General features: G+C 43.5%; 2 protein-coding genes across 5 annotated transcripts in view; one reads left to right on the forward strand and one right to left on the reverse strand.

Moving 5' to 3' along the window:
- Positions 1–3,964: 3,964 nt before the first annotated feature.
- LOC125463826 (parvalbumin-like EF-hand-containing protein) lies at positions 3,965–39,654 on the reverse strand. Its single transcript, XM_048555579.2, has 5 exons — positions 39,618–39,654; positions 19,467–19,593; positions 16,301–16,436; positions 11,214–11,329; positions 3,965–4,533 (listed from the first exon to the last, which is right to left on the reverse strand). The coding sequence occupies exons 2-5, from the start codon at positions 19,573–19,575 to the stop codon at positions 4,487–4,489; spliced, it is 408 nt and encodes a 135-aa protein (XP_048411536.1). The 5' UTR covers positions 19,576–19,593; positions 39,618–39,654; the 3' UTR covers positions 3,965–4,486.
- A 26,665-nt stretch (positions 39,655–66,319) lies between these two features.
- The window catches only part of aatkb (apoptosis-associated tyrosine kinase b), a 374,036-nt gene continuing 368,266 nt past the window's right edge, over positions 66,320–72,089 (forward strand). For 3 of the 4 annotated variants that reach the window (XM_048555198.2, XM_048555200.2, XM_048555199.2), the window contains exon 1: positions 66,320–66,709. In XM_048555198.2, coding sequence (XP_048411155.1) covers positions 66,616–66,709 — 94 coding nt within the window. In that variant the 5' untranslated portion in view covers positions 66,320–66,615. The remainder of the gene's footprint in view (positions 66,710–72,089) is intronic. The other variant, XM_059653661.1, reaches the window with a different exon arrangement.

A 72,089-nucleotide genomic window follows, 5' to 3' on the forward strand; every position in this document is an offset into this window, starting at 1 on the left:
TTTAAAATGTCATGTTATGAACAGTGCTTCCTCAGTGGGAGTATCAATAAAGGAAGGTCAATATTTCATCCGAGATAATGGGAACTGCAGATGCTGGAGAATTCCAAGATAATAAAATGTGAGGCTGGATGAACACAGCAGGTCAAGCAGCATCTCAGGAGCACAAAAGCTGACGTTTCGGGCCTAGACCCTTCATCAGAGAGTCAAAAGCAAACTCTCCCAATATAAGATCACCAACTGTGTTTTCTGGATTGCTGCATAATTCTGCACATGCATAGACAAAGTTTCTGTCAGTTTCATCTGTCAGTTTCATCCCTTCATCAATATTTCATCCACCTCCTCTACTCTGTTCAGAATGACCTCCGTGGCTGCATGCAGCAAGACCCGAACCACTTCCAGACTCGGGCAGATAAGTGGTATTTTGCATTTCAGTATGCATTCTGTTTGCTAGACATCTCCGAGAAAGAATCATTCAATGGTATTACCATCGCAGAATTCCCCAGCTTCAACATCTAGTACCATTGACCAGAAGGTCACCTGGACCAGCCACATAGATAACTGTGGCTACAACCGCAGGTCAGAGACTGCAACATTATGTTGAGTGGTCTGTCCTCCCCCCAAAGCCTGATCACCTGCTTGAAGGAAAAAAAACCCAAAAGAACTGTGGATGCTGTAAATCGGGAACAAAAACAGAAGTTGAAGGAAAAGCTCAGCGGGCCTGGCAGCGTCTGTGAAGGAAAAAAAGTCCATTAATGTTTCGAGTCCAGTGACCCTGCCTCAGAACAGTTCTATTTTAAATACGTGCAGCTGTGTCAAATGTTATTGGAAGGTCCTTTGCCGTGAGATCTTGTGAAATTTGTCACCATATCTTATTACATTCGTCAGACGACTCCTGTCTGTTAGTAGCCCCATGTTACCATGTGCCATTCCCAGAACAACTCACCACTTTCTACTGAAAGACTGTAGCCTTGTCGCATTTAAAATGTTGCTCTACACCCAGATTGCTGCAAAAGCTTTAGCCTGATCTATTGGTTGTGGGGTGGCTTAGCTCTATCTATCACTTGTGCTTATACTGTTTAGCATGCAAGTAGTCTTGTTTTGGTAGTAGTTTTATTTGAAGTAGTCTTAATTGGTACTTTCACCATGTTGACGTCTCATTTTTTGGTATGCCTGTTCCTGCTGCTGGCATGGTGTCATACACTCTCCATTGAACCAGGGATGATCCCATGGCTTGATGGTAATGGTTGACTGGGGCATATGCCAGGACAGGAGGTTTACAGATTGTGCTAAAGTGCAATTCTGCTGCTGATGATGATGATGATGGCCCATAGTGCCTCATAGTCTTGAGTTGGTAGAGCTGTTCGAAGTCTGTCCCAACTAGCACACTGTTAGTGCCACACAACACAATGAGGATACCCTCCAACATGAAGGTGGGACTTTGTCTCTGTGGGGTTGCTTTTACCAATATTGTTATGGACAGATACATTTGCAGCTGGTAGATTGGTAAGGATGAGGTCAAGTATGTTGTTCCAACTGGTTGGTTTCCTCACCACCTGCAATAGACCCAGTCTAGCAGTTATATCCTCTATGACCTGATCGGCAGCAGCAGTAAAAGTCAAGCTGTTGAAGGTGAAATCCCCCCACCAGAGTAGATTGCCTGCCACCCTCAGTGTGAAGGAGTACTGATTTCTCCACCAAGGGGCGATGATACATGGTAATCAGCAGGAGATTTCTTTGTCAATGTTTACCTGAAACCATGATACTCATGGGGCCTAGAGACAATTTTGAAGACTCCCAGGGCAACTTTCCCCCATTGTATACTACTGTGCTGTCACCTCTGCTGGGTCGGTTGAATGGTGTGAATAAACATATGAAATAGGAGTAAATGTAAGCCATTCGGCTCTTCAAGCCTGCTCCACCAGATTTTCATCTTGACGAATTGTGTCTAATTCTGGGCACCACCATTTAGGAAAGAGGAAAAGGTATGAAACGGTTAAGAAATAGAAAAAAATGGCTGCAGAGATGAGAGCCTTCGATCACGTGAATCAATCTCAGAAGTTGGGCCAATCTTCTGCTGAAAAGCAAAGGCTAAAATGGGATTTGATAGAGATGTTCAAAGTTATGTGAGGTCTGTGTAGAGTAGGTAGAAAGAGATTGTTCCCATTGGCAAAGGTGTCAAAAAGCAATGAGTACTCATTTGAGAAGAAGGCTGAAAAAAGTGACATGAGGGAAAAAGAAATCTTTACACAGTGAGCGTCTGGTGGAGACTGATTTAACAATATGGCTCTCAATAGGAAGTTGGATAATTATCTGATGAGAGAAAACATTGCACCAAACCAATGGAGGGTGGGAGAAAGGAGTGACAGAATATCTTGCTTCATGCTAGTTTGAACTCTTGTGCAAATAAAAGAAATTTAAATTCAGAAAGATTATACCTAATGTCTGTTGCTTGTTAGGAAACGTAAATATTCCACTTACTGATGCACAAGACAGAGAAACAGATAAAAGCAGTTGGGAAAAGATGGATAGTTTGAGAAATATACACAACACTTGAGGAACTGATCTCAAAATGCTGCAAGTTCTATTTGCACTTACTCCTTTGAAAGTTTTGCGAAGTTGAGCGTTGAGATCTGGATAGCTTCCATGCTCCTTACCTCTAGTTCCCTGCTGATGGATACCAGAAATTCACCAATGACCCAAAACTCATACCTCAACTTCCTGTCTTGCTGACTCAATAAGAGACTCCTCTCCACCATTTTGCAAAATGCCCATCCCTCCAAAATGATGCAAAATTACTTGTCCCCAGTGTCAGCAGCTCCCAATCAACCCTTCGTGCTATTGAGAAGAAACGTTTTCCAATTTCTGCAAGGCACAGGAACCAGCAAAGCACTGCAATGCCCTACTGCAACTGGATTCCATTATTTCCTTCTCAGTACAGCACTGCTAAATACAAATTGGTATATTTTACATACGCACTTGTTGTGGATTTACAGCTGCTAAGGGATAAGAATTAAATATAACCATTAAAGAAAAATACTTCATAAAACACAGTCATTTAAATTTTTGCAGAGTCATGGTCAGAGTCGTAGAATTTTGTTCACAAAGTACCTATACAACTCCCACTATCCCAATTAATTAATGAATTGAGTCATTGTAAATCAGGAAGACTGATGTTCTCCCCTACATACTAATATTCCCAGTGTGGAAGCATATCCTCTCAGAATTCTCCGAGCTGTCTCTCCAAGTGGATCCCAAAATATTTTGCCTCCAGAATTCACACAATGATGGAAGAGGTCTACACAAATCAGTGGTTGAGGGGGAAAATAGTTACTAAGGGGTCCCTGAAATAACTCCACAGCAGCCAGCATCCCATCACCAAATCACCCTTTACTCACACTTGGAGAGCCTTGATATTGATGCGATTTGATTGGCGTCAGCTCTCAGGGTGAACAGAATGCCTGACACTTTGTTTATTTTTGTCAGCCAGGCCTCCCTGATTGGGCTGGATTAACAGCCCCAATCAGGGGACTCATATTCTAAGAGATCTACCTGGTTGACCTCGGTACAATCACTACAGTCCCACCTGAACAAATCAATGATCACTCTGAATACAGGCAAGTTCATTACTGACTTTTGACAAACCAGGAAATTTGGAAAGAAAGGGCTTGCAATTAACTGAACTCTATGTTACTTTGCAAATTTTAATTTGCTTCCAAATTCACCATTTGAGATTCTTAGCATAGGGCAGATCATGATGGTGATTGCTTTTAAAGGTCAGTAAGTTGAGAATGCATCTACGCCAGTGGATTGACTGTAACTTTGCAGTGGTTCAAATATTTCTTTGGGACAGGAAACTGACCATGTAGCTCCCGCAAATGCCACCTTCAAACCAATGTTGCTTTGTATGCATTAGGAGACTACGTCCTCCTGGTAGCAAACATAATTGTTTTATTCATTCAGGAGATGGAGACATTCTCAAAAATAAATCATCATACAAGTTTTAGAGGTTGCTGAAAGGCAAAGCTCAGTGATTTCAGTGACAGGAAACAGAGCGGAGGAGAATTGAGGTTTTATCCCCTACCAGCTCCCATGCAGGTACATTTAGGAATACATAGGTATGCCATGGATGAAAACCGCAAAGCAAAAAGCAGCAGTAATGACCCAGCTCTCAGACGATTTGGGTAAGTAACGTCAACCCTGCATCCCAATGCCCTGTATCCCACCCCCACCAAAAAGTTCCAAACTCCCCATCTGGTTTTAATCTGTTATGCCAGACAGGTTTTGTCCCTTCTGCCCTTGGTTGTATTATATTTAAATTAAAGAATTTCCTTTACAATGTGTACATTGGTATTTCCTGTAAGATAAGTCTGGGAGATTAGGGTTTCGAAGAGCTTGCAGAAGCTTTAATAACACCCCAGTCAATGCAGAGCTCTGTGCGATGTGCAACTTCACTGTTTAAAAGTGGCAATATTTCATTTCTTCTCTTCTACTTTTTTCTGGGCATCTTTTCTTCTTTAACCATAGCTTCAAATTCTAGAAGAAAGAATGAAACACAAGTGGAAATCTTGTGCATTCTCATTCAATTATAACTGAGGGTTGTTATCATAATCATTACCAAAAACATCTACATTATTCATAAAATTTGGAAAAGGATCACACATGATCATTTGAAGTGCATTGGAATCGACATTGTTCAATGCTCTTTGTGGCATTCTCAGTTGCCCTCTTATACTTACAATTCCGCATTGTTTACAATTTCCTTTTCCACTTCATGTTAAAACATTCTATGCTGCATGCAGCACAGCAAGATTTATACTGATTCCCACCCCTCAGTACACTATGGCAGGAATCCTTTCTTTTCTAAAATACACCTAACGTCCCTGAAATAACTGCACCTGGACCTTTGCCCTGTCAACAATCCACCCCTTATTTACATGTGCCCAGTGCATGGACTCTGACCAGCTCGCTCAGAACCAGTCCCGAGAATGAGGAGAAGATCTGAAGCTCTTGTTTATATTTGTCAGCCCAGGTTACCAGCCTCAATTGGGGATCTCATGCTCAATGACAGCCACCTGGCCCACATCCCAATCACTACAATTCCAAAAAGATGCATTAGACAATTATAAGTCACTGTTGAACTTCAGACCCGAAGTCCTTGTTTTGTGAAGATAGGCACAAGCAAATTATTCAGTGTTTTACACTTGATGGAAAATATTGAAGTAAATGGACAGTTAGGTTTAAAATACTTATGGAGCAAAATTCAGAATGACGGTGCACATTGCCTGGATGCCACAGGAGTTCTTTGGGTGTCTAAAGTGGTGTCTGTAGAACTCAGACACAATTTCACTGCATGTCATTACTTTAGTTAGCACTAGTGAATAATACTGGAGCTTTGCCACACAGACAGGTCACAACTTCAGTCAATTTCTCATGCTGGTCTGACACTTTGGGGATCAAGCCTTAACCCGCTTAACTTTATACAGTTAAACACACATTCAACCAAAGGACAGGCCCCACATCACTGCTCCCTATTAGGATCACCAGTTATTCACTAAGTGAAAACCGAAAGAACTGCAGATGCAGCAGATCAGAAACTGAAATAGAAATTTCCAGGAAACCTCAGCAGGTCTGCCAGCATCTGTGGAGAGAAATCAGAATTAACGTTTTAGGTGTGACCCTTCCTCAGTTCAGGCCCCTCAAGCCTGCTCTATTATCTGATAAAATCATAGTTGTCTCGGGCCTCAACTCTACGTTGTGCACATTCTATACATCCACTTGGCCGAGCTCATCCCACCCTCATCAACTTCTCTTTTAACTCCTCTCATTCACTTCGGGTCAGAAGGTTGGTCATGGGTACCCACATGGGCCTTAGTTATGCTAGTCTCTCCACGGGGTATGTGGAACATTCCTTGTTCCAGTCCAATTCCGGTCCCCACACACAACTCTTTCTCTGATATGTCATTGTTGCTGCTTCCCTCTCATCCAGAATTGGAAAAGTTCATTGATTTCACTTCCAATTTTCACCCAGCCCTCACTTTCACTTGGTCTATCTCTGACTCCTCCCTTCCCTTCCTCAGCTTGTCTGCTTCCATTTCTGGGGATAGATTGGTCACTAATACCCACTATAAACCCATCAATTCCCACAGCTATAAGTGATAATGGGAACTGTAGATGCTGGAGAATCCAAGATAATAAAATGTGAGGCTGGATGAACACAGCAGGCCCAGCAGCATCTCAGGAGCACAAAAGCTGATGTTTCGGGCCTAGACCCTTCATCAGAGAGCTCTGATGAAGGGTCTGGGCCCGAAACGTCAGCTTTTGTGCTCCTGAGATGCTGCTGGGCCTGCTGTGTTCATCCAGCCTCACATTTTATTATCTTGGATTCCCACAGCTTTCTGGACTATACATCCACACACCCCACTTCCTGGAAAAACTCCATCCCATTCTCTCCGTTCCTCCGTCTCCGTCGCATATGTTCAGATGAGGCCAACTTTGACAAGGGAGCCTCTGAAATGTCCACTTTCTTCCTCAACCGAGGGTTCCCCACCTCCGTCGTTAACCAGGTCTGACCCATCTCCCTCCCTTCCGCCCTCACCCGCTCCTGCAACAGTGATAGAGTTCCCCATGTCCTTACCTACCATCCCACCAACATCCACATCCAGAAGATCATCAAAGGACATTTCTGACACATATTCCCCCCCTCTCCCTTGCCCGCCTTTCGCAGGGACAGTTCCTCTGGGACACCCTGGTCTACACTTCCTTCACCCCCAACACCATTCCCCCCACCCCACCCACACCCACCATAGCCCAACGGCACCTTCCCCTATAACCAGCAAAGGTGCAACACCTGCCCATTTACTTCCTCCCCAGCATCCAAAGGCCCAAACATGCCTTCCAGGTGAAGTAACACTTCACCTGCACTTCCCAGAATCTAAATAAAAACCAAAAGAACTGTGGATGCTGTAAATCAGGAACTTAAACAAAGTTCCAGAAACTTTCCTTTTCTCCCCAGAATCTAGTCTACTGCATTCGCTGCTCACAATGTGGCCTCATCTACACTGGGGAAATGAAGCATAGACTTGGTGACCGTTTCGCAGAACATCTACGTTCTGCTCACAAAAAAGACCCTGAGCTACCCATTGCATGGCACTTTAACACACCACCCTGGGAGGGTGGTGGGGACGAGCTGGACTGGTTTTGGGATGTGGTGGGGGTGGGGTAGATTTTGAAGCTTGTGAAGTTAGACGCTTGGACGTTGAACAGTTTTTCCAACGCCTCCGTGCTTACTTCTTTAACCATGAGACCAACCCTCCCTCTACTGAATCCTTCTCCCGCCTCCAACACACCCCCTCCCACTGGACACCACCCCTAGGCCTCCTGCCCTCCCTCGACCTCTTCATCTCCAACTGCCATCGTGACATCACTCGCCTCAACCTCTCCGCCCCTCTCACCCACTCCAACCTCTCCCCCGCAGAACAGGCAGCTCTCTGCTCCAATCCCAACCTCACCGTAAAACCAGCGGACAAGGGAGGCACAGTTGTAGTATACGTCTACATCACTGAGGCCAGGCTTCAACTCTCCAATACCTCCTCCTACCGCCCCCTTGATCATGACCCCATCGCCGAACACCAAAACATCATCTCCCAAACCCCCATCCATAACCTCACCACATCAGATGACCTCCCACCCACAGCTTCCAACCTCATCGTTCCCCAACCCCGCACCGACCGCTTCTATCTCCTTCCCAAAATCCCTGCCCTGGTTGATCCATTGTCTCCACCTGCTCCTGCTTTACGGAACTCATCTCCACCTATCTCGACTCCGTTTTCTCTGCCCGGTCCAGAAGCTCCTTAAGTACTTCCATGACAACACCCACGCCCTGCACCTCCTCCAGAACTTCCAATTCCCTGGTCCCTAACACCTCAAATTTACTGTGGACGTCCAGTCCCTATACACCTGCATTCCCCATGCAGATGGCCAAAAGGCACCCCGCTTCTTCCTGTCCCGCAGACCCGACCAGTCCCCATCCACTGACACCTTCATCCACTTAGCTAAACTCATCCTCACCCTCAACAACTTCTCTTTCAAGTTCTCCCACTTCCTGCAGACAAAGGGGTGACCATGAGCACCCGCATGGGCCCAAGCTATGCCTGCCTCTTTGTAGGTTACGTGGAACAATCCCTCTTCCGTACCTACACCGGCGCTAAACCCCACCTCTTCCTCCGTTACATTGATGACTATATCGGCACCGCCTCCTGCTCCCACGAGAAACTCAAACAGTTCATTCACTTCACCAACAATTTCCACCCCAACCTCAAGTTCACCTGGACCATCTCCAACACATCCCTCACCTTCCTGACCCTCTCTGTCTCCATCTCTGGCAACCACCTGAAAACCAATGTCCATTTTAAGCCCACCAACTCCCACCCACCTTCCTGCAAAATTCCATCCCCTATTCCAAATTCTGTCACCTCCACCATATCTGCTCCCGAGATGAGGCATTCCACTCCCGTACATCTCAGATGTCCTCGTTTTTCAAGGACTGCAACTTTCCCCCATCAGTGGTCAAGAACGCCCTTGACCGTGTCTCCCGCATTTCCCATAACTCATCCCTCACACCCCACTCCCGCAATAACAGCCAAAACAGAATTCCCCTAGTCCTCACATACCACCCCACCAACCTCCGTATACAACGCATCGTCCTCCGGGACTTCCGCCATCTACAATCCGACCCCAACACCAAAGACATCTTTCCGTCCCCACCCTTGTCTGCTTTTCAGAGGGACCACTCTCTCCGTGACTCCCTCCAACCCCACCACGCCTGGCACTTTTCCCTGCGACTGCAGGAAGTCCTACACCTGCCACTACACCTGCTCCCTCGCCCCCATCCCAGGCCCCACAAAGACTTTCCACATCAAGCAGATGTTCACCTGCACATCTGCTAATGTGGTTGACTGCATCTGCTGTTCCCGTTGTGGCCTCATTTACATTGGGGAAACTAAGTGGAGGCTTGCGGGTCGCTTTGTGGAACACCTATGCTGGGTTCACACTAAACAACATCACCTCTCAGTCGCGAACCATTTCCAATCCCCCTCCCATTCTTTAGATGACATGTCCATCTGGGCCTCCTGCAGTGCCACAATGATGCCACCCGAAGGTTGCAGGAACAGCAACTCATATTCCGCTTGGGAACCCTGCAACCCAACAGTATCAATGTGGACTTCACAAGCTTAAAAATCTCCGCTCCCCCGACTGCAGCCCAAAACCAGACCAGTGTGTCCCCGCCCCCCTAACCTGTCCTTCCTCCCAATTATCCTTTCCTCTAACCTCAAGCCCCACCCCCATCTCCTACCTACTAGCCTCTTCCTGCCTCCTCGACCTGTCCATCCTCCCTGGACTGACCTATCCCCTCCCTACTTCCCCACTTACACTCACCTTTACAGACCCCATCGCCACCTCTTTGACCTGCCTGTCTCCTGTCCACCTATCTTCTCCTCTATCCATATTCTATCCAACTCCCCCTCTCTCCTTATTTATTTCAGAACACCCTTTCCCTCCCCCATTTCTGAAGAAGGGTCTAGGCCTGAAATGTCAGCTTTCCTGCTCCTCTGATGCTGCTTGGCCTGCTGTGTTCATCCAGCTCCACACCATGTTATCTCAGATTCTCCAGCATCGGCTGTTCCTGCTGTCTCTGTAACAACTCCTTTAACTCCTTGTTTGATTAACCATCGCCTTCATTGACCGACTCTCCACTACTCTGTGTGGGTTAAGTCCACAGACCAGTGACACTCTCAGGACAAAAGATTTTCCCAATCTTTTTCTTAAATGCTAGACCCCATGTTTTTGAAACCATGTCCACTAATTTAGTCTCTTCCAGAAGGGGAAACATTCTCTGAGATTCTATCTGGCCAAGATAAAAATCACCTCTCATTTTTCTAAACTCAAATAGAAGCTACACCAATCTGTCGAACCTTTCTTCTTTTCCTCCCTTCCCGACTTTTCTCTGCACAGTGTGAAAATTCCAGGAGACCACTCACGCTCTCGCCCATGTTATTCCACTCTTCTGTCTTTTCCAGCCCAAGCCGGTTCCAACCGGATTCTCACGGCCTGCTCCTGACACAATGTATCACCCCTTTAAAAATTGAAAGTCTATCTTTAAGGAGCATGGCTTCGCTTTAACCGGCAACTCAGTCACTTATGACACTGGTGTTCCCCCCAACCTCACCCCCACATCCCCCAAACCCACCCCCAGGTATCCAGCAAATCAACATATTTGATTCATGCTGAAAATGGAAAGACAGCAAGCAAGCAGCTTTGAAATTGGTTTGTTGCCTCCTTTGCAGTCAGTAGGCATGGGTTATTAATGCATGAGAATCCAGTTTTGGGGATGATTAGGGCTGATAAAGAAGGGGAGAGATTACTGCAATATTAATTCTGTAATTTGTTCAAGGGTTGTGGGTGTCGCTAACTGAGCTGACATTCATTATCCACCCCTAATTACCCAGAAGGCAGTCACAATCCAACTACATTGCTGTGGATTTGGAGTCATATGTAGGCCAGACCAGGTAAGGATGGCAGATTTCCTTCCCTGAAGGGCATTAGTGATGTGAACCATTCGGGTTTTTGTTTTAAAGGCACCAGTCAGTGTTGGTTACGTGGTTATCATTTGGGCTAGCTTTTTATCCAGTTTCTTATCGAATCCAAATTTCACTGGTGGGCATTCAAACCCAGGTCCTTAGAGCATTGGGGCAGCCCGGTGGCTCAGCAGTTAGCACTGCAGCCTCATGGCGCCAGGAATCCCGGTGTGCTTACACCTTTTGGGTGACTGTGTGTATGGAGTTTGCACTTTCACCCCATGTCTACATGGGTTTCCTCCGGGTGCTCCGGTTTCCTCCCACAGTCCAAAGATGTGCAGGTTAGGGTGGATTGACCATGCTAAATTGCCCCATAGTGTCCAGGGATGTGCAGACTAGGTGAATTAGCCCTGGGATATGCAGAGTAACAGGGATAGCGAAGGGAGTGGATCTGGGTGGGATGATCTTCAGAGGGTCAATGTGGACTCGATGGGCCGAATGGCCTGTTTTACACTAGAGGGATTCTATGAAACAGGCCATTAGCCTATTGATGTATATTCCAGGTGAACTTCATCCCATTCCTTTTAATCTGTCATTGTGCAACAGCGCTACCCAACCTCCCGAAACTGTACGTCATACCTTTGTAGTTAATTCTTCCATCTCCATCTATGTCTGCTGCCTGGATCATGGCATCAGCCTCTTCATCTGACAGTGGGGCAAGAGGAACATTGGTCGGAATTGTTGAGAGGATGTATCTGCAATACAATGTATGGAGAAGAGAGACATTACAGACTTCTCATTAACTCTTAGGTAGGAGACAGTCAAAAGCATTAAGATTTTCCAAGGTAACTTTCTTCATTCAAGAAACCAATTTTCTTGATTCAATCCATTTATAGACAAGAGTCCATGTGATGTTGACCACTTGAGTGATTACCACTTTGAAGTTTATTTTTGCAGATAAGACTTAAAATATCATTCATGCTTTAGTGATTAAGATTAGATTCATGGTATGAATGCAACTCTGTTCATCCCAAAGTGCTTTCGAGCCAAGAATCATTTTGGGGAACTTCTTATAATTTGAGGAAGCATTGTAACCAATTTTACACAGTAAACAAAGAAAGTAATTGAAACTATTTAAAAACAGAAAAATCTGTGGATGCTGTAAATCAGGAACAAAAACAGAAGTTGCTGGAAAAGCTCAGCAGGTCTAGCAGCATCTGTGAAGAAAACATCAGAGTTGATGTTTCGGGTCCGGTGATCTTTTCTTCACAGATGCTCCCAGACCTGCTGAGCTTTTCCAGCAACTTCTGTTTTTGTTCCTGATTTATGGCATCTGCAGTTCTTTTCAGTTTTTATTTAACTCACTGCCACATCCATTCTAGGCATGGCCACATTGAAGAAGTTTTGCTCCTCTCTCCGATGGGATTTCCATTCCAATCTTTCTTCTTTCCCACGTTAAATTCACTGCCACTCCTGGTGTTTGACTAGGTATTTGCTAAAACTAAGATAACAAAATGTGAGGCTGGATGAACACAGCAGGCCCAGCAGCATCTCAGGAGCACAAAAGCTGATGTTTCGGGCCTAGACCCTTCATCAGAGAGGGGGATGGGGTGAGGGTTCTGGAATAAATAGGGAGAGAGGGGAAGGCGGACCGAAGATGGAGAGAAAAGAAGATAGGTGGAGAGGAGAGTATAGGTGGGGAGGTAGGGAGGGGATAGGTCAGTCCAGGGAAGACGGACAGGTCAAGGAGGTGGGATGAGGTTATGGACATGTCATCTAAAGAATGGGATGGGGAGTGGAAATGGTTTGCGACTGGGAAGTGCACTGTATCCCAAAACCAGTCCAATCTGTCTCTGCCTCCCTAACCTGTTCTTCCTCTCACCCATCCCTTCCTCACACCTCAAGCCGCACCTCCGTCTCCTACCTACTAACCTCATCCCACCTCCTTGACCTGCCCATCTTCCCTGGACTGACCTATCCCCTCCCTACCTCCCCACCTATACTCTCCTCTCCACCTATCTTCTTTTCCCTCCATCTTTGGTCCGCCTCCCCCTCTCTCCCTATTTTTCCAGAACCCTCACCCCATCCCCCTTTCTGATGAAGGGTCTAGGCCCGAAACGTCAGCTTTTGTGCTCCTGAGATGCTGCTTGGCCTGCTGTGTTCATCCAGCCCCACACTTTGTTATCTTGGATTCTCCAGCATCTGCAGTTCCCATTATCTCTGATCACATATGTAATTGTGCTTTTCAGTCCCTCTGATCCACAACACCCCTCAGGACCTTACTGTTTATTGTATAATTCCACCTTGGTTTGACTTTCCCAATATCTGTATTGAATTGCATTCGCCAATCCTCAGCCCACTTCCCCATCTGACAAAGATCCCTTTGTAATTTTTGACAACCTTCCTCACTTTCAGTGATACCCCCTAATTTTGTCTCATGTGCAAACTTACTAATCATGCCTTGTACATTCACATCCAGATCATTGATGTAAATAATGAACAACAAAGGTCCCAGCACTGACCCCTGTGGCACAACACAAGTCACAGGCCTCCAGTCGGAGAAACAACCTTCAACCATCACCCTCTGCTTCCTACCATCGAGCCAATTTGGAATCCAATTAGCTAGCTCTCCCTGGATCCCATGTAACCTAACTTTCACAACTAGCCTGTCATGCGGGACCTTGTCAAAGGCCTTACTAAAGTCCACATGGACAACATCCACTGCCCTACCCTCGTCCATCCTCTTAGTTACTGCTTTGAAACACGTTAAAAGATTTGTCAGACATGGCTTCCCACACACAAATCCATGCTGACTATCCCTACTCAGACCTTGATTATCCAAATGTTGGCTGAACCTCTGCATCCCCTCCAATTACCTGCCTGTCTTGATCAGATGGGGTATGGTGTGAGCTCAGTGATCAGTCATGAACATAATGAATGATGGAGCAGGCTCAAGGGATTATATGGTCTACTCCTGCTCTTAGCTTCTATGTTTCAAAGTACCTGCCAGTCCTGCTGAGTTTCTCCAGCATTCTCTGTCTTTGTTTCCAATTTCCAGCATTTACAGTATTTTTCTTTCATTTAGTAAAAGTTTGCCAATGTGCTGATAATTGTCTACGTCTCAGAGCAAGTGAATTCCATCAGGCAACTATTCCCAAAGGCCAGAAGTTCCCACTGGTCAAACATTACCCCTCCAGATGGAACTGACACCCGATCTGGAATCACACTCACACTAGCAGCACTGAGAGTGATGTGTGTGTGTGTGTGTGTGTGTGTGTGTGTGTGTGTGTGTGTGTGAGAGAGAGAGAGAGAGAGAGTGTGTGAGTGAGACGTGTCTGAGTGTCTATGTAGGTGTGTCTCTATGTGTGTGCATTTTGTCTGTGTGCATGCGCGCATGTGTGCCTTGAGTGATGTGCGCGTATGCTTCCAAGTGTGTTGTGTGTGTGTCAGTCCCAGACGGAGTGTGTGTGTGTGTGTGTGTGTGTGTGTGTGTGTGTGTGTGTCCACATCACATACAGGGCAGAGATTCAAGATGGCAGCTCACCACCACCTTTCCCTTATTTACCTATGGGATGTGGGCATCATTGGCTTGCCAGCATTTATTACCCATCCCTAGTTGCCCTTTTAAAGTGCAATTACAAATGGGCAGCGCATGCTGGTTTTGAATGCAACACTCATTTCCTATGAATAAATTTACGGAAGGCGTTAGTTAATTGTTTAGGATAAAAGATGGGGTTAGTTCCAAAACCTGTAGGCAGGAGTAACTGTTGTAAGGGAGTGATTGATTGGGTCAGATATTCAGGAAAGAATCTTCCTCCTGAATTGTATGAACTACTATTTTCCACATGGTGGAAAGTACAGAGGTGGAATTTTTTATTAGAATTGTAGAATCCGTACAGTGTTGAAACAGGCTATTCAGCCCAAAAAGTCCACACTGTCCCTCCAAAGAGCAAACCACCCAGACTCATTCCCTTATCCCTGCATTTCCCCATGTCTAACCCATCTAACCTAAACATCACTGAACACTATGGGCAATTTCCCACGGCCAATCCACCCACCCTGTGCATACCTTTGGACAGTGGGAGGAAACTGGAGCACCTGGAGGAAACCCACGCAGACACAGGGAGAATGTGCAAACTCCACGCAGACAGTTGCCTGAGGGTGGAATCGAAACTGGGTCCCTGGTGCTGTGAGGCAGCAGTGCTAACACTGGGCCACTGTGCTGCCCCATCCTGGTATGTTATTGAGCAGTGAATTGCTTTCACAATCCTGGAAAATGATACGGGCCCAAAGTGGAGGAATTCAACCTCTGGGTAATCATAAAGGAATCGAATCACTTGCATTGAAATGCTGTGCTGATATCTGCTTTCTCACATGGAATATGAAACTCACAAATGAAAATCCCAAATTTAAAACTGGAACTTCTCCAGTAAAACTCCTTCTCCAGCAAATCTCACAAGAGAGTGGAGTTGTTGCAATATGTGTCTGTGAGCCAGAATTTCTGTAGGCTCTAACTTAAATTAAAAAACCAATGTTACATTCCACCTCCTGCGCAATTAATCGGTGATGAGTTTAAAAATAACACTGAGGCAAACACGCACGTAACTTTTTTGGAATTTGCCATACAGCACAGATGTAATCACAGCGGGTTCCTGATCATTTGGGAGAATATTACAGCCAACCTGCCGGATGGTCACTAATCTGTGTTCACTACAGGTCAATCACTTCATTATTCATGACCAAAATTGAATCTCATCAGCTCTGTGTGGATGCTGTCCATGTTGATTTCAGTGAGATTGGTCAGAGGAATTACCAGCCACAGCTGCTGGTTGCTTGTGCTGCTTGGTTCTCCGAGTAAAATAGCTCTGTCCTACTTCTCACTCTGCTGCTTTGTTCTTACACCACCACGGAACCAACTGGCCAATTACCTCATCAATCAGGCTATCATCCTCTGTACCAACTCATCAACCCTAACGCAAAAAATGTACTGTGGTCCTTATCCTCACATGTCGAAATGCTCATACACCCATTTCAGTTGCAGCGGTTCACCATGGCTCAGTGAATGCGGTCTTCCATCCCTCTTTCGCTTCTCCCTGTTCAACTTCATTGAACTCCTTGAAACATATGACTGTCTGCGTGCCCCCCACTTTTCTGATGTTGACGTTTCCCCAGTCTCTTTTGCATCCCAATGTTAATTGCCCTAACACTTGTGGCCGCGCGTTTAGCTGTGTGTACCGTAATGTCTGAAATTCCCATCCTGAGCCCCTCTGCCACTTAACCATTCTCTCCCCTTTAAGATGTTTCTTAAAACCTGCTATTACCTGTCTTAATGTCTCTTTATGTCATTCCACGTCAAACATTACTTGACAACATCCCTGCAACGTGCAAACCGTGCTTTGTTCCACATTAAAGATGCTATAAAAATGCCGGCCCATATTTTGACATATACAGCTGCTCCATGCATCAGTAACTCACTCCTGGATCAACCCCTCCGGCTCCCATCCTCCTCTACTTTCAACAAATTAGTTCTGTCGTTTTTGACCTGGATTTAAGAAAAAAAGTCAATCTCTCTCTTCCTCCCTGTTCTTAGCTCTTCTCCCACTCTCTGACGGATATCCTGAGATATCTCTCAGCACTGAAGAAATGATATAGAAATAGAATTTGCAGTTCAACATTCACCAGTGTGGGTTTGCCAGTCTGTTACAACACAAGTAATGGACACTCACCTTATTTCATTCCATTCAATGTAGCCGCTTTTGTCCTTATCAAGTGTTTCAAACGCTTTCCGAATTGTTTCATCAAACTGCGCTGTTGACTTGAAGGAGGACATATACTCGAAGAATTTGTGGTAATTAAAGGGACCTGGTCAAACGAAGCAGAGGTTCAAATGATGAACAAGAATCGAGCATGCTAGCATTGGTTGACCTTTGAACTGGTTGAATCAGGTCGTGTTGGTCTTGTTCGGATTATCAAACCCCACTACTTCGTAACGTCCCTGACCATCATTTACTCCATACCAACTAATCATTTTGGCTCTGGCATTCAGCGATCCAGACGGAACTTTTTGTCCCATTTGAGGGTGCGGGCTGAGTTAGGTGAGGGTAGACTCTCCTGCCAGTGGCCAGCATGCCAGCAATATCTCAAGTGTTGTGCTGCCAATTTGGGTCAATTATCAGAGAGTGTGACTGGGCATTTCTGGGTGTCTGGCACTTCAGGCAGGCTTTCGGACCTTCCCTGCCTACCTGGTCCAGGTGGGGCTGCCCCTTGTGCATGGCCTTCCCCTACACAATGGTAGTGTGATAGCAGCCGTCTAATGCAAATATTTTCAAAGCACAAAGTTGGTACCTTGAGATGGATGTGTCCCTGCTCCTCACGCTCCCTTACCTGCAACGGTGGGCTTCATTCTCTTGATAATCCTCCAGCGCTGAGACAGCATCCTAAAATCAACAGTGAGTATACAGTCTGTCGTCGAGCTGGCCAATTAGGTGACTGCTCGCGACATAGATGATTTTAGGGGTCCCCACACAAGACTCAAAACCCTACCCTCAATTGACCAACAGGGAAGGGTTAGCACCACAGCGCCAAACAGGAGTGGCCCTAGCAAGATCCTTCGCATTGAAAGAAAAGTCATAACCAGACTCAAAATGTTAATTCTGTTTGTCTCTCCCCAGATGCTGCCAGACCTGCCTAGTTTCTCAGCATTTTCTGAGCCTGTTTCAAATTTTCAGGGAATGAGCTCCATTCATTATGATGATGTCATGTCAACTTGGGTTGGGAACAGTGTTAACCAGGAAGAACTTAAGAACTAACATAGAAATCTTCCTCATAGACTTAGGAACAATAGCTATTATCTCAATGTAACTTGCTATCAAGCAATAAATTACATTTGGTTTAAGACTCTCCTTATGAGAATACCAAATAGTTTTCTTCTAACACAGTAGACCCTATAGATAGAGTCATAGCATTAGAGTTACACAGCACAGAAAGAGACCTTTCACCCAACTCATCCATGCCGACCAGCATTCCTAAACTGAACTAGTGTTGCTGCTACTTGCCTGCATTTGACCAATATCCCTCTAAACCATTCCTATCCTTGTACCTGGCCAAATGTCTTTTAAATAAAGAGGGAAGAAGATGGTGGCAGAAAATCTGTTAGATGGACCTTACACCATTTGTAAGGAGCTTTGGTGAGGATCATTATTCAACAATTGTAACTAAAGAACCGAATGCAATGCTGATAAATTAACTGATGCCAGTTCTATTCAGTGTTTATCAGGCAGAAATGTGTAATGTTATTGGTTCAGGTAGATGTAAAACACAGTACAGAACTATCTGGCAACAGGAGCAACTTATATTTACAGAGTCACTAAGGTAGTAAAGTGTATCATAGTCCTTCATAGTGCTGGGATATAAAACAAAATTAGATGCCAACCATATAAAACCATGCCAGTGTGTACTCAAGGGCTTGATCAAAGAGGTAAGTTTGAACGTTCATTTTTAAAGAAAGAAACAGTAGCAGAGACATTCATTGGGTGGATTTGAGAGCTCTGGTCAATACAGTTGATAGCGCAACTCAAATGGCTCAATTTGGGGAAATGTGGGAGGCCAAATTTAGATGAAGGAGAAGAACCAGCAAGATCTTCAGTGTCTCAACCACAGCTTATACCCTCCACTAATGCCAAAATCATTCTTCCCACAGCTATTTGTAAGAGCCTGTGGGGAAATTGTGACTATTCATCTTCAAAACAACAATGATTACATTTCAAAAGCAAGTGAAAAGCTTTCAAACTTCTTGAGGATATGAAAAATCCATCAGAAATACAGGCCTCTTTCTTCTTTTTGGCATTGTTACATCACACATTCTCAACAAAGTATCATTTCCATTCTTTATTTCTTAAATTGTACTTTAGTTGAAAACCAAGTTAAAAACCTTCTTCTGCTGCACATGTATTACTGAGTCTAGAGTATGCTTTCCACATATCTTGAAACCATTTCTGAAAATAAATTTAAGTGGAGGGGCACTTTTACATCTATTTAGCTTGGCTCATCCTCCAGCCTCAGGATCAGAAGTTATGCTTTCTAATCTCACTGAGCATGTAATTTAGACTGATACTTCAGTGCAATCCTAACAGGGGGCTGCATTGTTAGAGGTGCCAGATCCCAAGTAATCTAGTTTATATTACATTTAAAGTAAACTGTCACAGTGTTGTCGCAATGTTTGTAGGAGTTTGCTGTGCACACAGTGGCTGCCACATTTCCTAAGTTACAACAATATTAGTGGCACTTAAATAAAAATGAAATACCACCTTTACTGGAAATCTGAAATAAAAGCACAAAAAATTGCAGAAGTTGGCGACAACTGTGGAGAAAGATACAGAGTTAATGCTTCAAGTCCGATATGACTTTTCTTCACTTTGGGATGACCTGAAGTTGTGAAAGGTGCTATACAAATGAAAATATATACCATTTCTATTGATGCTGGAGGAACACAGCAGCATCAAAGTTGAAATGATTTTTTTTTCTGAAAAGGGGCCCCGACCCGAAATGTCAGCTTTCCTGCTCCTCTGATGTTGCTGTGCTCCTCCAGCATCAATTGTGTTGTCGCTGGCTCCAGCACCTATTGATGCTGCTCTAAGCTTTTGCAGTTCCTTTTGGCTCAGAGCTTGGCTGACGCTTGCTGGCTGCTTCAGGTAAGTGCAGTTTCAGGGTTTCAAACACAATTTATTTTCAAAGCTGATGGTCCAGATATAAATTTGTGTTTTTGTTCAGCTGAATATGTTCAGCTTTTCTTTCACATCTAGGTGGTTAGACAGAAATTGGAGCAGTGTTTCGATTCGTAATCAACAGCAAGCAGCATCTAAGAGCAAGGCAAAGCGTGATTGATGATTTTACCTCTGACCCTCAGTTCGCTGGGCATGAGGGATATATCGTGGTCTGTGAGAGTGGTGCCCATAGCATGAGCAACCTGCTTTACATGCGTATTGAAACTTGAAGAGGCCATCTTCTCTGGTTCAAATGGCTGAAGTAGAAGTGAGAGACAATCAGTGAGTAACTGAACAGAGTCACAGACAACACAGGCGGCTTAGACAGGAGTTGGCTATTTGGCCCATCCAGCATGCTCCACCATTCAATATGATTGAGCCCATCAAATGCCCTTTGCCCTCCCCTGTTCCTGTCCCCATACCCCCGGGAGGCAGAAATCTACCAACCCCGGCATTATACACACTCAAACTTCCACAACTTTCTGCGGCATTCCTAAGATTCACAATCTTCTGAGTAAAATCACTTCTCCCTGTTTAACTGGCAACCTTCTCTTTTAAAATTGTGCCCCCTGGTTCATGACTCCTAAATAAGTTCACGACTGAATAGCTTGTAGCATCTCACGCCTCATTGGGGTAAAATAAAAAATCCAGACCACGCAGCCAACCAGAATATTTAACTCAATGTGCATTGCTTTGACTTAAAATAGCAATAAAAATAAATGATAGAGTCTAGTTATATTTGAAAGCAATTTCCCGAAGGTTATGTAGTGATATTAATCATTTACCTGGTTTGACTGAAATTATGATGTTTGAATTGGAATTTTTTCAGATTCACATTTAAATAAAAAAAGGCAATGTTATGTTTCATGTTTTACTCAATCATGCATTCAGTGACTGTATTGTCGAAAACACTGAGCTGAAAATGCATGTAAATTAATTGGAGCTCTGAATCACACTGCAGATGCAATTTGGTTGTGGTATTGACAATGCGCCAAACCAAAGGAGATTATGAAGAGGACTTCATGCCTGGCTGAGTCACATTATGTAACCTAACTGAATAGGAAGTGGTGGCACAAATTGGAATTTTATGCTGGGTTAAGATCTCTGGATCAGATGTACACTGTAATCCAAAATTTCAAACAGGGTTTTACTCAAAGCATTTGTTGTCATTATTTTTGCAAAACAAAAATGCAAGGCTGAATTTCTGAAATAAAGTCCTGCAAAATAATGTTGTGCATGGAGCAGGAAGGTGAAAACTTCCTCAGAGCCACGTCCTCTGAACTTGCTTCCACATTGGAATTCTGAAGTTAATTGATTAATTTAAGCAAAAGCTGGATAGAAATACAAGGGTGAAAGGAACAGAAGGGTACATTGGCAGCAGTCGCTAAGGCAGAATGGGAGGAGGCTCATGTGATGCAGGAATGTCACAATGGCCCAGAGGGGCAGAATGGACTCCTCTCACACTCTACTTTCTCAGCATTCCTTCTTCCATCATTTTTTAGTATTTGCAGATTCAGTTTCCCCTTAAGAGTTGCTGAAAAAATGCTGGCTCTAACAATCTAATTATACCATATAGTCCTAGAGATGTGCAGCATGGAAACAGACCTTTCGGTCCAACTCATCCATGCTGACCAGATATCCAAAATAAATCTAGTCCCATTTGCCAGCATTTGGCCCATATCCCTCTAAACCCTTCCTATTGATGCACCTGCCCAGATGCCCTCTAAATGTTGTTGTACCTACTCTACCATCAGTTCTGGCAGCTCATTCCATACACACACTACCCTCTGCTAGGAAAAAGTTGCCCCTTGGGTCCCTTTTAAATCTTTCCCCTCTCATGTTAAACCTCTGTCCTCTAGTTTTGGAATCCCCTACCCTGGGGAAAAGACCTTTGCTACTCATCCTACCCATGCCCCTCATTACTTTATAACCTCTATTCGGTCACCCGTCAGCCTCTGGTGCTCCAGGGAAAATAGCCCCAGCTTATTCAGCCTCTCCCGACAACTCAAACTGTCCAATGAAAGCAACATCCTTCTGAATCTTTTCTGCACCCTTTCAAGTTTAATTACATATTTCCTATAGCAGGGAGACCAGAATTGACTGCAATATTCCAAAGGTCATTTCTCATTTGTTCATAAAACCTTTAAATTAAATAGTATTTGAGTTGGCAAACCATTGGTTAAAGTGTCTACTGATTCAACAGCACTAATCTTGAGTTTCACAAGGAGCAGTGACACAGAGGATTCTATGGCTTTGAAAGGCTAATTGTTACTGTCAGATAAAGATGGAAAGTTCAACCCTGGAGGTGTTCTTCTGGACCTCCAGGAATCAGAAAGCCAGGAGAAGGCTCACTTCTGGAGTACCACTGAGCAGTTAGTATGAGTGAACTGAATGGGAATGACAAAAGCAAAAGAAAAATAATAAATTGTTGGTTTTTAAAACCCTGATTCCTTTATGTTGTTTATTATAGACTTTAGATATGCGGGTAATTGTTGTTTTTGAAAGGCTGTTTCTCTCCAGTCAGGGAAGAGTAAACTGTTGGAGCTTTGAGATCTTATCCCGTCTAAGTGAGGATATGAAACTGCAATTGCGTGGAGATTGAGATACCGGGACAACTTTCAATAGACTGAAGAAGGCTAGCATACTGAAATTGTGGATTTTGTGGATGGATTTTGACGGACTGAATAGGGAAATACAAACTGTCACTCATGTGAAATGTTAGCGAACACAGGGAAGTCAAATGGAGAAATCATTCTGAATGTAGCTTTGCGTTATTTTGTTGTCTTACAGTGAAAATGTCAAAATCTTTTATTGCAGCTTTGAAATTAAGGGAAACAGGAAAGTTCACTATAAAGGCTACTTGTAAGCCACAACACCTCAGAAACAGAAGAAACAAGGCAAATATGAACACCTTTTGATGAGAATTAAATTCCCACAGAAGCATTTATGATCTTCTTTGGCTAGAAGTGTCAAGTGGATGATTCATCTTGGCCTCCTCAGGGGGTCTCCAGCATTACAGATGTCAGTGTTCAGTCAATTTGATTCAGATGTCAGGCTTCAGTCATGTGATATCAAGATCCGACTAAAGGTCAGAGAAATACGGCGTAGGCAATGGGGCCTAAACAATAGTACAGAAGACCCATGCTCCAGTACTTTCTGCATCCTTAGTCAAATTGTTCCCGTACTACAACACTGACATCTACTTGGCAATGTGGAAAAAATGCCCTCCACACTCACAAAAAAATCCAGGACAAATCCACACTGGTCAGTTAGTGTCCCATTAGTCGACTCTTAATCATCAGCAATGTGATGGACGATGTCATCAACAATGTTATCAAGCAGCATTTAGCAATAACTGGCTTCCTGATAGGTTGTGTCAGAGCTGTTTAGCTGCTGACATCATTACAGTCTCAAAACAACTGAATTCCAGATATGAAGTGACCACGACTACCATTGGCATCATGTAGTCTTTGACGAACTGTGACATTAAGCAGCTTCGCACAACTGAAGTTAATGGGAATCATGGGGAAAATCTTCCACTGATTGGACTCATGCAAGAGTAGGCCAGACGTTGAGAGATCTGTGGAAAGTAACTCATCTCCTGACTCCCCAAAGTCTGTCCAACATCTGCGAGGCACAAGCCAGGAGAGTGATGCAATATTTCTCAAAGAGTGCATCATCAAATACTCACAATAAAGACTATGCAGTTCAACATTACATCAACCGGCTCAAACATTCACTCCTTCCACCATTGGTGCACAGTAGTAACAGTGTCTACCATCCACGAGATACAGTGCTGCAACTCATCAAATCTCCTTTGACCTTTCAAATCCATGACTTTTGCTGACTTGAAGGACAGGTGCAACAGGCACATAAGGACGTCAACAGCTACATACTTGGATCTCTTTATTATCACTGGGTAAATGAACTTAGGTCTCTCTCTCCAACGGCACTGCAGGTACACATACACAATATGAACTGCAGCAGTTAAAGAAGGGAGCTCAGCACCATCAACACAAGGACAATTAGAGACGGACACACCATTGGCCTTGTCAATGATGCTGAATGATTGATTGAATAAAACCAATTGATCTGAGGCAACAATGGATGTGTCAATGCTAAGGTGATGGAAGTAGGGGGTCTTTGCGAATGAATGTGAGAGAGCTTTGAAGCTGAATTCAGGGGCAAGTGGGAAGCTGACATTAGAGACAGTTCATTGAAGATTGTGATGAGATGGAGGGCTGGATTTCAACAGAGCTGTGAGGGAGAATTGTTTCACAAACCTTCAGAATTTCTGTTTTCAGGGTGACTTTCAAAATTAGCCATCTCACAGCATTCGGGTGGCTATTTGGCCTTTGTACTTCAGTTAGTGTTTTGATATTAACCAGTGAGTACCACACTCCGACTCTTTCTCCACAGTCCCGTAAACTGTTCCTTTCCCAGTATATATAAATATATATTCATCCCCTGTTGAAAATTACTGTTGGATATGCTTCCACCAGCCCCTCAGCTAAATAAAACTAAATAAGAATTAAAAGCATCAGCAGAAGCCGGGCATGATTCTTTTGATATTGTCGCTGTTGAAACAGCAAACTCAAGTAAGATTTACACACACTTGACAGACTTAAAAAGGCGCATGCCTAACCTTTAAGACAGTGATGATACAATATGGTTCTCATGGTGTGAAGTTTCTACTCTTCTGATATTTCATGAGTGAAACCATTGGAAATTTTCTAATATTAATTGTTCTGATGGCTTCACACATAATGATGCCTGTGAATTTGAATTTGGAGGTTGGTGGAGATGTATGGATTGTTTTTTGGAAATAATCCATTTAAACTTTCTTCCAATAACGCATTTCTTGGAAATTGCGTGGTTCCACATAATTGTTGGACTGGGTTCCTTGAATTCACTTGGAGGAAAACACCGGGCTGTTTTTAATCTCTCGTTTTAAAGCTGGACAGTGTTTTGCAGGTTTCGAGATGAGTTTGGAGTTGTAGTTTGATATGAATCAGCAGGGTAATGCACTAGAAATCAATCCCTGCTGTTTCCAGAGTCATCACGAAAGTTAAAGATTTTAAGGAGTGTACAAGGTCTCACAATTTATCTGATTTTCAGATCCAGGAATATAGAAAGTACAAACCAGGTTTCCATACTTTACATCAATTACTGTTTATTACAAGTGATTCACACAGATCAAAAATGATAAACCATTTGTATATAAGGCTACAATGTAATCTAATCCCCTTATAAACTCTCTCCGCACATATAAACAGACAGAAAAATTAGGTCTTTGGGCAGAGGGGAAAGACATTTCAGTTGTCTTTGTTGCCAGGTTCTGTTTTTGACATGATCCTTTTGGCTGGCTATTACCTTGTTCAGTCATCTTTCCCCGGATGCTTCCATTGGTTGGTGAGAGGCACAAGGTGGCTGGTTCATTTAAATAAATCTCCGTTAAAAGTCATGGCTGTGTTTGCTGACACTGAGGCGAAAACGCAGTATGCTCTAGGGAGACACTTGTGGATGTGCCAGTGACTGAGATTTACTGAAAAGTATCCACATGCATGTCTTTCTCACTGGGCTGGCTGCCAATTTGAGAAAAGAGTGCATTTCCTGATGCTAAGGGTACTTAGCACTATTCTCTGTGAATACATGTATTCATGTTAATGGGTGTGACTACGAATGGAGAGGGTGTTGGGGGCTGTGGAAGTGATTGTGCAAGGGTGAGAGATTGGGCTCAACAGATTGGTGGGGGTTAAGATATCAGGTGGGGAGGAAGATATCAGGCAGATGCGGAGAAGGAAAGAGAGGATGGACAGATCCCATTCTCTCCTCCTCATGGACCCAATCATCACCCCAATCTCCATTGTACCCACCCCTCTCTTGTCCATTCTGTTTTCCCCCTCTTTCTTCCTGGTCAGTTCTCTCTTAAGCATCCCCACACCCAACCCAGTACCCATCAGTTCTCTCCCTACTATCCCATCCGAGAGTACTTTCAAGCCCATGTTTGCTGTGTGAACAAGCACAGTGCAGCCTTTTGTGCTTGAGTCAATGACGTACAGACCGTGGAACTGCATGCACATTGCAGTATGAGCATGTGTGTGCAATTATCTTACAGTTCCAGTGTCTCCAAATACTGCTAAATGTCTAGCTTATTGCAACGGTTGCAGAAAAGACAAACAGGTTTACTTCAGGTTCTATAGTGAGTTTTGACTGCAGAGGTGCTGCTCCTGAGCTAGTGAAGAGCTGAACATTTCTCTTTCTCTCTAAACATTTCCCAGCTCTTAGCTGTTCAGTGACCAATCACATGAGTGATGACAGGCCAAAGGTCTCTGTTGAATAAAGGGTCACCAGTCCATTAACCAATCATTGATAAAGGGAACTGCAGATGCTGGAGAAATCCAAGATAACAAAGTGTGTAGCTGGATGAACACAGCAGGCCAAGCAGCATCTCAGGAGCACAAAAGCTGATGTTTCGGGCCTAGACCCTTCATCAGAGAGGGGGATGGGGTGAGGGTTCTGGAATAAATAGGGAGAGAGGGGGAGGCGGACCCAAGACGGAGAGAAAAGAAGATAGGTGGAGAGGAGAGTATAGGTGGGGAGGTAGGGAGGGGATAGGTCAGTCCAGGGAAGACGAACAGGTCCAGGAGGTGGGATGAGGTTAGTAGGTAGGAGATGGAGGTGCAGCTTGGGGTGGGAGGAAGGGATGGGTGAGAGGAAGAACAGGTTAGGGAGGCAGAGACAGGTTGGGCTGGTTTTGGGATGCAGTGGGTGGAGGGGAAGAGCTGGGCTGGTTGTGTGGTGCAGTGGGGGGAGGGGATGAACTGGGCTGGTTTGGGGATGCAGTGGGGGAAGGGGAGATTTTGAAGCTGGTGAGGTCCACATTGATACCATTGGGCTGCAGGGCACATCCCAGATGTCCAAGTTCTTCAAGGACCCGCAACTTTCCCCCCACAGTGGTCGAGAACGCCCTTGAACGCGTCTCCCGCATTTCCCGCAACACATCCCTCACACAACGCCCCCGCCACAACCGCCCAAAGAGGATCCCCCTCGTTCTCACACACCACACCACCAACCTCCGGATACAATGCATCATCCTCCGACACTTCCGCCATTTACAATCCGACCCCACCATCCAAGACATTTTTCCATCCCCACCCTTGTCTGCTTTCTGGAGAGACCACTCTCTCCGTGAAACCCTTGTTCACTCCACACTGCCCTCCAACCCCACCACACCCAGCACCTTCCCCTGCAACCGCAGGAAATGCTACACTTGCCCCCACACCTCCTCCCTCACCCCCATCCCAGGCCCCAAGTTGACTTTTCACATTAAGCAGAGGTTTACCTGCACATCTGCCAATGTGGTATACTGCATCCATTGGACCCGGTGTGGCTTCCTCTACATTGGGGAAACCAAGCGGAGGCTTGGGGACCGCTTTGCAGAACACCTCTGCTCGGTTTGCAATAAACAACTGCACCTTCCAGTCACAAACCATTTCCACTCCCCCTCCCATTCGTTAGATGACATGTCCATCATAGACCTCCTGCAGTGCCACAATGATGCCACGCGAAGGTTGCAGGAACAGCAACTCATATTCCGCTTGGGAACCCTGCAGCCCAATGGTATCAATGTGGACTTCACCAGTTTCAAAATCTCCCCTTCCCCCACCACATCCCAAAACCAGCCCAGCTCGTCCCATCCCCCCACTGCACCACACAACCAGCCCAGCTCTTCCCCTCCACCCACTGCATCCCAAAACCAGTCCAACCTGTTTCTGCCTCCCTAACCTGTTCTTCCTCTCACCCATCCCTTCCTCCCACCCCAAGCCGCACCTCCATCTCCTACCTACTAACCTCATCCCACCTCCTTGACCTGTCCGTCTTCCCTGGACTGACCTATCCCCTCCCTACCTCCCCACCCATACTCTCCTCTCCACCTATCTTCTTTTCTCTCCGTCTTGGGTCCGCCTCCCCCTCTCTCCCTATTTATTCCAGAACCCTCACCCCATCCCCCTCTCTGATGAAGGGGTCTAGGCCCGAAACATCAGCTTTTGTGCTCCTGAGATGCTGCTGGGCCTGCTGTGTTCATCCAGCCTCACATTTTATTATCATTAAGCAATCATCATGTTTTTTGTCAACAGGAGCTACATCTGTTAATCCCCTTTGCTCCAAATCATCTACAAACCAATTGTCAATTACTGCTTGTTCAAACAGTTGTTTCCATAATGCTTGTTTGGCTGTCAGGTTACTTGCTTTCAAGACATAAACCATTCTTCCAAACATTTGTGTTAAAAGTAGTACTTTCCGATTTCAGTCCATAGTGTTTGTATTATTTGAATTTTTTAAAAAATGGAAATCCCTACAGTGTGAAAGTAGGCCATTCAGCCTATCAAGTCCACACTGACCCTCCGAAAAGCATCCCACCCAGACCCACCCCATTCCTGCAACACTGCATTTTCCCAAGGCTAAACCTCCTGACCCACATGTCCTTGGGTACTATGGGCATTTTAGCATGACCAATTCACCTAACCTGCACATCTTTGGAAACCCATGCGGACGTAGGGAGAACATACAAATGCCACACAGACAGTAGTCTGAGGGTGGAATAGAACTCAGGTCTCTAGTGGTATGAGACAGCAGTTCTAACCATTGAGCCACCATGACCACCATAACTATACCCCTTTGAAGTAGGTGGGACTTTAATGTGGGCTTCCTGGTTAAGAGGTAGAGACACTACTGCTGTACCACAGGGGCTTTTTAAAAGCACAAAAATAAAACTTCCCATCCTTATAAGTTACAATCATTAAAAGAAAGCAGTTTCACAGTTCATCTCTCTTGTTTCTGAAAATACTCTTTGTTGAATTCAATGGGAAAACCTGATAGTCTTTCTAAGAATGTATAGAAGAATCCTTGATTCTGTTTCCTGAGCAAGCTGTGATTGCAAAGAACTCAGAGACACTGTAATAAACAGTATGTTGGTGACAGGATAATAAAATGTGAGGCTGGATGAACACAGCAGGCCAAGCAGCATCTCAGGAGCACAAAAGCTGACGCCTCGGGCCTAGACCCTTCATCAGAGAGGGTTGGTGACACTTGTCTGCATGTCAGACTGCCAGTCCACCAATGACCATTCTACATCTTACCCATTTTACCTTCAAGAACTATGATGTAGTTATCAATAACTTTATTTCTCAAAGTGCAGAGAGAAGTTCATTTTCCCTCTCTGCCAGGTATGAGCAGATATGAATTTGTGAATATGTGACTGGAATTACTTGCAGGGGTAAAAATGTATCTTTTTATATTACAAACTGTGCATTAACCAATTATGTATTTTCAAGGAAAAACAACTTGCTTTGTAACAAATCAATAATTTGTGACTATTAAAGAAACCTGGTTGTTGAATCTTTTTTATTCCAAATTTAATAGAGAAAGCACATGATTGGCCACAGTGGGAACCAGGGAAATCAATTATAATTATGATGTGAATAGAGAGAGATAGTGTGCTCCTTTCGCTCAGTCACAACATCATAAACGATTATCCATCAAGTGTATATTTATTACTTGTCATGATTCAAGCGCTGGTTCAAATTTCACGGTAAAATGAATGAACATGTCACATTAATACCACATTGTGAGAAGTGTCGTTTACCACATAATGCAGAATTTGTTCTTGAACATGCTGCTAGGGTGAGCTGTGACTCTATAAGCCCATAGCATCCAGCTGTGTATCACAGGCTGACTGCTAACTATTCAGTTTAGAAATTTTAAGGCTGGCTTTACATTTTCTTCATTCAATGTATTCACAAAGCCATCCTGATATCACACATACTATGACTGCCATTTGGAATGGGCGTATATGTACGTGCATTTGTGTTCCTTCAAAATCTGCCTATTGTCTTTTACTGTAACAATTATTTTACCTGTATAGTTTTTGCAGGTTGCTTAAGGGAAGCTGATGGCATTGTGGTAATATCACTTGTCCAGTAATCCGAATGGCTAGGCTAATGCTTTTGGGACAGAAGTTCAAATTCTACCATGGCAGCAGCAGAATTTAATGTAAATGAATAAATATGGAATTGAAAGCCAGTGTCTGTAATGATGATTGTGAAACTTGCTTCGATTATGGTGTAAACCCATCTAGTTCTCTAATGTTCTGTAGGGAAGGAAATCTGCCATCCTTATCTGGTCTGGTCTACCTGTGACACCTGACCTACTGCAATATGGTTAAGTGACCCTTGAAATGACCAAGCTAGGCAGTCAGTTCACGGGCAATTACAGAAAAAAGGAGAAGAAAATAAATTATATCTTCTGGAGACAGTATATTGCTGACGAGCCATCCATTTGGGCAGGAGATAACTTAAAATGCTGTTGCCAAAGTTAGACCATTGATTATTTTTTAAAATTAAAAACTGGAAATATTGACTGAAAATCAACTAAAAGAAATTATTTGATATACAAAAATGTTCCAGAGGTTTTGCAATGAAGAATTTCACTGAAACAAGCAAGAACAGAAATTGACAGACAAACTCGGCAGGTCTGGCAGCATCTGCGGAGGGAGAAGCAGAGTTAACAGTTTGAGTCCAGTGATTTTTCTTCAAAACTAGAAGGTGTTAGAAAAAGTTGGCATGTAAGCTGATTGTCTTTAGAGTACTGTGTCAGTTCTGGTCACCCCTGTTATGGAAAGAATGCTATTAAACTTGAGAGGGTTCAAAAAACATTTACCAGGATGTTGCCGGGAATGGAGGGTTTGGGATCTAAAAATAGACTAGAAAGGTTAGGACCTTTTTTCACTGGAGTGTAGGAGATTGAGGGGTGACCTTATAGAGATTTATAAAAGCGTGAAGAACATAGATCAGGTGGATGATAACGGTTTTTTCCCTATGGTGGGGGAGTTCAAAACCAGAGGGCATATTTTCAAGGTGAGAGGAGAAAGATTTAAAAGGGAGATGAGGGGTAACTTTTTTTACACAGAGTGTGGTTTGTGTGTGGAGTGAACTGTCAGAGAAGGTAGAGGATGCAGGTACAGTTACAACATTTAAAAGATATTTGGATAAGTATATAAATAGGAAAGGTTTGGAGGGATATGTGCCAAGCAGAGGCAGGTTTGGGAGCAGGGTCAGCATGGACTGGTTGGACCAAAAGGTCTGTTCCCATGCTGTATGACTCAATGACTCAAGGATTTGTGGTGGGCAAGAGGGGGTGAAAGGAATAGGCGCACAGGTGGCGAGGGAGCTTCGAGAGACAGAGAAAAGAAGGCATAGACAGACAAAGTAATTATTGGTAGCAGGGCAGGGAAGAAGGGAAGACGTTTAGATTAGGTTAGATTCCCTACAGTGTGGAAACAGGCCCTTCAGCCCAACAAGTCCACACTGCCCCTAGAAGCATCCCATCCAGACCCATTCCCCTATAACCCACACACCCCTGAACACTACAGGCAATTTAGCATGGCCAATCTACTTAGCTTGCACATCTTTAGACAGTGGGAAGAAACCGGAGCACCTGGAGGAAACCCACACAGACACAGAGAAATGTGCAAACGCCAAACAGACAGTCGCCCGAGGCTGGAATCGAACCTGGGTCCCTGGCGCTGTGAGGCTCTAGTGCTAACCACTGAGCCACCGTGCCACCCGAGGTATTGGAGACTCTGAGCAGTTGGCTGTGCAGAAAGCAATCAATTTCATGGCAGGGCCTTGGATAGTGAGGATAGGTAACAAACATGGAAAGGAGCATTCGTGCTCTGAAAATGTTGGGTCCTGCAGGTTGTAAGGTCCCCAAGTGGAAAATGAGGTGTTGTTCTTCCAGTTTGCGTTGAGCTTTGACGGAGCACTGCAACAGGCCCAAAACAGAAATGTTCAGCAGGGAACACAGTGCTGCGTTGAGGCAGCAAGTGGCTGGCAGCTCAGGAAACTCTGTTTTTCTCTCTCCGCAGATGTTGTCAGACCTGCTGAGTTTCTCCAGCAACTTCTGTCTTTCTGTGTTTCAGATCTGCCACATCTGCAGTTCTTTGTTTCATTTAAGAATTCCACTGTCTGTCACGACCACACTAACTGGACAGGTCTTGAAATACGATTAATTTTTGAACTTGTTGCTATGTTCTTAAGATGCCCAATGACAAACTAGACTCTAATTGTCTGGAAATTGATTGTGGCTGAGCTATAGTTATTAAATATGCTGGTGCAGATTTGCAACTAATAATAGAAATTTGGAGTTACGTTAAGAAAGTATGGGTGGAAATCAGCAATTCTTCATCCATTCTGTGGTGCCAGACAGGTTTTGAACAATGAGATAACAAAGTACGGAGCTGGATGAACACAGCAGGCCAAGCAGCATCTCAGGAGCACAAAAGCTGACGTTTCGGGCCTAGACTCTTCGTCAGAAAAGGGGGATGGGGAGAGGGTTCTGGAATAAATAGGGAGAGAGGGGAAGGTGGATCGAAGACGGATAGAGGAGAAGATAGGTGGAGAGGAGAGTATAGGTGGGGAGGTAGGGAGGGGATAGGTCAGTTCAGGGAGGTTGGACAGGTCAAAGGGGCGGGATGAGGTTAGTAGGTAGGAAATGGAGGTGCGGCTTGAGGTGGGAGGAGGGGATAGGTGAGAGGAAGAACAGGTTAGGGAGGCGGGGACGAGCTGGGCTGGTTTTGGGATGCAGTGGGGGGAGGGGAGATTTTGAAGCTTGTGAAATCCACATTGATACCATTGGGCTGCAGGGTTCCCAAGCGGAATACGAGTTGCTGTTCCTGCAACCTTCGGGCGGCATCATTGTGGCACTGCAGGAGGCCCATGATGGACATGTCATCTAAAGAATGGGAGGGGGAGTTGAAATGGCTTGCGACTGGGAGGTGCAGTTGTTTATTGCAAACCGAGCGGAGGTGTTCTGCAAAGTGGTCCCCAAGCCTCCGCTTGGTTTCCCCAATGTAGAGGAAGCCACAACGGGTACAACAGATGCAGTATATCACATTGGCAGATGTGCAGGTGAACCTCTGCTTAATGTGGAATGGCATCACAGGGCCTGGGATAGGGGTGAGGGAGGAGGTGTGGGGACAAGTGTAGCATTTCCTGCGGTTGCAGGGGAAAGTGCCGGGTGTGTTGGGGTTTTGAACAATGCTGGTTAAGGATACTAAAGTCCTCAATTTCACACTGTTAAGACCCACAGCAACGTTCGGTTCTAAGACAAAAATACTGGTTTAGAATCATTCACTGCTCCTGCATGAGACTTCTGTACAACAGAAACTCGCATCCTCCATCGTAACAATGCAAGCCTTGGAAATCCTATTGTGTTCTCTCATCACTCAGCACCCCCCACGCCCACACACCAAATGTGGAACAACCACTGCTTTCCAGTCTGTAGTTGACACAGTCAGTATTTTGCATTCAGCCAGACTGAAGACTGATTGCACAAAGGTAGTTGTCAAAAAATGCACATTAGTCTACAATGAACGGCATTCACTCCCTTTGTCGATGATGAATTCTTAAAGGGGCCAGTGCCACTGCAGTGGAGCTTTTAAGGTATCAGAGACTGTACACAGCACAAAAACTGTAAGCAGGAGAAAGGTAGAGTGGAAAAAATAGTGGAAGTTCGAATGTTCACTCAGATCTTTGTGGCAACATTGCCATGTGTTAAATATCTCAACAAAGTCCCTACTGAAGTCACCTAGCAAGGGTAAAGGGTGCCAAGATTCAATGAAATTTGGGTACATTACAATTTTCTTCTGTTCATCTACGAGTGGGAGATAATTTTACTGGTAATGAGAAATATAAATTTCTATTCTGCTACAGATAATATAAGCATTCAAGATACAGAAGTTCATTTCCTAGCTTGTGACACAATGATCATTAATCTATTTGTTAATCAAAAAGCACAATTCTAGTCACTGCTTAGAAATAAGGGGTCACTCATTTAACCAGAGATGAGGCAACAATTTCCCTCACACCTTTGGAACTGTCTTCCTGCAAATGCAAATGAAGCAAAGTCTTTTAAATATTTTTAAGGCGCAGGTAGATAGATTCTTGGTAAACGAACTCTAATTTTTTTTTGCCAAAAGGCATGCTTTTTAAAAAAATCATTCACAGGCAAAGGCTATTAGCTGGTTAGGCAGCATTTATTGCTCATCCCTAATTGCCCAGAGACAACCACATTGCTGTGAGTCTGGAGTCACATGTAGGCCAGGCCAGGTAAGGATGGCAGGTTCCTTCCCTAAAGGACATTAGTGAACCAGATAGGCTTTTCCAGCAATGACCTCATGGTTACTATTTAGACTCTTAATTCCAGATTTTGTTTTTAAATTGAATTCAAGTTCCACCACAGCAGGGATTTGAATCTAAATCCCAACATCTCTACCTGGGACTGCGAGATTAAGAGGCCAACGATAATACCTCTAGGCCATTGCGTCCCTGCAGCCTAGATGCTGCCTATATTGAAATAGCTGACAATTAATGATTATATAATACATTATCTTGTTAAATATTTCCAGAAAGTCAGGGTTAGGGGTAGGGTAAGGTAAGGTTAAGGGTAATTCTTACTTTTGCTGTATTTTAACTGTGTTGTGCGAATAACGTCTGTTTAGATTAAAGCCTAGCGGTGACCACTTGAATCACATCTGGAATACAGCGCTTTACATGTGCCTTAAATAAATATAAAATTTACGTTCGAGGCTCTCTCCTTACAATACTTATGGGTGGGTGGAAAGTCTGGTCTGATCCCTAACAGAGGCCAAGGGAGTGTTGAAAGTAAAACATGCAATCTTTTGTGAAATTAAAAGTATGATAAAGCAAAATGCTGATAACTAACATATAGTCTTTTGATAAAGGTCATAGATCCATAGAGACGTACTGCACCAAAACAGACCTTTCAGTCTAACTCATCCATGCTGCATTATTCTAGTTCCATTTGCCCCCAGTATTTGGCTCAGATCCTTCCAAAACCTTATTATTCTTGCACTCTTTCAAATGACTGATATAATTGTACCAGCCTCCACTGCTTCTGCTGGCAGCTCATTCCATACACGCATCACCTTCTGCATGAAAAGTTGCCCCTTAGGTCCCTTTTCAATCTTTCCCTTCTCACCTTAAACCTATGCCCTCTAGTTTTGGAATCCCCTACCCTGGGAAAAAGACTTTGCCAATCATCTTAACCATGCCCCTTATGATTCTATAAACCTCTACAAGTTTACCCCTGAGACCCCGACACTTCAGTGAAAATAGACCTATCCTTTCCCTATAACTCAAACCCTGTAACCCTCCCCTAAGAGTTGTAATTGACCCCGGATCGTTTCAGATACTGATGTATGTAAAGTTTATCCAGCCACTTATTGTTTTGTTGCAATTTACCTCTCGTGTCCGTCTTGTCTCTGAGTCATAAAGTTCTCAGTGTAAGTCTCAGTGCAGGTCTTGAATATAAAATTCAATGCTAACACTTCAGTGTGATATTGAGGGAGTCCTGCTCTGTTGGAGGCGCCATCTTTTGGATGTGACATTAAACTGAAGTGCCATCTGCCTTCTCAGGTAGGTGCAATATATTGGGAACAAAACAGAAGTTGCTGGAAAAGCTCAGCAGATGTGGCAGCATCTGCAAAGACATACAACATAGAACAGTACAGGCTGTTCAGCCCACAATGCTGTGCCAACCTATTATCCTACTCTAAGATCAATCTAACTGCCTACTCTACATTTTACTATCATCCACGTGCCTATCCAAGAGTCACTTAAATGTCCCCAGAACTGGTTCTGAGGTAGGATCACCGGACCTGAAACGTGAACTCTGATATTTCCTCACAGATGCTGCCAGACCTGCTGAGCTTTTCCAGCAACTTCTACTTTTGTTCCTGATTTACAGCATCTGCAGTTCTTTCAATTTTTATTGAGGTGTAAAATGTCGCCTGGCATTATTTTGAAGAAGAGCTAATCTTAGTGGCCTGGCCAGATATTTACATCTCAGATTATTGCATCAACGTTTGTGGGAGCTTGCTGTGGGCAAATTGGCTACCAAGTTTCCTACATTACAGTAGTTACCAGACTTCGGTAGTTAATTGGATGTAAAGTGCCTAGAGATGTTGGGTGATTGAAATGAAAATCTTTTGTGCGTTCTTACCTTCTTTTAAAAATTGAACGGTGAATCAAAGAGATATCAGGATACTACAGGAAGGAGTAAAGAGAATGATATATTTGATATCATCGGTCGGCATGGATTTTAGCAGAGATTTCACAAGGGCTCCTAGAGCAAACTGATCCGAAAAATAGAATAGGATGCAAGAGAAAGTGGAAATTTGGACCCAAAATAGGATCCAATAGGATAGGTGGCAGGAACCAAAGGGTAGAGGTCAAATGGCTGTTTTTGTGACTGGAAGGATGTTTCAGGTGAGGTTCCACGGGGGTCAATATCGAATCCCTTAGTTTTTGTAGTAAGCATGTCAAAGATTTGGATGTAACAAGATATTTACAGATGGTATCAAACTTGGGTACATGGTTGACAGTAAGGAAGAAAATTGTGGACTATGAGAATGCATCAAAGGACTGTTCAGCTGGGCTTAAATGTGTCAAATGGAATGCAACCTGGAGAAATGTGAGATAGTGTAATTTGGGAGACCAAACAAGGCAGGAGAATACAGATTATCTGCACTGGAAAGTGTTGAAGGCAAGGAGAACTTAGAGTACATGGACAAGGATCCCTGAAGGTGGCAGGGTAGCCAGATTAGATGATTGAGAAAGTGTACGAGATCCTTTCCTTTATTAATCAAAACAAAATATTGGCATAGGGAAGCTGTCCCAGAACTGAGTAAAACACTGATTAGGCTATTCTGAGAATATTGCGTGGAGCTTTGGTCTCTGTGTTTCAGAAAGGATCTGATTGCATAAGAGGGGATGTGGCCAGACTGGAGAATTTTAACTATGATGAAGGATTGAGTAAGCTGACGTTTGTTTGTTTTGGCACCGAGGAGACTGTGAAGAGATTTAATTGCAGTCTGCAAATTTATAAGGAATTTATAAGGCCCAAGACGAAGTGTTTAGGAAGGATATATTTCTCACAGAGGAAAGGGTATACATTTAAAATAACTGGTGGAACAATTGGAAGGGGTGAGGGAAGTGTTTTCAACCAGTGGTAAAGGAGTGAATGCATTGCCTGCGGGGGTGGTTTGAGCAGAAACGTTGCTTTTAAAAACTATTTGGATTTACACTTGATGTGCTGCCCACGAATCGATTGCTGGGGCAGGGTTTGGGTTGGAAAGCCTTTCTTCAAGCTGGAACAAACATGATGGGCCAAATTGTCAGTGTTAGAAATGCAGGCCCAGAGTAGATGGCGAGCAGATGATACATATTGGACTCTGTATTTACAAACCGTGTAAACCATTCAAGTGTGTGTAAGAACACTTCTGGATATATTGAGAAGTGCATCTAAGGGCTCTTGCAGTTGTGGCACAGTGGTAGTACACCTACCTCTGGATCAGGAGGCCTGAGTTCAAATCCCACCTGTTTCAGAGGATAGCAACTCTGAGCAGATGACATAGAAAAGAGACCAAAATCATATAATAGGTGAAAATTGCCAAAAGCGATTTAGTGGTGAGGGGACAAAACTGACTGGTCGTGTGTGACAGCACTTCTGGATGTAAAAGAAGAATCATATTCTTCACAGTGTCCCCCAATACTCTCAAAGCTTTTAGGGTTAGGTGGGCTCCACAGGGCTGGAATGTTTAATCCTCCCCCCCCACACCCTCCCACCACAACTCCATGTTAATTCAATGCTCTCTCACACGTTTTCTGTTATTACACTTCATCATTCAGGCTTTACATTTAAACTGACATTTCTTCAGAAATGCGAATGATTTAGTGGTGGAGAATAAAGGAGAAAAGCAACAAGAGTGATTTGGTGGTGGGGAAGGAAGGGTTCAATGTTGCTTAAAAGCATCTCCGGACAGAAAGCAAAAAGTGAAAAGAAGAAATGGAAAGCAAAAGTATGAAGAACTGCGCTCTGAAATGTCTTGTGTCGCTGCAGTAGTGTACTTATCTCTGGACAAGGAGGCTCAGGTTCAAGTACCACCAGCTCCAGAGGAGTGTAATAACATCGCTGAACACGTCGATTGGAAACAAAAAACTGTGTTCTTGATGTGCAGGTGAACTGTGTTATCTCCGACTCCTGTTAAATTCAGTTCCCTTGTCTTTCCCAACTCTCCCACTCGTGAGTTATTGCTGCGCTAGTCCTGGTTAGTTAATGCTTGCTAATTAATCTTTAATTAGGAACGTGGGTGATTCACTCTTGTTGAAGGAAGAGCCGGACAGAGGTGTGTAATAGCATTTCTGAATAATGAAACAGAAAAAAGCAACCTTTAGAGAGAGATGGGCACTAGGTCCATTATTTCCTCCTCTGATTCTATTTTGATTTAACCTCTCCATCTTACCGTTTCTGTACCTGGCTGTGAATTGCTAATTGTTTGCTTGTTTTAAGTGTACTCTTATGGTACAGTGATTGTGTTTTTCTTTCATTCACGGCACAAAGGCATCGCTGGCTTGATCGGCATTTATTGCCCAGAGGGCAGTTAAAAGTCAAAAACATTGCTGTGGGTCTGGAGTCACATGGAGGCCAGACCAGGTAAGGATGCCAGTTTCCTTCCCTAAAAGGCATTATTAAACCAGAGGTGACTTGCCCCAACAATGGATTCATGATCATCATTAACCTCTTAAATTCAGATATTTATTGAACGTAAATTCCACCGTCTGCCGCAGTAGAATTTGAACCCCAGGCCACAGGACATGACCTGGGTCTCTGAATGAATAGTCCTGTGATAATACCACTAGGCCATTACCTTCCCTTGCAACGTTGCTACCTCTGCGCCAGAAAACTTGAATCCAAGCTCTGGCAGTGTGGCATAATACATCTGAACTGGTTGATTTTTAAAAGTAAAACCTTGTTTTTTTTTCTCCCCAGCAACAAGGGAGTTGTTGTCCTCTGGACAGGTAAAGGCTTCCAAAGGGAAAGGTGGAAACTTGCGTTGGTGTTAAACTATGCCAAACCCTCGTAACTCTCTGAAAGTCTCTTGCTGCCTGGCCCGACGTATGGATATCGTTCTGTTGAGCACAAATGGCCATAGATTTCCATGATCCAAACTCTGTAGGAACTGAGCCTTCTTAGAAGCAAAAATGCAAAGGCACATGGACAATTTTAATCCAGCTCTGGCCTGTGGCCATTGTTTGCATTGCTGTGTTTAGGTCTGACCTGATTTCAATTAAACTCCATCGGAGTCAACAAAGTCAAAACCCTGGTGGCTTATCACCCAGCTAGGCTAACATATGCTCTGTCTCGAAAGGGGTGAAATCTGAACACTGTGCAGAAACTTATAAAAAGACAGAGGATTCTAGAATAAAATGATACCACTTGCATATCGCAACTAGTAGGTTTTGTAACTTTAGCTACATTACAGTCACCTATTTTAGGATTGGTTTGTCTCCTTGCTACAGAGTGCAGCTGCTGGCGTTTCCTTAAGTTGCACTCCTGGGGCAGTTAGATTTACCAAAATTTAATTGCTGATTCAAAACACATGATGGAGCGGCAAGCAAACAACATACTTAAACGTTCCCAGAGGAAGACCCACTTAAGTATAATGAAGGTATCTGACAATTAAGTTTCTGTTTACGAACATCTCTTACACTCTATGGTTTTGTGTTACAATATTTTAAAGCCAAAAGGAATGAACAGCATTTTAATTGATTTTATTTATATAATTGAAGCAAAAAAAAAGGCTTAGCTTCACATTTACTTGGCTCCTCAATATCTTCCTCTCATTATTTGAAATTGCCTTTGATATAAACTCATCTTATTTATTCAGTTGCTATTTTAATTGCAGAGTTAATTTGAAGGGGAGAAAAATGTACCTGCAGTATGAAGTGAATGCATAAGTGTCTAAACTGAATTGCAAAGCAGTTGATGTAAAGATAATAAGCCCATAAGCCCTGAAGTTGAACCTATTTTTAGCTCTCTGTCTAATGCATTAAGGCAAATATTGTTTTTTTCTTATTTTATGAAGTTGTTAGCCCATTTAAAATGACTGGGATATTGACTGGTTCTGTCGGCGGAACACAGCAATTTATTCAAATACTTTAAGACGCATCGTCAAAATAACAGAGGGAGGGAAAACAAACTGATAGTTTGGATAACTTTCTATTTACAGGAAGTTAATTTTCCAAATAGTCAGTATCTTTAAAATCTTTTTGTGAGACTTATTTTGTAAGCTAAACTGGATATTCTAGACTTTCTCTCCAGATTGTGCAAATATAAACTTTAACGGTAAACTTACCACTGAGAAGTGCTCCTTATTTCTTGTATCCACGGATCTCGCTACTACCTAATGATATGTCTGTTGTTCTTTGGGTTTATATATCATTTTGACTGGCTATTTAAAGCAAACTGCATGTCAGTTATGGACTTGCTTTATTCTTCTGAGAATTATCAAGTGTTTCTAATCTGTCAGGTCTGCATTTCATGCACTGTCAAGTTCAAAACATATGAAAGACAACATTTCATTAACATTGCATTTATTTTGAACTTTCACCGACACAAATTTTAATGATATGGCAGGCAAACATACCACGTGCTAAAATTTGCACTTTCGCAGCCAATTATCCCAGCGGATATGTGTTGCTTGTGATGCACAGCCCCTCATTGCAAAGCACGTTGATTTAGTGACAGGTATCCAAATCTATGTCCATGATGCAGCTCTTCCACTTAATACCAGAGAGCATGACTGGGATCATCACTTTGATCCAGGATTTAAAACATTTCAGGAGGTCAAATTGAAGAAGGGGGACAGCGTCTTTGTGCCTGCCTGGACTTGTACCGCAGCCAGGCCAAACCTCTGGTAGTAAAATGTGAGGCTGGATGAACACAGCAGGCCAAGCAGCATCTCAGGAGCACAAAAGCTGACGTTTCGGGCCTAGACCCTTCATCAGAGAGGGGGATGGGGGGAGGGAACTGGAATAAATAGGGAGAGAGGGGGAGGCGGACCGAAGATGGAGAGTAAAGAAGATAGGTGGAGAGAGTATAGGTGGGGAGGTAGGGAGGGGATAGGTCAGTCCAGGGAAGACGGACAGGTCAAGGAGGTGGGATGAGGTTAGTAGGTAGATGGGGGTGCGGCTTGGGGTGGGAGGAAGGGATGGTTGAGAGGAAGAACCGGTTAGGGAGGCAGAGACAGGTTGGACTGGTTTTGGGATGCAGTGGGTGGGGGGGAAGAGCTGGGCTGGTTGTGTGGTGCAGTAGGGGAAGGGGAGATTTTGAAACTGGTGAAGTCCACATTGATACCATATGGCTGCAGGGTTCCCAAGCGGAATATGAGTTGCTGTTCCTGCAACCTTCGGGTGGCATCATTGTGGCAGTGCAGGAGGCCCATGATGGACATGTCATCTAGAGAATGGGAGGGGCAGTGGAAATGGTTTGCGACTGGGAGGTGCAGTTGTTTGTTGCGAACTGAGCGGAGGTGTTCTGCAAAGCGGTCCCCAAGCCTCCGCTTGGTTTCCCCAATGTAGAGGAAGCCGCACCGGGTACAGTGGATGCAGTATACCACATTGGCAGATGTGCAGGTGAACCTCTGCTTAATGTGGAAAGTCATCTTGGGGCCTGGGATAGGGGTGAGGGAGGAGGTGTGGGGGCAAGTGTAGCATTTCCTGCGGTTGCAGGGGAAGGTGCCGGGTGTGGTGGGGTTGGAGGGCAGTGTGGAGCGAACAAGGGAGTCACGGAGAGAGTGGTCTCTCTGGAAAGCAGTCAGGGGTGGGGATGGAAAATTGGGGAAACCAAGCGGAGGCTTGGGGACCACTTTGCAGAACACCTCCGCTCAATTCGCAACAAACAACTGCACCTCCCAGTCGCAAACCATTTCCACTCCCCCTCCCATTCTCTAGATGACATGTCCATCATGGGCCTCCTGCACTGCCACAATGATGCCACCCGAAGGTTGCAGGAACAGCAACTCATATTCCGCCTGGGAACCCTGCAGCCATATGGTATCAATGTGGACTTCACCAGTTTCAAAATCTCCCCTTCCCCTACTGCATCCCTCAACCAGCCCAGTTCGTCCCCTCCCCCCACTGCACCACACAACCAGCCCAGCTCTTCCCCCCCACCCACTGCATCCCAAAACCAGTCCAACCTGTCTCTGCCTCCCTAACCGGTTCTTCCTCTCACCCATCCCTTCCTCCCACCCCAAGCCGCACCCCCATCTACCTACTAACCTCATCCCACCTCCTTGACCTGTCCGTCTTCCCTGGACTGACCTATCCCCTCCCTACCTCCCCAGCTATACTCTCTCCACCTATCTTCTTTACTCTCCATCTTCGGTCCGCCTCCCCCTCTCTCCCTATTTATTCCAGTTCCCTCTCCCCATCCCCCTCTCTGATGAAGGGTCTAGGCCCGAAACGTCAGCTTTTGTGCTCCTGAGATGCTGCTTGGCCTGCTGTGTTCATCCAGCCTCACATTTTATTATCTGGGAATTCTCCAGCATCTGCAGTTCCCATTATCTCAAACCTCTGGTAGAATGAGTTAGCACCTTAGTCAATTCTTACATCATTTGGCTTTAATGTGCTTGGCTGTCAAACTGCGACTTGCCATCGATGACAGCCTGTTATGTTTCACACCAACACTCAACTTTCTCACTGAACAAAAGGTAGGTGTACAGCAAGTGAAATATAGTACCACTGCCACTGAGTGCTCATCTTCATACCACAAAATTCAACAAGGTAGGAACATTTTGTTTTATATTCTTTCAGAGAGCGAGGAAAGAGACCCTTTGGTTCAACCAGTCCATGCCGACCATATTCTCAAGCTAAACGAATCCCCCTACCTGCTTGCGCTTGGCCCATATCCCTCCAAGCTTTTCTTATTCATCTACTCATCTAAATGCCTTTTAAATGTTGTGCCTGTACCCACACCCACCACCTCCTCTAGAGGTTCACTCCACACATGGACCACACTCTTTAAATGAGGAGAGCAATAGGAAACACAGTACACCAGCTGATCTCATCAATGCTCGGTACGACTGAAGAATGATCTCCCCACTCTTGTGTACAAATCCATTCACAATAGATGGTAACATTCTTTTAACTTCCCTAACTGCTTGCTGTAACGGAATATTAATTTTTGTGATTCATGTGTTAGGACATCCGAATCCTTCTGCATCACGAGCTTTGCAATCTCTTATCATTTAGATAATATTCTTCTTTATTACTTTTTCTGCCAAATGGACAGCTTCACATGTTCCTGCATGATACTCCATTTACCAGATCTTTGCCCGTTCACTGCGGATCTATATCTTTCTGTAATCTCCTTATGTTTCCTTCATATGTCTTCAGCAAATATACTTGATGTATTCATCCAAGTCAATGTTATAGATACTTGTTATCAACCTCTGTTTTGATACTCCTCTGGAGCACATGGGACTTCAACCTGGGCCTTCTAGCTGAGAGGTAGGGACATTACCAATGTTCCACAAGATTCCCCAAGTAATTTATATATATTGAGAAAAGTTAAGGTTTCGGCACTGATCCCCGTGGAACACCATCTTGTTAAACAAAAAAATCACCCATTTAAAGGTGCTGTCTATTTCCTGTTAGTTAGCTGGTAGCACAATTGGTGGAAGGTGATGACCTAGTGGTATTATTGCTGGACTGTTAATCCAGAGACCTGAATAACTTTCTGTCGGACCCAGGTTCAAATCCCACCATGGCAAATGGTGGAATTTGAATTCAATAAAATATCTGGAATAAAGAATCTGGAATAAAGCCCATCTGGTTCACTAATATCCTTTCGGGAAGTAAACTGCCATTCTTACCAGGTCTGGCCTACATGCGACTCCATACCCACAGCAATGTGATTGACTCTTAACTTCCCTATGGGCAATAAATGCTGTCAATCTAGCAACACCCTCATCTGTTAATGAATTTAAAAAAATTCTACTGCACCCCCTAGAATACATTTATTCCACAGAGTGAAAATTCTACCCAGATACCTTTAATGCAATGATTGCTACTCGATTGCCAACAGGTTCCCGAGAGTTAGAAGCTTTTCAGTGCTGTTCATACTTTCTGTGATCTAAAGGACATCTAGTGGCATGAAGGTTGCATGCCAGAACTGAGAGAAATTCTCAGGTTATACTTTCACTCTAGGTTCCTTATACACTCATATCCACACATTTCACTAAATCAGAAACCACACTACACCAGGTTCTAATCAGTTAGAAGGTGTTAATTGATTAATATGTATATGTAAATGCCTGAATTTCTTTCAAGTCACTGCCCTGAGATCACTAAAGGTTTTATCATGTAAACAAATGGTGACATTTTAGGCCAGACAATGCATGTTGGGTATGAGGCCTTGTTTAGAATTAAAACCTTCCAACTGATTAAAGATTTAACAGAAACTTAGGTTTGCTTAATACATCCTCATCAGTGGTGTGACCCTTTGATCTTTTGCTGATAAATTCTGTGTCTGGAACAATCTCTCACACTAACACCTGAAGAAGGAGTGAGGCTCCAAAAGCTTATGTTTTCAAATAAACCTGTTGGAATATAACCTGGTGTCGTATGATTTCTGACCATCCCTACCCAAGTCTAACAATGGCACCTCCACTTCATAGGCTTTATTAGGCAGTGATGACAGAGAGACAGTGGTATTGTGATGATTTGACTAACGTGATAATTCCTCATTGTGCTAATGCTCTGGGGACATGGCTTCAAGTCCTATCCTGGCATTGGTGGCATTTAAATCCAGCTCTTTAACAAATTTGGCATTGAAAGCTAATCGCAGTAGTTCTTCACTGATGTCCTTTAAGAAACCTGCTATCCCATAACAATGAGTTTGACTTGCAACTGGCCTCTGAACTTGCTTAGCCAATGACTCGGCTGTACAAAATGGATACAGAAAGTTCACATAGGAATTGCCAGCTGGATCACAGTGATTCAAGGAGATAGCTGACCCTTACCTTTTTCAGACTATGACAGGTGATCAACAAAAGCAAGCATCATCGGTGATGCTGTAGCGCAGGAAAGAATGAAAGAAGACCATTTTGTTTCGATGGGCAGATGTGAACGGATCGACAAATCACTACCAGCTCCTGAAATTTCCAGGAATCGACTCAAAGGTTTCATCAGATTGAAAAGTGCCCAGGAAGGGAAGGAAGCAGCAGACAGGAAACTGTCAGTCAGCTAGCTTGAAACTGTTATGAGGAAGGTGGTACAACTGATCATTAAAGAGATTATAGCTGCACCTGCAAGATGGCCAGGAAGAGACAGCATGGCTTTGTCAAAAGGGAACTCATATGTAACAACTTATTGGAGCTCTTTAAAGGACTAACACACACTGTGGAGAAAGGAGAGCCTGAGGACGTACCACACTTGGGTTTCAGGCAAGCATTCGATAAGGAGCGACATCAAAGGTTGTTGCAGAAAAGGATCACTCATGGTGTAGGATCATGGATATAAGATTAGCTGTTTGGCAGGAAACAGAGAGTATACATCAATGAGCCTTTGTCTTAATGGTAGCATGTTAGCAGTAGAGTTCTGCAGGGATCTGTGCATTTTCGCAATGACATAGATGAGGACAGTGAGGCTATGGTAGCTAAATTAACAGATGACATCCAGGTAGGTAGGAAGGTACATTGTGAAGAAGACATAGGAGGTTGCATATAGAAATGGATTGGCTGAATAAATGGGTAAAAATCGGCAAATGGAGTATAAAGTGGGAAAGTGTAAAGTTGCTCACTTTGGCAGAAAAAACGAGAAAAGAACATTAGTTTAAATGGAGAACAGAAGAATTCTGACGTGCAGAAGGATTTTTGTATTCTGATGCATGAGTTGCAATATGTTAGTGCGCAGGTACGGCATGTAATTGAGAAAGCTCAAAAACACAAGGTGCTGGAAAAGCTCAGCAGGTCTAGCAGCATCTGTGCAGAGAAAATCAGAGTTAATGTTTCAGGTCAGGCGACCCTAGCTTGAGTTCTGAGGATGACTCAGCGGGCCTGAAACATTAACTCTGATCTCTCTTCACAGATGCTGCCAGGCCTGCTGGGCTTTTCCAGCAACTTCTGTTTCTGTTTCTGATTTACAGCATCCGCAGTTTTTTCAGTTTTAATTGAGAAGATTAGTGGAATGCTTTATTTCACGACAAGAGGAATTGAATGTAAAAATAAGGATAAAACAAAACAAAAATAAACTACAAGATAATAAAATGTGAGGCTGGATGAACACAGCAGGCCAAGCAGCATCTCAGGAGCACAAAAGCTGACGTTTCGGGCCTAGACCCTTCATCAGAGAGGGGGATGGGGAGAGGGAACTGGAATAAATAGGGAGAGAGGGGGAGGCGGACCGAAGATGGAGAGTAAAGAAGATAGGTGGAGAGAGTGTAGGTGGGGAGGTAGGGAGGGGATAGGTCAGTCCAGGGAAGACGGACAGGTCAAGGAGGTGGGATGAGGTTAGTAGGTAGCTGGGGGTGCGGCTTGGGGTGGGAGGAAGGGATGGGTGAGAGGAAGAACCGGTTAGGGAGGCAGAGACAGGTTGGACTGGTTTTGGGATGCAGTGGGTGGGGGGGAAGAGCTGGGCTGGTTGTGTGGTGCAGTGGGGGGAGGGGACGAACTGGGCTGGTTTAGGGATGCAGTAGGGGAAGGGGAGATTTTGAAACTGGTGAAGTCCACATTGATACCATATGGCTGCAGGGTTCCCAGGCGGAATATGAGTTGCTGTTCCTGCAACCTTCGGGTGGCATCATTGTGGCAGTGCAGGAGGCCCATGATGGACATGTCATCAAGAGAATGGGAGGGGGAGTGGAAATGGTTTGCGACTGGGAGGTGCAGTTGTTTGTTGCGAACTGAGCGGAGGTGTTCTGCAAAGCGGTCCCCAAGCCTCCTTAGTTTAAATGGAGAACAGAAGAATTCTGACGTGCAGAAGGATTTTTGTATTCTGATGCATGAGTTGCAATATGTTAGTGCGCAGGTACGGCATGTAATTGAGAAAGCTCAAAAACACAAGGTGCTGGAAAAGCTCAGCAGGTCTAGCAGCGTCTGTGCAGAGAAAATCAGAGTTAATGTTTCAGGTCAGGCGACCCTAGCTTGAGTTCTGAGGATGACTCAGCGGGCCTGAAACATTAACTCTGATCTCTCTTCACAGATGCTGCCAGGCCTGCTGGGCTTTTCCAGCAACTTCTGTTTCTGTTTCTGATTTACAGCATCCGCAGTTTTTTCAGTTTTAATTGAGAAGGTTAGTGGAATGCTTTATTTCACGACAAGAGGAATTGAATGTAAAAATAAGGATAAAACAAAACAAAAATAAACTACAAGATAATAAAATGTGAGGCTGGATGAACACAGCAGGCCTAAGGGAACCTGCAGCCATATGGTATCAATGTGGACTTCACCAGTTTCAAAATCTCCCCTTCCCCTACTGCATCCCTAAACCAGCCCAGTTCATCCCCTCCCCCCACTGCACCACACAACCAGCCCAGCTCTTCCCCCCCACCCACTGCATCCCAAAACCAGTCCAACCTGTCTCTGCCTCCCTAACCGGTTCTTCCTCTCACCCATCCCTTCCTCCCACCCCAAGCCGCACCCCCAGCTACCTACTAACCTCATCCCACCTCCTTGACCTGTCCGTCTTCCCTGGACTGACCTATCCCCTCCCTACCTCCCCACCTACACTCTCTCCACCTATCTTCTTTACTCTCCATCTTCGGTCCGCCTCCCCCTCTCTCCCTATTTATTCCAGTTCCCTCTCCCCATCCCCCTCTCTGATGAAGGGTCTAGGCCCGAAACGTCAGCTTTTGTGCTCCTGAGATGCTGCTTGGCCTGCTGTGTTCATCCAGCCTCACATTTTATTATCTTGGAATCTCCAGCATCTGCAGTTCCCATTATCTCTAAAAATAAACTACAGATGCATGGAAACCTGAAACAGAAAATTGCTGTTGAAACTCAGCAGGCCTGGCAGCATCTGCAGAGAGAAAGCAGAGTTGATGTGTCAAGTCCAATGATTCTTTCATCAGACTAATGTCCTTCAGAGAAGGAAACTGCTATCCCTACCTGGTCTGGCCTACATGTGACTCTAGATCCACAGCAATGTGGTTGACTCTGAACTGCCCCCGGGCAATTAGGAATGGGCAACAAATGCTGCCTGGACAGAGATGCCCTCATCCTATTAATGAATGAAAAAAAAGAAGCAGGAAAGTGAGGATGGTATGCTTCAGTTATACAGGGCACTGGTGAGACCACTTCAGGGGTGCGGTGTCCAACTTTGGCTTCATTTACGGAAGGGCATAAATGTATTGAAGACAGTTCAATGGACGTTTACTCCATTAATTACTGGAGTGTGCAGGTTATCTTATGAAAATAGGTTGGATATGTTGGATGTGTTTCTACAGGAATTTAACAAGTGAGGGATGACTTGATTGAAGTGTATAAAGTCCTGAATGGTCTTGCTAAGGTGGTCATGGATATTTGCTCTTGTGTGTCAGCCCAAAAGTAGGGAGCACGGTTTTAAAATTCTGTCCCGTCAGGAGACAGTTGGTAAGATAATTTGTATTTTGCTCAGAGGGTGATTTGTGAATTCCCTGCCTCAGGAGCTTTTGGAAATGGGGCCACTGAAATTTTTAAGGCAGAAGTGGATAGATTCTTGTTAGGTAAGGGAATAAAGGATTAGCAGGGTTTGATGAGGATATGGAGTTACAGAGACAAAGAGTCACAAACGTACATGGCACAGAAACAGACTCTTTGGTTCAACTTGCCCATGACGACCAGATATCCTAAATCAATCTAGTCCCATTTGACACATATCCCTGTAAACCCTTCCTATTCATATTATCCATCCAGATGCCTTTTACATGTTGTAATTGTACCAGCCTCCACCACTTCCTCTGGCAGTTCATTCCATACACGCTCCACCCTCTGCATGAAAATGTTACCCCTTGGGTCCCTTTTAAACTTTTCCCCTCTCACCTTAAACCTTTGGCCTCTGGTTTTGGACTCCCCCACCCTGGGTAAAAGACCTTTACTTTTTACCCTATCCATGCTCCTCATGATTTTATAAACCTCTATAAGGTCACCCATCAGCCATTGATGCTCCAGCCTATTCAGTCTCTCCCTGTAGCTCAAACCTTCCAACCCTGGCAACATCCTTGTAAATCTTTTCTGAACCCTTTCAAGTTTCACAACATCCTTCCTATAACAGGGAGACCAGAAATGTTCACAGTATTCCAAAAGTGGCCAAACCAATATCCTGCACAGACGCAACATGACTTCCCAATTCCTATTCTCAATGCGCTATAATAATAAAGACAAGCATGCCAAACGTCTTCTTCACTGTCCTATTTACCTGGAGTTCAAAACACAAAGAAATCAATTGTGATATTGTTGGAAAGCAGAGAAGGCTCAAGGGGCCAAATGGTCTACCTCTTCTCCTGTTTTACATGTATGTAACAACTGATGGAAATAATTGAATTAATCCACACCTAATTAATAGGCTAAGTGGATGGGCAAACTGTGCAAAATAGATTTCAAAGGGAGGTTGTTCTCTTTGAAATTGAAAATGATGGAACTTCCTAAATAGTGAAGAACCAATAACAATGGAGTTTCAAAGAGAATCAGATTATGTATGTAGATCATCAAAATGTCATAGATATATATAGAAAATAATCCAAAAGACAAATGAAATGCTGCCTTTTATATCTCAAGCACTGAACACAAGAGTCTAGATGTTATGGGTAGAATTTACAACTCCCTGGAGTGGTGTGGACAATGATGAGAATCATAGAATCCTTACAATGTGGAAGCAGGTCATTTGTCCCATTGAATTCATGCCAACCCTCTGCAGGGAACTCACCCAGGCCAACAGCACCCTTGTATTTCCCATAGCTAAACCACCTAGCACAATTTAGGCACAGCCAATCCATCTTTGGACTGGGGGAGGAAGACAAAGCACCCAGAGGAATTCCATGCAGAAACAGGGAGATTGAGCAAACTCCACATAACCCAAGGATGGCATTGAAGCTTAGGTCCCTGGTGCTGTGAGGCAGCAGTGCTAACCACTATGCCACCATACTGCCACACTACAGCAAGTGGGGAGACATTGAGGAAAGAATGAGACAAATCTAAATTGTGAACATTTGCTCGGTTTTCCCGTAAGCTTTAAATAGCGACTTCAGAATCTTATTACTCAGCCATAAATACTTTATTTCCATACACTTGCATCTCATTAATCCTCTAACTTGTTTCCTTATTTTAAACACTTCTAATTTCTCACTTTTCCTGAGAAACTGGACACTGCAAATTCCTGACATCAGAGTGGGTCCCTATCACCTACAGCTCACCAAGGTCTTGTTGCAGCCATCATCTCGCTCTGACTTCACCACGATACCCCTGTGTACCTCATGGGCACTGTTGCCTTTGACATTTTGTCCCTGTAAGGTGGCAGCAGAAACAGCAATCCACCAGCCTCACCTCATCATCATGCCTGCTCTCAGGCCTATTCTCACATCACTTCAGCCCTTCGGGACTTTACTTTGGAGTTCATGCACACCTGGGTTTTCCCTGCTTCTGCTACTTTGTTATATGTGCAAGGACACTCATGTATCTCATGTGTTTCAATAGGACGCATCTTACAACTCCTAGAGCATAAGAACTACGAGCAGGAGTAGGCAATTCAGTTCCTCAAACCTACTCCACAATTATGCCTGATCTCATCTCGGCCTCAACTCTACATCTTGCCCATTCCCTATAACCCTTTAACCTATTATTAATTAAAAATCTGTCAACGTCCTTAAATTCATTCAGTGTCCCAGTGCCCACCACACTCTGGGGTAGTGAATTCTGTAGATCTCTGTCAACGAGATAGTTCCTCCTCATTCCTGTCTTAAATCTGTTACTCCTCATCCTAAACCTATGACCTCTCATTCTAGATTGCCTCACAAGGGGAAGCATCCACTCTACATCAATGTTGTTTATTCCTTTTAGCATCTTAGATCTTTAGTCTCCTTATTTTTCTAAATTCCAACGAATATAGGACTAAACTGTTCAATCTCTCCTCATAAGGCAAGTATCTCATCCTGGAATTAAATCAGTGGGTTTTCTCTGAATTGCTTATGATTCAATGGAATTGCAGCAAATTTTGTTTCAACCAGCACCTTCCAAGATGGCACTCTGAATAAACTGGCAAAAATTATACACCATAAATTTTACTATATTAATCTATCCAATCATTATAGATTTTGTAACTTACTTACTTCAAAGTAAATATACTTATTGTTCAATGGAATGGCCACATGAAATATCAACAATTGATTCAATTTTGAGTCAATTTCTCCTCAAATACTGCAATGTCGGAGCAGTCAGCTGAGAAAGCTTGCTGCCAGTAAATTCTATTTTGGGCAAAGTTGCATTATTATTTAAGTGATTTAGATTAGATTCCCTACAGTGTAGGGACAGGCTCTTCGGCCCAACAAGTCCACACCATCCCTTGAAGCATCCCACCCAGACTCATCCTCCTATAACCCACACACCCCTGAACACTACGGGCAATTTAGCATGGTCGATCCACCTAACCTGCACATCCTTGGACTGTGGGAGGAAACCGAAGCACCCGGAGGAAACCCACACAGACATGGGGAGAATGTACAAACTCCACACAGACAGTCGCCCGAGGCCGGAATCGAACTCAGGTCCCTGGCGCTGTGAGGCTGCAGTGCTAACCACAGAGCCACCGTGCCGTCCTGTTTATTTACGTTGTAAATAAAGTATAACAGAGATACCCCTTAAGTTACATTGGTGTGTGTTTTTACATTATGTGGACCTCTTAATCAACTGCAATATTTGATCAACCGTCACACTCCTTGTCCCATGAGTGCGAGTTAAAACAGGGTTTGCTGTATATCCTTAAGCACTCACTCACTTTGTACAGACTTGAAGGCTCTCAGACTCTGTGTGTCACATTGCTGTGTAGCGAAAGCCTGGGGGGATTGCCAAGATAGGAAGCACTGATGAATGAATGGAGTCAACAGGTCATTGTAACACATGGTCTTAAGTCAATATCACACCATCACGTCAATGTCAATGCACATGTATTTTCAAAATGTGAATTTCCCAGCTTGCAGCTTCTGAAGTGGTGCGCACTTGAGCTGTAAATGTGTGCAAGCAGTGTGAATGTTGCAAGATCCCAGTGGTGGTGAGCATTGCTGCTTCTCCTGTTTTGTGATTGCACAGGAGGAGCCCATTGTGGGATGTTAAAGCCTCGAAGTGGATGCAAAGGATATTACCAAGGATGTTACCAGGAGAAATGAGCTTTGGCTCGGTGGAGAGAGTGGAGAACCCTTCTTCCTACAGCAGAGAAGGTTGAAGAAGATTTAATAATTCAAAGTGACAAATATGAAACACTTTATCCATGATGGGTGGACTAAAGAACACAGATTGAAAGATAATTGGTGAAAGAAGTGGAAGGAATGCAAAGAAAAGTCTTATCATGTGGCATGCTTGTGATCTTGAATGGTGGGAGCAGATTCAGTGATAAATTCAAAGGGAATTGATCAGAAAGGGAAATGATTGGAAACCTGTCAGAAGAGAGGAATAAAATGGATATTTCTTTCAAAGAGGCGACAGTCACATTGGGCTGATTGGCCTTGTTTGTAAAGCACATTTCCATGAGAGCCTGATGGGGAATCATTATAACAAGCACGGCCCACAACAGGAAAGGAAGACTAGTGCTAACAGTATATGACAGGTCCACTTGTTAATTCAGGAATATTTTGCCTCTCTTTGTTGGTTGATGGATTTTTAAGTAAATCTGCTGATCAGGAGGCATGACTGGATATAATGGAGGATATGATGTCACGCCTTGATTCCAATCAGATGGCAGAGTGGCTCACTGTGACCTCACAGCGCCAGGAACCCAGGTTCAATGCCAACCTTAGGTGACTGTCTGTGTGGAGTTTACACATTCTCCCTGTGTCTGTGTGGCTGTTCTCTGGCTTCCTCCCATGACCCAAAGATGTGTAAGTTAGTTGGGTTGGCTATAGTGTCCAGCAGTATGCAGGTTAGATGGATTAGCCACTGGAAATGCAGCGTTACAGAGCAGGTTTGGAGGTTCTGGGTGCAATGCACTTCAGAGGCTCTGTGTGAACTCGATGGACTGAATGGCCTGCTTCCACACTGTAGGGATTCTATGACCAGGATGTCAATATCTGTTGGATTTCATCTGTTATTTCAGAGACGGTTTCACGTGCGACATCCTTCACCTGTGCTTGGAAGACTGCCTGATTTGGAGGTAGAGGCTACTAACCATGAGCCACTCTGCTTGATGTAATGTTAGTGATAAATGAAAGTACAAATCAATGGATTCATGTGGTCCCTATTTGGTCATACCCTGTACACGACAAGGTGGAGCGATATGGCTCCAGTAAACAGACAATGCTGCCTTTGATATTCACTTTGCACAGGCAGGTCTTCCTGATTAAAAAAAAACTTCTTTATTGCTAACCAATTTGCTATTAAACACGAGTTAAATTTACATGGTGTTCTCAATTTACAAAACAACCCATTTGGAGAACAGCCAGTAGAGAGAGCTATGGAGCAGCAGTTTTGTGCGGTAGAATCATAGAATCCCTACAGTGTGGAAGCAGGCAATTCAGCCCACAGAAAGTCTCTGAAGAGCATCCCACACAGATCCACAACCCTACCCTAACCCTGTAACACTGCATTGCCCATGACTAATCCACCTCGCCTACATATCCCTGGAACCTACAGGGCAATTTAGTATGGCCAATACATCTAACCTGCACATCCTTGGACTGTGGGAAGAAACCAGAGGAGCTGGAAGAAACCCATATCGATGCTAATTCAACATGCAGTCGGCCAAGGCTGGAATCGAACCCAGCCCCTGATTCTGTGAAGCAGCATTGCTAACCACTGTACCACTGTGTTGGTATGGAGTAGATTTGTTCTGGTGCATGAGGTACAAAAATGTATAATGCCAGAACAGCATGTAATGATGAAGGCTAATGGGGTGGAACCCTTTGGCTTTTGGATCAGTCCTGCTGCACTTTGCTACAGACTTGCGAATACAGTGCACTCAGATACAGCCAGAAGCCTACAAACAAGAACTACGCTCACCATATTTCTCTGCGAGGGAGAATTTAGGGCGGCATGGTGGCTCAGTGGTTAGCACTGCAGCCTCACAGCGCCAGGGACCCGGGTTCGATTCCAGCCTCGGGCGACTGTCTGTGCGGAGTTTGCACATTTCCCCGTGTCTGTGTGGGTTTCCTCCAGGTGCTCCGGTTTCCTCCCACAGTCCAAAGATGTGCAGGCTAGGTGGATTGGCCATGCTAAATTGCCCGTAGTGTTCAGGGGTGTGTGGGTTATAGGGGGGTGGGCTTGGGTGGGATGCTTCAAGGAGTGGTGTGGACTTGTTGGGCCGAACGGCCTGTTTCCACACTGTAGGGAATCTAAAAAATAAAGGAAGGTACGAAAAGAAGAATTCTACTACAAGAAAACATCTAGTTACTGGATCAAGGATTGGCTTTCAGACTACAAACAACAGCATGTTACCATCACTTAAATAAAATATCAAAAGAACTATGAGATACAATTCTCCAGCCTTATGGTTTGGGTCTTGAACTACAGAATTTGTTTCTTGCTATATATATATTTTTGCCCAAAGTATCTGGGTCAAACTTTTATTTCTGTCTTATTCATGAATGAATGTGTCTGTTTGGAGTTGTCGTGGAGTTGGTCAGAGTACTTGTGGATTGGGAGGCAAGAAATTAGAATTTGGTGGTTGTAAATTGCTGGGGGAAAGCATTGCATGGTCCCTTTAGCATGTGCAATTTTCTGTGCTCAGAGATTTCAGATGGATGACTGTGAGCAGTAGCTTGAAAATTTGCAAGTACACAGAGAGGACCCGATTGAAATATTTGTATCAAAAGGCCATACAGTTAGCAGGCCAAGCAACAGTTTTTACCAAGACAACAGGGATGTGAATGTAGCCAATCAATTTGAACCAGGCACTTAGATACCAAAAACCTATTAAATTTACGTCTGATGGTTTTGACAATGTAGGACCAATCCTATGGTAAGAAATATGTCATCAAGGGTACAAAAAGAAGGGGGCAGTTGGACAAATCCCCAGTGTTAGCTGCCATCTGCCAGAGCTGAAAGCCCTCAGCTCTCAAAAGAAAATCACTAGCTCACAGCTTCCTCATGTCTCAGAGTAAGTACTATCTAAATAACATCAGTACCAATGGCACAACTACTTAATATTCCTGACAGAAGAATCAATGGAGAAGGCACAGAACATTCTGGAAGACATGTAACCTGGCTGTAATTTTGAGAGATTAAATACTTTTTTATATATAACTGGGACTTCTATTTATTGGAACAGCATACCATAAGAGCCTTGCTTTATGTGGGAATAGTTAGTAGTTAGAAGGGATTTATTCTGTTTGTTAATAGTTTAGGTAATTTGCTTACTGTTAGCGTTAGACAAATAAATTGTTACTTGTTGATTTTAAAGAGAGTGTCAGGGATTTACTTTATTTAACCACTAGAAGTTGCTGAAAGGCAGGTTACACCACTTTTCACACTCCTTTTACAGACTGTAGTACAAGGTGCTCCTCCTTGGGTGTTTTGGTTTTAAAGAGAAGAAGGTTGAGAAGTGACTTAATTGAGACATATAAAATAATCAGAGGGTTAGATAGGGTGGATAGGGAGAGCTTTTTTCCTAGGATGGTGATGGCGAGCACGAGGGGGCATAGTTTTAAATTGAGGGGTGAAAGATTTAGGACAGATGTCAGAGGTAGTTTCTTTACTCAGAGAGTAGTAGGGGTATGGAACGCTTTGCCTGCAACGGTAGTAGACTCGCCAACTTTAAATACATCAATGGACAAGCATATGGACGTACATGGAATAGTGTTGGTTAGATGGGCTTCAGATTGGTATGACAGGTCGGCACAACATCGAGGGCCGAAGGGCCTGTACTGTGCTGTAATGTTCTATGTTCTCGGGGTGGGGTATGGTTAGCCTCCACTTTTTAACTGAGTTTTAAAGGGGCATTGCTTAACTTGAATAGTAGTAGATTAGTAATCTTTTGTTAAAGAATAAGTTTGTTTTCAATAAATATTTATTCTTCTGTTAATGCCAAAACCTGATGTGAATTACCTTTGTCCTGAATAGCAGTTCTTCAGGGAAATTGACAATCTCGGTGCTTTAATTGGGTAGTGGTGATGGCTTGTGGAATGTCAGGACCCTGTTATAGATGTATTTTTCTCAACAATTGAGACCTAAGTCAAGACAATGAACAGGGCATTTTGAGTGCTCTGTGGTATCTTTTGCAGAAATTTGTAACAACAGCTACAAACTGCAATTTTGATTTTCAGCAGAAATCCAAAGATGTGCAAATTAGGTGGATTGGCGATCCTGAAATTTTCCATAGTGTTCAGGGATGTGTTAGGCTCAGTAGATTAACCATGGTAAATGTGGACTTACGGGAAACAGTAGAAAACCAGGTTTAGGTGGGATGTTCTTTCCAAGGTCAGTGCAGGCTTGATGGGCCAAATGGCTTCTTTCTGCACTGTTGGGATTCTATGATTCTGTGACTTTTCTAGACTTGAAATGTTAACTTTGTTTCTCCCCATACATGATGCTTGACCAACTGAACTTACGCAGCATTATGGAGTCAGAGCATGAAAGCACAGAAAAAGGCCCATCAGCCCATCATTTCCACCTAGTCATCAAGCACCTATCTACTCTAGTCCTATTTTCTGGCACTTGTCCCCTTGCCATGTATGCAATGGAGCTTCAAACAATCTTCTAAATACAGCAAACTCTGTTTTAATGGAGCCTTGTGAAGCAGCACTCCTGATAAAAACTATATACCTCAAAAATGCAAAGTTTTCGCAATTATTCTGTCCAATTATCATAGTTTTTAAATTTATTTACCTCAATGTAAATATACTTGCTGTTCAATCAAATAGCCACACAAAATATCAACGGTTGATTCAATTTTGAGTCAATTTTTTCTCAAATACCACAATCCATCACAATGTTAGTTAAGGGTGAGTGAGAAGAATGGTTCATTTTTGAAGTGATTTATGCTGTAAATAAAGCACAACAGTGATTTGCATACCCCCTGCATTACCTTCCAATTATTTAATGTGTGTTTTTACATTGGTAATATGGACCTCTTGATTGTCCTGAAAATTGAATCAATTGGCACACTCCTGGTCCCTTAGGTGCCTGTTTATAAAAGGTTTACTTTACTTCTTAAAGGTTGTAATGATTTCTGCCCATAGCTTCCTTTCAGGAAATGAGTTCCAGATACTCACCACCCTCTTGGTAAAAATAAATTCCTTAAATTCCCTCTAAATCTTCTGCTCTTTAACTTGAATCTACAAAGGGGAAATATTTCTTCCTGTCTACACTATCTATACCCTTTATATTTTGTACACCTCAATCAAGTCCCCCCTCTGCTCTAAGGAAAACAATCCCATCCCATCTGGTTTCTCTTTACAGCTGAAATTTCAGGTGAATTTCCTTTGCAGCTTCTCCAGTGCAATCAGATCCTTCTTACAGTTTGGCAACCAGAACTGCACACAGCACTCCAGTCATAGCCCAACTAACCTAACATACAGCTCCATCATAACCTCTTAGTTTTTGTATTGAATGCATTCCATATTCCTCCTTAACCACATTACCCATCTGTCCTGTTGCCCTCAAAAATCTATGGACAAGAACACCAATGTCCTGCCTATCCTCTGTACTTTTGAGGGTCCTATCATTCATCATGTACTCCCTTTGCCTTGCTAGTCTTCCCCAGAATGCATCACCTTACACATTTGAGGATTAAATTCTATTTGGCGTGGTTCTGTCATTCTGACCAGCCCATCTACATTGTCCTGCAATGCAAGGCTGTCCTCCTCACTATATGTCACACCACCAATTTTCATGTCATACCTCCTACATTCATGTCTACATCATTAATGTACACAGTCTGCATTACACCACTGGTCACAGGTCCCCAGTCACAAAGAAGTTCAACAATCATCCTCCACTTCCTGCCCCTAAGCCAATCTTAGATCCAATTTGCCAAATTATCCTGGATCCCATGGTCTGTAAACTTTTTGACCACTCTCTCAAAGCTGAGCTTGTAAACAGCCCTAGCACAGTCCATGTAGATTGCACTATACTCATCTCTACACCTAGTCACCTTCTCAAAAAAAACCCAATCAAACCTCTCAGACATAATCACTCTCTGACAAAGCTAAGCTGATTATGCTTAATTAATTCTTGTGCCTCCAGTTGGAGATTAATTCGGTCCCTCAGAATGTTTTTCAATAGTTTCTTTACCACCAATGTTGGAATAACTGTCCTATGGTCCTATAGTTTCTCAGTTTATCCCTAACACAATGAGGTACCACATGGACTGTGCTCAAGTCCTCTTCTGAGTCCAGAGAGGGTTCAAAAATTAAACTCAGGGCCCCAGCAAACTGTGCCTTCTGCATCAGTCTGGAATACATCTCATCTGGTCCTGGAGACTTACCCAATTTTAAATCTGCACCAATACTATCTCGCTCTCAAATGCAATTTGTTCAAGTATATCACAATCCTCTTCCCTAAATCTACACCTGAATTGCCCTAATCTGCACTAAATAAAATATTCATTTAAAACTTTACAATATCTTCCACCTCCATCCACAGTTTGCCACTTTAGTACCCAAAGAGCCCTACTCTATTGTTGGTTATCCACTTGCCTCTAACATAAAGTGCCTTTTGGATTTTCTTTTATTTCTCATACCCCTCCTTGCTTTTCTAAATTCTTTTTTTAAGTACCTCCTGCTCTTTCTGTATACCTCTAGGCCTTCTGCTGTTCTGAACCTTCCCTATCTACTCCAATCCTTCCCTTTATTTCCTTAATCCACCTTGTACATTCCTTGATATCCAGGATTCTATGGAACCTTCAATTTACAGGATGACTTTGGCTCTGCACTTTCATCATTTTTTTGAAAGTTTTCTGCTGCTCCAAAGTAGGATTTCCTACAAGCACCTGCTTCCTGTTCACTTTAGCCAGACCTTGTCTTATCGTATAGAAATGGGCCTCTTCAATTTTAAACCTTGTTTTCTGGTCTGCCTTTGTCCTTTTCCATGACTATCTTAAACCTCACTGACTTATGGTCACTATCATGAAACGCTCGCTTCTACCTTCTGCCCATTTTCATTCCCGAAACTTAGGTCCAGCACCACCTCTCTGGTGGGACCTTTTACATACTAGCTTGAAAAGCTTTCCTGGATACACTTTATCCATTCCACCCTCCCTAAGTCTTTTGCACCATGTCTAGTTCAATTAGTGTTGGGGAAGTAGAAATCCTTGACAATTATTACCCTATTACTTTTGCACTTCCCCAAAATTTGCTGATATAACTATTCCCTTATCTCTTCCTGATTGTGTTTTTTTGGGATGGGGGTCTATTGCGCGCTTCCAGTAATGTGATTATTCCCTTTCTGTTTTTAAGTTCCACCCACATGGCCTCCATTGAAGAGCCTTCTAAAATATCATCCTTTCACCATGCAGTAATTGACTTTCTGATGAATATTGCAACACCACCTCCTCTTTAACACCACTTGTTGTCTCGCCTGAAGGTTCTACACCCTGGAATATTGAGCTGCCAGTTTTGTCCTTCGCAGCAACCATGTCTTTGTGATAGCAATGATGTCATATAAAAACGTCCTAATCAGCAGTCTCAACTCATGCCTTAATCACAAGACTCCTTGCATTAAAATAATTGCCTTCCAGCCTTGCCGAGCTCCCCTGTGTCTTGAACTTAATGTAATGGCTCGGCCTACCAGACTGACTTGGCTTTTCTTTTACATTTGCCTGGGCATTACCCATTATTGTCCCTTCACTATGTGTCCTATTCTCCTTAACTTGAACCCCCACTAACTGCGCCAGCGACACCGCCCTTTCCCCTCTCCGCAAAGATGTTGGTCCTTTTGAGGTCCAGGTGCAAATCAACAGATTTCCACAGGTCCCACTGTCCCCAGAAATGGACCTAGTGATCCAGGAATCTAAAGCCCTCCCTCCTGCTTTAACTCTTCAGCTACGTATTTGTCCACTCTATCTGCCTATTTCTGTACTCACAGGCAAGTGGCACTGGGTGTAATGCAGACATTATGACCTGTGAGGTTCTGCTTTTCAACCTGTTACCTCGCTCCCTAAACTCTTGTTGCAGGAGTTCATCTCTCTTTCTACATGTGTCAGTTAGAGATCTCAGATTGTTCACCCTCTTCCATTAAATATTCCTAACCCCAGCCAATGCATCTTCCTGGAGTCACGTCTGCGGCCACTGAAATGTTGTCTGTACCCCTCATTATTGAGTCGCTGACCACTATAGATCTTCCTCACTTCCTGCTTCCTCTTGTGGAGCTGGTCTATGATTACTCCACCATCCCTACTACCCCCCCACCCCACCACCCACCACCACCAGAGGAACCATTACTTCTACTCTCTTCTAACACAGTTTAACTGTTCTTTAAGTGAGATGCACTCTGGGTCTTTCCTGTCTGCCTCCTGCCTCCCTTCCTCTGACTGATGGTCACCCATTTCTGTCCTTCCCTAAGCTGCAGGATGACCATATCTGAAAAGATGTCATTCATGTCACTCTCCACCTAATGGAACCTTCAGTCAACACCTAAACTCCAAATGCCAGCATTCAGCCTGAAGCTTTCTGCAGATGTGGTTATCCAGACCACCACAAGAATATAAGATGCGTTGAAGATAAAACACAGGATTGAGCTCCTCTTCCACTCCTTTTGTTAAAAACAAGTCTTACCCTAAGTTTAAGAATAATGTAACATTTTCAAAGTTTTCTTTTAAAAATGTAAAGCTAGAACTCTTACCTTTCCTTAATACAGCTTAGAAGTAAACAAGTACAAAATAACCAGCTCACTGCATTGCACTGATGTGACTTCTACCAGCCTTGTTTGAACCAGACAGCATTCCCATCATGGTTTAACTGCTGCTTCCACAGAGCTCAATTTGAGCCTCACCTCACAAGTGAATATGCACACTCCTCCTAGTCTGATTCACAATGCTACTGACCTGTGGCACACACCTCCCAGTCTGCTTCACAATGATACTAACCTGCTGCACACTCATCCCAGTCTGCTTCACTACTGCATTGTGATATGACCTGCTACACACTCCTCCCAGTCTGTTTCACAGTGACACTGACCTGCTGTACATTCCTACCCATCTCCGGTCATAAACTGTCATTATTTCTAGCAGTTTGCTCACTTAACTGTACTCAGGTATAAAAAAAATTGAGAAGTAAATTGACCATTTGAAAGCTGTAGCAGCTCATTGGGCTTTTTCACCCGCACTTCTTAACAGTGTCGCATATGGCACAAGAAGCTTGAGAAGGGCTTGAAAATTGTGTCGATTGCCAGATCTTCAGGTCATATACCACTTTGATGGGGAAACAAGGCTGTATCATCTCTGAATCCATTTCCTAGGAGTATCTGCAATATCAGGGAGCCCGTCAGTACAAGGAGTAGAACTGTTCAAGAGGCAAAGCCTGCAACACCTTCTCAAGGCAAAAAATAGCAGATTTTCCACTGTATTCCACCTGCCAAAAAACAGTCTCTAAACAAGATACATTAAGACAGTTGCTCTCTGAAAATTCAGACTGTTGGTTTCAAATCTATTGAATTGAACACTCCTGAAAGATAACCAAATGAAAACTTTCTTTCCCCCAAAAGACAGAAGCTGATAATTGGAAAAGTGAGGTTTGTCATAAATGCAAGAGCTTCTCTCCAATCATTCTGCAAAGCACTATTATAAGGGCACTGAAAAAAGATTTTTTTATGGGGCTAACCTGCTTTGATTTTAGCACATTTTTCTGTTGTTATAGTCCATCTTGTTTTCTTCTGGGAAGCCCTGATTAAGTGGAAGTTAAATGGATTATATTTTCAAAATGACATCCTGTCTCACTTTATTACCTTTTGTAAATGATCATTCCCAGATCAAAAATGGCAAAATAATGGAGATTGAAACCCAGAACCATTGTTAATGAAGTGAAATTCACTCTTCAGAGATTATACAATGCATCGGGGTAATCAGCAGAAATATCTAAAGAGCAACAAAGATTTTGCAGAATGAATTAATAGTCTGCCAGGCGCTTGCCAGGGTTTAACATGTATTATCGTTCCTAGACTTAATAACAACATTTTACAGAAGGTTAGTGTCTCAGAAAATGTGCAAGTTATTACTCAATAAAATCCAGAGAAATAAATGCTCCTATTAATCCTGAATAAAACCATCCTTGACCCATGATTCTGATTCTTAGAATTTAAGAACAAACAAACGTCATCTGATTTCACTAAATGATGAGAAATTCTAAAGCACAGACACGTTATAACATTGAGCACAAGTTTGAGTTTTCCAAGACGGCAATGATTGAAAAGATTGACATGACTAAATAAGTCAGCCCTTCTCTTTAAGGGTCCTTTCAGCAGTCTCCAAATTAATGTAATACTTTACTTTTATCTTCCAGATGTCTCTGTTTTTGAGTTACAATCAATAAATGTGGCAGATAGTTCATCATAACTAAAAAGTGGTTAAGTCAAGGGATTTAATTTGGTTTACTCCTCTGAAGTGATGTACCAGATGGCATGAATACCCACTGATAATTTCAGAATTAAATATTGTTGATAATGAGCAGAAAGCACTCTTCTTTGTTTGATATTAATTTAGAGTTGGATCTTGTTAGGTTGATCATATTTGATTATTCAGTCTACCAGTGAATATGCTAACACTAAAACTATTTTTGTTGCAAGTTCATTCAACATATCAGAAATTTTGTATGGAATGTACAAAGATTTTAATGCATGGACCACACAGTAGCAAATCAAGTGAGCTTGTAACATGTGATGAATGTTGATTGGGATTTTTATTAATGAATATAGTGAGGAAAGACATCAATCAATTTAAACACATGGAGTTGTGTGTCTTGTTTAAGAATGCTGCATGTCAAATTCAAAAGAGAAACTTTGCATTTATTTACCGCCTCTCATGACAACAGGACACCCTCAAACATTTGCCTGATAATGATGTTATTTGTGGTGTTGTCATAATTATAATGTGGATAGAACTTGCACTCTGACTTTTGCAGAAAGCACCAAGGTAGTCACTTGATAGCCTGCCTTTGTGCGTTGATTTGTCTGCAAACGTGCAAAAATCACGTTGCTGTAGAAACCCAAGTTAACAACCGCATCACCATCCCAAAAGGAGCAGATTCTTCTACTTGCAAAGATGAATAGCATTTAGGGGTTATTTTACAGACCTTTATTATTGATGTAAGGTCTGTCCAACTAGAAGGCAACTCGGTTCCACAAGCCATGATTTCCTCATCTTTAAAGGAATGCTTGGAAGTAAGTAAGATCTGACACATCCACAGGAGAGATTTCCCAAGGCCAAACTATCTTGTAAAGTCATCCCCTTATTGTCTAAGTGAATGATAGAAATGAAAGTTTGATATCCTTGTTTTAATATTTCATTCACAAGTTGTAGAGCTGATCACTAACCTAATTTATAAGGCTGGGTGGCTAATCTTACTACATGTTCATGAGTCAAATTAATGTTTGGAAACTGATGTTATGATAGTGCAGATTTATATTAAATCAAGCAGGATTTATGTTTTGGCTGATGAAAAGAATACATTGCAAAGATTTAATAAAATAGAAGGAACAATAGTCTATAAATACAGCAAAGCCACAAGGGATAGGGTAAAAAGGGTGAAGAAGGAGGAAGTAAGGTGTGGGCAGAATGAATCTGCTGCCTTTTTGACTACCTTAGGTTTTTTTTGAGTCAGATGGTCCCACTTATCTCCCTAAATTGGAAATATCAAAGCTTTTGCAAATAAACTGGGTGAACTGTGCAGTGAAGGGCTGGGCAAATATTGGAAATACAATCACTCAGGTGCATGGTTAGACCGATGTTGGGACTTAAAATTTCCATATCTGGGCATTGGGCTGGTTTGGAAAAGAACGTTTGGTCATCTTGACTCAGATTGACCAGACGAACATTCATAATCACAGTTCCCAGTTTCAGCCCATTAGTTGTTAGTCAGAGCTGACCTTTCCTCTGAATCATAAGGTTTTGGGCTCAAGTTCCTCTCCAGAACTTGAGCCTCAAAAATCTGCCCTGGCTGATCGTCCAATGTAGTACTGAGAGATTGCTGCACTGTTTGGGGGGAGGCTGGTTTTTGGGTGAGATGTTAAATAAACGTCCTTATCTATCCTCTTCCATAGATGTGAACAATCCCAAAGTACAATGTTAAGAAAGATTGGAGAGAGTTAGGGTCCTATCTGATATTTATTTCTCAATCAAATTCACAAAACTGGATTATCTGATTACTTGCATATTTGCTGTTTCTGGGAGCTTGCTGTGCACAAATTGGCAACAAAGTTTCCTTAATAACAGTAGTGACCATGCTTCAAAGAGTTGTTAATGGACTAGAAAGCACTTTGCGATGCCCTGTAATCATGAAAGCTGATACTTGAATGCCAGACTTTCTCTTTTTCTAAGTGAAAAAGAGCTGAAAGTTCACCTGGTGTCTCAGTTGCACTAAAAACATGGTAACTGCTCACTTGTCTCCTTGCAGCTTGAGCTCGATTCATGTAAATGCTGCAAAGTAGATGCTGCACTTGTCCGGCTAGTAACCGTTAGTGCACTTCAAAGCATTTTGTTGCATGCAAATACTCTGAAAGATTTCTGAGAGGTGAGCTGCTTCAAAAATGAAAAGCTTTATTTATTTTGGGATAATGGGTTTCTTTTGCGACTTATTTTTGTGATTAATGTCAGTTGGAAATCGACATTCATATGTTTCTCTTCCCTGGAATATCGAAGCATTGTAGTTTAAAAGCATTTGAAGGTACAAATTCAGATGATGCAGCATATATCACTACGATGAATAAAAATGTAAAGTTTACAGGCATGGGTACTGCAGTCTGACAGAGCCTGGCAATATTGGCAAGAGAGAGAAGGGCTTTATGCAAGAAATACTCTGAGTTTGGAAATTGTTTGGAGCTGGTACTGCTTGGACCTGAATTCAAATCTAGTTAGCCAAATCTTTATATATTTACATTTCCTCCCACTCTGAAACATACAGGTCCAAAATAAAATCAGCTTGACCAATTCAACCCATCCCATATTGTCTACGGTGGGACGACATTACACCCATTGGAGTGAACAGAGTGGGGATTATCTTCCCTTACTCCACCTACAACTTCCCAAAACTCTTGATTTGAATCACCCTGAGTTTGCTTGCTCTGCCTCCAGCAACTTAAGCTCTGGAATTCTCTACTTGAATCTCTTCACACTCTAGTTTATCTCCTTTTTTAAAGATGCTCCCATAAAGCTACATTACCTGTCTTAATATAACTTTATTGGACACAGTGTCAAAGTTGCTGGACAACACTCTGGCGGAGTGCCCTGTGATGACACACTCAAGGCAACACAATCAATCAATACAAATTTTTAGTCTCTAGCGTGTGTAATTTTTCCTTTTACATTTGAAGTGACAATCAGGTCAGGCTCTGTAACAGGGTAGTTGATCTGCTCCACCAGTCTGCAACCCAAACAGTTAAATGTCTACAAAAAGACAGAGGTGAAAAGTATCAGGGAAGTGTGAGAAGTAACATTTCTGATGTAAAATTATGACGCAAATCACAAGTGCAAAGAACTGTTTATTTTTGACAGTGAGAAATGTCCATGGAAGTTAGAATTTTGTACCAAAGCAGAGGGGCCTCACAATTAATCTATAAAAATGATATCCCAGACTTGTAGGCTGTTGCACTGAAAGGCTTGGCAGGTCTGAGTGAGCTTTTCTCTTTTTGACTAAGCATTTAACTGGGCAATGGGATCCCTTGCAAAATCACAAAATGGCTCAGTTCATACACAGTTGTGAATGGGTATGCTTTAGTGTCTGTGAAGCACTCAGCACTTCTTATCATCAGGGTTCATTATGACACTGATAGGACTGGGTTCCATCAGCTGTGCTGATTTGTTCTATTTGTAGAGTGAAGGAAGGGGGAAAAAAATAGAAGGCAGAGTCAACCAGTCAGTTAAAAAATTTGTAACTTCTGAAGATTGAAGAATTGTAATGGATCTAAATTATGAACTTTCCACAGTTTTTCCAGCATTCTCTGTCCAATGGGGAGGAGTCCCAATACCCACCCAAGCTCAGCCTCCAAGTAAAACCATGGGGACAGTTTATGTCCATCCATGTAGACATGATTTCCAGTTAATGTCTGATCTAAAAGGTGGCACTGCATTTTGGCCTGGCTGATATGTCGAAACTGGGTGGCAGTCCAATAATGGTTTGGCACTACCTCCTGACCCACATGAATGAAATTACTTTGGATGCACAGCAGTGCAGACCAACTAGGCGTCTATACTATTCAGTTTTAGGGGTCGGTATAGCCCAGTTGGCTGACCTGCTGGTTTGCGAAGCAGTGTGATGCCAACAGCTGGGGGTTCAATTCCCATCATCGGCAGAGTTTACCACAAAGGACTCTCCTCCTCAGCCCCTTTCCTTGCCTGAGGTATGATGGCCCCCAGCTTAAATCACCACCCAGTCATGTCTCTCTGACGAGAGAGCAGCCCTATCGTCTGGTAAAGACTATGGCAGCACACATGCTGGTCAGTTTTACCCATTCATAAGTTGGCAGCCATCACTGGTGGCCTCTAGATGAGTGCCCCTCAGCCCACAATCCACACACACACGACCAGATTCTCAGGAAACTGCAAACGTTGACATTTCTACCCTATTAGTTATAAAGAAAAATCCCATTTATGGAGCGACTTTGGGGCGCCTGGTTTAACAACTGAGCAGGTGCATGACAGGGGGTGGTGGAGGGAAGGCGCGCTCGCTGAGGGCGCGCCGCCGAGGGGAAGATGGCGCTGCGTGCCCGCGGGAGCCCGCACTGTGTGGAGAGTGCGCGCCGCCGGCCCACCACTGCATCGCTAGCTGCCAGCGAGCCGCGAGGATGGAGTTCGGGGACCGGGAGGACATCAGCTTTCTCCAGGGGAGGCAGGAGACATTCTTCCTGAACCACTCACCGGGCAGCTAGGCAAAAATCCAGGCACGGCTGCATCAGAGAGCAAAAACAACAAAAAAAATCACATATTCATCAATTGCTGTCAGAAATTTGTTTATCATCAAGTTTTTTTCCCTCTCTTATTAGACACTTTTTTTCCCTTTAAAATTTATCATTTCTCTTAATAATAACCATGTGGAGGTGCTTGCATCTGAGGTTTGTTTGGCTTCTCCTGTGCTCAGGACTGTGCAATCCTAGCCTGGCTTTCAGCTCTCATTTCGACCCGGGTGAGTAATGAAAGAAAAAAAAAAGACATTTTCTTTCTCTCTGTCTCTCGTTTATTTATTGTTGTGATCTTTCTCCCTGCTTTTCTTTCGTATTTGCAAAGCAATATTTGAAGTAGAGGGATAAGATGCGAGCCGCTTTATAACGAGTGTCTGTCTTCCTCAGTGCAGCTCAGGAAGGATACCTGTCCTCGCTTGCTTTACCTTAACCCTATCAGTGCGGAGCGTGAACCCCCTCTCCTCTCCCCATTCCCCTCTATGTCTCATTTCTGTGCATCTCCCTACATTCTCCTGTCCCCTTTCCTCGCTCCCGCTATCCCCCCTCGTTCAGTTTCTTCGTTACCTTCTCTGCACCATCTCTTTCTCCTCCTCCATCACTGCTGGCTGTCTCCCGCGTCCATTCCCCCTCTTGTCTCTCGTTGGAACATAGGAAATCGGTGTAGGAGATCATTCTGCCCATCAAACCCCCTCTAAACATGCAGATAGATCAGGGGCTGATTATTTACCTTATGTCAGTTTTCCTCACTATCACATATTCCCTAATATCACAAGTATCCAGCTAGCTATCTCGAGCATGCTCAATGACTAATCTTCCTCAAACCCCTGGGGTAGAGAATTCCATATCTCCACCTTCCTGTAAGTAAGATTCCTCTTCATTCTCAGTCGTAAACTGCCTTCTTCTCATTCTGACACTGACTCTAGATTGACAGACCTGTGGGGGTGGGGGGCACATTCTGTTAACACCTGCCTTGTCACCCCCCCCATACCAATTTTGTGAGTTTCAATGAGATTGTCTCTCATGCTTTGAAACTCTAGAGAATGCAGGCCCAGGTTTCACATTCTCTCTTAAGAATCCCAGCGATTAGCACCGCAGCCTCACAGCGCCAGGGACCCAGGTTCGATTCCAGCCTCAGGTAACTGTCTATGTGGAGTTTGCACATTCTCCCCGTGTCTGTGTGGTTTCCTCCGGGTGCTCCAGTTTCCTCCCACAGTCCAAAGATGTGCAGGCTAGGTGGATTGGCCATGCTAAATTGCCCGTAGAATTCAGGGGTGTGTGGGTTATAGGGGGATGGATCTGGGTGGGACGCTTCAAGGGGTGGTGTGGACTTGTTGGGCCGAACGGCCTGTTTCCACACTGTAGGGAATCTAATCTAATCTAATCCCAGAGATCAGTCTGATAGACCACTGTCGTACTCTCTCCGTGGCAAGTACATCCTTCCTTCGAGAAAGAGATATAATCTGTACGTAATATTTCAGGTGTGGTGTCATCAGGACTGTATACAGTTGAAGCAAGACGACTTTAGTCCTGTACTCAAATTCCCTGTCATTGAATAATTGAATACACCATTTGCTTTCTGATTTGCTTACTGTACCTACATGCTAGCTTTTAACGATTAATGAAGATCCAAGTTCCTTTGCACATCAACACTTTCCAACCTCCCACCACTGAAGAAATAGTCTACTATTTTTCTACAGAAATGAATAACTTCACACTTATTTGCATTATATTTCATCTGCCATATGCTAGCACATTTACTTCGTCTGTTCAAGTCCCTTTTACGCTTCAGTGCATTGTCCTCACAACTGACATTTCCACCTAGATTTGTATCATCAGCAAATTTGGAAATAATACATTTGGTGCTCACATCCGAATAATTTACATTGATTGTGTGCAGTTGTGTTCCCATCACTGATCCATGTGGCATCCTACTAGTAACAGCCTGCCATCCTCAGAATGATCCTTTATTCCTTCCCTCTGTATTGTCTGTGAACCAGTTAACAATTCACACCAATGTATTAACGCATACCCATGTGCTCCAATTCTGTTTAATAAACCTCCTGTAAGAGACCTTATTCAGTGTCTTCTGAAAATCCAAAAACACCACATCCACTGGTTCCCTTTCGCTGATGCTACAAGTAACATGCTCAAAAAACTCTATAGCAGGTTTGTCAAACATGATTTCCCACTGTTGACTCTGCCTAATCATATGATTTTCTATCCTCTATAATAGTTGCTAAGGTTTTCTTGACTGCTGATAGGTCTGTCGTTCTCTGTTTTCTGTCTCCCTCTCTTAAATAGGAGGATTACATTTGCTACTATCCAATCTGCAGGAGCCTTTCCAGAATCTATAATGTTTTGAAAGATCACCAATGCATACCACAGCCACCACATTCAATACTGTGTGATGTAGCTCATCTAGTTCTGATGATTTTTCAATCTTCAATCCAATTAATTTTTTAAGTATTACTCAGTTATTTATAATAATAATTGCCTTCACTTCCTCATTTTCACAAGTCCCTTGGTCCCTAGACTTTTTTCATTTCATTTAATGCAAACTTTAACTTATTTTGTTAAGCACAGTTCATTCACTTTAATGTTTTTCTTTGTCTCTTTGGTGAATGTATATTTGTTGCAGACCATGTAGTACTTCTTTAAATATTAGACATTGCCTAAATTCCACCAAATTATCCCAAATCACTGTAGCCAGCTTATCCCTCATATCTGTGTTTTTTTCAGAATTAGAAATAAAATTTTAGACTTAGTTATATCACATTCAAAGTTAATGTAAACCTCCTAGTATTTATGGTCACTATTTCCAAATGACTCTTTTACAGCTGACTTGTTAATTAGTCTTCCTTGTTATATAATACTTCATTTAAAATAGCTCAAACCTTAATCGGTTCTTTAACATACTGCTCCCGAAATTCATCTCATACATACTCCAGGAATTCATCCCCTTAGAATTAGTGCTAATTAGGTCTAGCCAGTCTATATGTAAATTGAAGTCACCCACTATTACCATATTACCCATATTATGTGTAGCTGTAATTTCTGGCATATACAGTGCCGACCAATAATCACTAGTTTGGTGGCTTATAACCAGTTCCCATTAAGTTTGATGACCTTGCTGTTTCTTAGCTCCACCCACACTTTCTACATCTTGATCCTTTAGTTGAAGATTCTCTCTCACTAATTACTGATTTTATTCCTGATTAGGAGCTCTGCCACACTTTTTCTCTTTTACCTTTCCTTCTTAAATGATGCATATTCCTAAATATCGTTTCATAGTCCTGGTCTCTATAATGGCAGTTAAATCATCCCATTTACTTCTCTTTCATCCTTCAAATATTCTACTTTGTTGGAAATGCTGTGTGCATTCAAAAACTTAATTTCTGTTGTTGACATTATTCTGCATTCCGATGCTATGCAATGTTTACCATTGTTGATCTATCTTCTAGTTTCACTTATTAATTTTCTGCTTCCTGTTACTGGTTTTGCTTCTCTCCAATCTGAGTTCCCTCTCAAATTCCCATCCCTCTATCAATCGAGTTTAAATCTGTCCCAACAGCACTAGCAAATCTCTTTATAAGGAAGTGTCACCAGACCCGAAACATTAACTATGTTCTTTCCTTCACAGATGCTGCCAGACCTGCTGAGCTTTTCCAGCAACTTTGTTTTTGTTCCTGATTTACAGCATCCGCAGTTCTTTCAGTTTTTATTTCTCTTTATGAGGCTGTTAGTCCCAGTACTGCCAAGCTGTAAACTTGTATATGTCCCATCAGCCGTGAAACCAGTCCTAATGCCTTGGAAATTTGCCACCCTTCCTCCTAAACCAGTTTTTCAGCCGTGTGTTCAATTTTCCTGTACCTATGCTCACTAGTACGTGGCTTTGGGAGTAATTCTTGTTTACTGCTTTTGAGGTCCTGCTTTTCCTTTCTTTTGCTCACTCTCTAAAGTCTGCTTTCAGACCTTCACCCCTCTTCCTACCCTTGTCATTTGTTAGTACCAACATGCACCATGACTTCTGGCTGGTTTCTGCCCCTCTGTGGAATGTTCTGCAGTTGCCTTGTGACATCCTTGGTCTCAGCACGAAGAAGGGCAGTATACCATCATGTAGTTTTGTCTAAGCCCCAGAAATATCCATCCTGCCCCTTAAATAACACAATTGCCTTTCCACTATTTTTTCTTCTGTCTTTAAGAGCTGAGCCAACCATGGGGTCATAGACTTGGAAAATAGAAAATAAGAGTGAGATCAATTCAGGGCGACCTGTCCAGCTTAGGCCTGGCACAGTACACTCTCCCGTTCCCTCTGACTGCACATCTCTAACCTCTCCACCTAGTTTTCTACCTCACAGATGTGTCACAGTGACTCCAGCCACCATTCCACTTCAGAAATCCAGAGCAAGAACCTCTGCAGTTGACGTCACTTCTTGCTGATGTGTTTGTCAGTGACACAAGACATGGGCACGACTTCCCACGTACCACATTCCACTTGGCCAAGCTGCCCTGCCATACATTAACCTCACAAACTATTTATTGGAACCAGTGCAACTTACCAATTACTCACCGATCAGTAAGTTGCTGTATGCTGAAGTAAAATCCAAGAACTGGAGGCTGCAAAAGGAGATTCTCCTTCACTGAACTCCCTGCTTCACGTCATGTAACAGTATTACTGCCCCCTTCCCTTTTTCTTCACATCTCCTCCCTCCCCCAACAACTCTTTCTCTCCCTTATTCCTCCCTTCCCCCCTCACATTTCTACCCTCCCTCCACTTATCTTCACTCCCTCTGTCCTTCCCTTCCTCGATCTCCCCATCTCCCTTCTTTCACCTTCCAGCGACATTCCCTCCCTCCTGTCTTTTTACGCCCCGCCAAGCCCGTTCTGTCTTTCCCTCTCCCTCCCCTCTCTCTTTTTCCTCCCTATCTCTCCCTCCGCTTCACGCTGACCGCCTGTGTGCTTCGCTGCTGGGACTGAGGTGTGCTGCTGGTCAAGCTGCATCTCCGCCAACTAACCTCCTCCCCTCCCCCCCCAGTCGGAGAGACACATAACACAGATACGAATGAGCTGTTAAATGGGGAGCCGTGCTGCATGCAGTCAGGACACCGCGGGTCTATTGTGGACCGTGCCACTGTCAGCACAGACTGAGGGACTGGGTTCCAGGGTGAGCGCTCTCAGTGTCAGAACCGCAGTGAATCATAAACCTTCTGCTGGTTAAACCTCCGTGAAAAAAAAAAGATTCACAAACGTCGAAAATAATAGTCTCTCTATTTGGCAGTGCGCACCGATCAGCAGCAGCTTGCTGTGGGTTATTTCTGGGGGCTGGTCGGTGGTGTAACAGTGATGACTCTCATTCAATCAGAACCGAAGCCGTTCCTTGGCTCCCCCCCCCCCCCGCCACCCCGATACATCTCTTTGTACCGAAAGTGTGTCGTTTTCTCAATGCATTCCCACCCACTATTCATTCGGATTTCGTTTCCTTGCATTTGAGCTGCGGAAGCGCGGAACCCCTCTTCCTGCAAGATGTTTATTTCGTCGCGGTGCGTACCCTTCTTCTGCTGGAGATAGAGTAGTTTTGCGAAGGGTTCCTGGGGTGCAGTGGTA

This window comes from Stegostoma tigrinum, chromosome 22 (genome assembly GCF_030684315.1).
Source record: "Stegostoma tigrinum isolate sSteTig4 chromosome 22, sSteTig4.hap1, whole genome shotgun sequence".
Taxonomy (NCBI): domain Eukaryota; kingdom Metazoa; phylum Chordata; class Chondrichthyes; order Orectolobiformes; family Stegostomatidae; genus Stegostoma; species Stegostoma tigrinum.

Excerpts from the sequence above, each read along its gene's own strand:
- LOC125463826 (XM_048555579.2), bottom strand. The coding sequence starts at position 19,575 with ATGGCCTCTTCAAGTTTCAATACGCATGTAAAGCAGGTTGCTCATGCT. Across the intron at positions 16,437-19,466 it reads CAGCGAACTGAGGGTCAGAG|GTCCCTTTAATTACCACAAA; the intron begins GTAAAATCATCA and ends TCGTTTGACCAG. Across the intron at positions 4,534-11,213 it reads TGGAAGAATTAACTACAAAG|AATTTGAAGCTATGGTTAAA; the intron begins GTATGACGTACA and ends TCTTTCTTCTAG.